Genomic DNA, 72,089 nt, shown 5'->3' with positions numbered 1-72,089 from the left:
GAGAAACATGAGGCAGTAGGACCCAACCACACCTAGTCCAACTGATCCAGAAGACCAGTCCTTATCCAACATCGATGAGGGTTCAGGCTTACCAAGTAGAAGGGAAGGTGGCCAGACCAGTGGTCTCTGGGAATTTAAAAATGACATGGCATGTATTTCTGACTATGATGAAAAGATCAGGGAGTTGGACTGGCAGAAAATGAAATTGCAATGGGGCCACCTGGTCTGCTTTACAGAAAGAGAAGAACAAGAGTGTAGGCCTCAAAAGAGCATCTTAAAAACCTCCATACATTCAGGGAGGTGGGGGGAATTCCCCACCATCCCTGGAAGGAGGGTAGAGGAGGATGAGTACTCTCTGGTGCAAAAAGGGGGAACACAAGGGAAATGGCCCTGAGAGCCCACAGCACCACAGCAGAGTAGAGTCCAGACCCCATACTTCTGGGGGGGTATTCCCGGTCCCATAGAGGTAGGGAGCGCCTAGAGGACAGGGAATGGACAATCAACAGTAGCAGCCTGAGTCAGAGGATGAGTGGACTCGGGTGCAGCGGAAAAGGACGTTTGCCAAACAGAAGAAAGGTCTGGTGAAAGACCCAATTCAGCAGAAAAAAGCCATAAAAAGCTTTATGACTCCCTACCATAAGAATGCAAAATTCTTGGTATGGAGTATCAAGAGCTTTATGACCATGTGATGACATCATTTGGTATTAAAAATGATGGGAATTGTATGGAATTTGCTAAGTGGACATTCTCCCCTGAATACCCCAGCTTCTTTGCAGGGCTGGAGGACAACGATCACCAAATGTGATCCACCTATAAGGGGGCCATTCTCAAACACTTCTCAATCCATAGGAACCCACAGGAGGCCCAAAAGTTGGCATACACCCGGCAGTGTGGGGAAGACCAAGCACCTAGAGAGTTTGTACAGGAGCTGAAACAAGCATTTGCACAGACTTCTAGGCGGGTGAACACCAATTTCCGGTTCATCAACATACATTTTGACACGCTCCCAAGATACATAATGGCCAAATTAGTAAGGGATGTCCATGAGCGTGGAACCCTGGATTGGGTGATAGAACAGGCCACCGGGATCTATGAGGTCCAAAAGCCCTCTGAAAGTACGAATAACCCACAAAAAAACATCAATCACATCTGCCACTGCAAAGGTAGCGTAGGTGAAAAATATTCCCCCATTGGACTTCGAGATGGGGGGCCTGAAAATACTCCTCCCACCAATAAGCAGAATGGGAGGCAGAGGGGACCCTTGGATCCAACCCAAATGGTGGGCAGGATACCAAACCAGCACTCCATCTGACCCTGCCGGCTACCTCAGTCCTAGATACAAGGGTAACAGACCCATCCTGGGGTATGTCTACCTTCCTCCAGCACAGAAAGGGGGGCCCGACCAGGTAGGTACCACGACCAGGAAACTTCCCTAAAAACTTCCCTCAGGTGGGAAGAAATACTCCACCCCCAACCTAAGCTTCTTTACCAAATATCCTTCAAACCCTAATTTCCAGAATAAGTCCCCCCCTCTCTCCCGGCTTTCAGAACAATAGCTTCCGAATCTGGGAGAAGGGAGACCTAGGATGGTGGGGTTATAAGGCAAACCCCCAATAACCAAGCTACTCCGGGACAAGGGACAGCTGCCCTTTCTGGGAGCAGCAAAGGTATGAATCTAGACCACCATACCAACCAGAAAAAATGGCACACCTGGGTCACATGTTGAGGGCTCAGCAGAACCCTCAACTGGAAACTGCTGCCCCGAATAACTCAACACCTGGGTCTGGTGCCCTGGGGGGGCAATGACAGGAAGGAACTTCTGACAACCAACTGGTTCCAGAGGAGGGGGCCCAGGTTGAAGGGAGATGCGAAGCCCTAGAGGAAGCTTCCTTTCCCACTGGAACAAAACCACTGGAAACCCCTGAGCCTGAACATAAATCTTCTACCTCTGAAAAGCTGGAACCTAAAGAACAGAGGGTAAGTAGGAGAAGTCAAAAGCCAAAGACAACCCACTTTGTGGAGGAAGTCTGCATCATCCCTTTCAAAGGACAAGAATCCCTGGAGGATTCAGGGAAAACAATCTTCTCTTTCAAAGATGGAGGGATCCCTCCCAAGGACCAAGGAAAATTGGGTCCCAAGAGACCCTGATTTTGATGGGGTCAGTATGGAAACCAACTCAGACCAAGAAGCTCTTCGACCCGAACAATGTCAACCAGAGGACCCAGAAATCACAGAGGTATCCTTTTCCCAAACAGGTTCAGGTAACTGTCTCCAGGAAAAGGGGGACAGCAAAGAATCGGGGGGAAAAGGGGACTACAGATTCCCGGACTCCGACACAGAAAACTGTCCAAGGTCACACAGTGTCAGAGTTCAATATAAAAACGTTAACCGCCAAGCTGGCACCGAATGCACATTTTCTTTACCCCCTTAAGGAGAGAGAAGGAAGGTTTTATGCTTCTGTGAAGGTACAGGGTCACTGTGCATTATCAGCACTGGTGAATACTAGATCCCAAGCCACCCTCCTGTCCAAAAAGGCCTTCAACCAACTAAATTCAGGAAGGGGGAGAGTCACTAAATTCCCCTCAAACCTCTTCCTGGACAACTCCAAAACTTCAATGGAAACTATATTTTGTCAAAGGGACTGCAGATCTGAAGATAAAAATTGGGCGACATAGGGTGAAACACTCAACGATAGTCGTGACTGCAGAGGGCACACCTTGTCTCTTGGGGAATTACCTCCTTCTGAGGTTGTCACCCCTGATTGACTGGGTGAACAAGGTCCTCTGGATTCAGACTAACCTGCAAATTAAATTAAAACAAATCTCAAATCATGTGAGTTGCAATGGCACATGCCACCTGATTGAACAATGGTCCGACGAAATAGAATTCCATTTTAGGAGCAATCAAGTCCCAGATATCACTGTCATCTCTGTAGGAGAACAAACTGGTGATGGGGACCCTTCTCCATTCTTGAAAATCAACCTTCCTCCCAGTTTTAAGTGGTATTCCACACTGGAGGGAAATACTCTGATATTTTATACCAATTGACAATCAGAGAAAAACCCAAATCCAATGACAAAATATGATGAAAAACCATCTCAAAGTATGACCGACATCCAGATAAAGGGTGCACAGCTGTTTTTCCCCATTCAGATAAATGAGGAGGAGGAGTCGGTTCTCTCCAGAGGATGCCTGAATAACAGAAGAAGCTTCATCAGCGAAGCATTATTCAGGAAACTCCCAAAATATCAGACCATTCCCACATTTAAATTGATTAATAAGTGGCAAACAGGCCTGGAAACCCCAAATTGCAAACACCTCCTGCCTAGCAGATGTATGCTAAAAATGTCCATTGTCGACAAAAGCTTAGAACATAATTGTTTGCTTGTGAGACAGGTCCCCTCCACCTTTTACTTAGGCAGTGACATTCTGAACAGATTTACAATTAATTTGTTTCTAATTAATACCAAAGCCTGGTCCCGACTGGGGGGTAACGCCATGCGCTTTGACAACACAGAGAAAGTAATCCGGTGAGCCCAATTGCTGCCATGTGCGGTTGAAGTTCAAGTGAGAGACGAGGTTACCATCCCAGGAGAGGTGTAACAATTTAAATTTCCCCTAAAAATTAAGCGAGGACAGAACATCAAAAACCGGGATGCCTATATCGATTTGAATTATCATCTCAACCAGCAGGGTTTGTATTTACACTCCTAGTTGACCTAGAACATAACACCATTCGAATATTGGTGGATAACAGCGACCCTCAAAGTATCACTTTGGGCGCAGACAACTTTATTGGAATCACTTGTTGATGGCCGACATTATTGTATTGATTTAGGTAATGAGATCATTGGACCAATTCCAAATGACTGCTTTCATATCGATGACGGTATCCCTCTGGAAAAGATTTTCACAAGGCAAGGCGGGGATTGCTTGGTGTACTCTTTCTCAGAAGCAGAAGTGGGGCCTGAACCTAATGTAGTTGGGCCCACTGCCATGGCATTAACATCTGTAAATGCCCACACAGTGCTGCTGAGTGGACATCTACAGATTTTGTGTGGGCCTTGCCCGCTCAGTCCCTACCCTGCCTATGCCTCTGTGTCTTCCTGCCCTAATGGTGTGGAAGAGGTGACCTGTAATATTAGGAAGGATGAGGTGGTATTCTGAGTCACCCGTTACTATCTCCCATCCTTGGAACCTCCTATCCAGGTCAGCAACATTGCAAGAGATCTCTCCACCCAACTGGAGGATAACGCCGTAAGTGCCAAGCCGAAGGTTTTTTTCAGGATTAAGCAGATGTTCAAAGAATGAATCAATCTTGCGGATGCATGTGAGACCAAGGAGCAAAAACAGAAGCTGAAACAGGTGTTTCTGGATCTTTAAGATATCTTTGCCATGGATTCAAATGACTGTGGACGCATAGAGATATATTCAACCACCATACCTACAGACCCCGAGATGGCTCCAGTATTTGTGAAGCAATACCGGTTCCCTCTCACTTCCATGGAGTCACTCACACAGATTATTAAAAACTTAGAATCCAATGGGATAATTCGTCCAATCCATAGTAGCTTTAACAACCCGGTACTGGGGATACTCAAACCCAATGGCCAATGGAGACTTTGCGCAGACCTAATGGAGTTAAATAAATGGGTCCACATGTCAAGATGGCCCCTTCCCTACATCAATCAGGCACTGGCCCATATCCAAGGGCCAAAGGTGTATACCACCATTGACCTGACCAACGGTTACTGGACAGTACCTGTAAGTAGGGAAGACCAGTATAAGCTTGCCTTTACCTACGGGGCAGCAATACCGTTGGACCCAAGCCCCCTTTGGATACATAAACTCTGGCAACAAATTTAACATCTTCCTACATAAGGCCATGCCCGATTTGGGCAAAAAGGGAAACCTGGCCTATGTAGATTGTGTCTTAATCAAGAGCTCAATTGTGGAGGAACATATAGCAGAAATATGCTATGTTCTGATCCAGTTGCAGAAAGCCAGAGAAAAACTGTACTTTCAGAAGGCACAGTGGTGTAAGACCAGCAAGACCTTCTTAGGGCATAAAATGACCCCTGAGGGTCTCAGTCCCCAGGTGAAAAAGGTGGAAGCGTTATTAAAATTGAAAAAAAATCCTACTACCCTGCGAGAACTAAGAAGCCTTCTTGGACTCACTAATTAAGTTCATTGAAGACAACGCAGAGGTCACTGCACCCATGGTCCATTTATTAAAGGCTGGGATCAAGTGGGAGTGGGAGTGGGTTCCGGAAAAATCTGAGGTAGTAAAACAATTAAAGAGAAGCCTTTCCCAAGCCCCTTGTTTGGCTTACCCCATAAAGAGCAAGGAATTCTTCTTGGAGATGGTGTTCTCAGATGCTTGCTTAACAGCGGTATTGTACCAAAAGCACAACAAGGTCAACAAAGTAATCTTGTACGTGAGCAAAACGTTGTCTTCTGTGGAGGAAAAATGTAAAGATTGCGAAAAGGCATTCCTGGCAACGGTGTGGGCATTGAAGAATAACTGCCCATTCATCCAGTGAGAGCCCATCATTGTCTAGACTCCTCACCAATCCTTGCAATATCTCCAAAGTGACCGAATCTGAGCAGGAAACCTCAGTAATTCCAGAATTACTTCCTGGATCCTGTCCATGCAAGGCTTTCCTGTGGTGGTCAAATATGACCAAAACAAGAAGAGTCCTCTAGTACAAAGATTGGCTGAATTGCATGACTGTGTACAGGAGGTGCTAGACCCCTCCCCACCCCCAAACTTGCTGCGAATGGCATGGTGCGCTGATCCGTTGTTCCAGTATTGCAAAAATCTGAATTATAGTGCTTTTTGAAGACAAAGAGTGCGTATAGGGCGACATGTATTTTTTGGGGTCAGAATGACTCCGGAAGTAAATGGTATCTCAAGTATTATACGCACATCATGAATATGTAAAAATATTGTCTGAAAACTGGATAAAAAATAAGTTATGTATAAAAGTAGATTGGTTTGCGATTTGGTAGCCGAACATCTGGGCTGAACGGGCTTATATAGATTCTAAGATGGATGCCAAAATACAAAATGGTGTCATAGATGAAGGTGTCAAAAGCCCTTATTCATGCAGAATGATGAATATTTCTTTAGCAGCAGTTCACTGTAGATATGCCTGGGATTGGTATATTTAGAATTTCTTGGCAAACAAAGCAGACAATGATTGATAGTAAATCAGATAAGTGAATGGGAAAGCTATCAATTAGAGAAAGGACCTAGGCTAATTAGCCTTCGGTGTGGGCTGCACACCTAAATTCCCCCAATAGGGTTAGAACATTTATTTTTAGAATATAAATGACAGTAAAGCCATCTTTGATAAAGTTGCTTCGAAGTGCTTTTATTCTGCAAATTGCATTTCAATTCGATTTCTCATTTAGTTAACGAATGGTTAAACTTCACCAAGCTATCAATTAGACCAGGCAGCTGCTTACTTGAATAATAATAGGTAATAAATAGGATTAGCTCATTAGCTCATGGAGGCCTTCACAGCATTTATCTACCAAGTAGATTTTGGCAGGCCTCGAGGATCAGATAAGGGCTGCTTCTTGGCAGGCATTTAAGAATTTATAATGAGGCCCGACTGGATCTCGTGCAAGCCTATCAGATTATGTGTCAGTCAGATAATGCTTGCCAAGATGAACTAATGTGACATTGTGAGTGACAGTTAAGCCAGGCAATCAGAGACAATTAGGGGTTTGTTTTTGGCTGAAGGGACCAATTAGAGATGTACTATGAAATTGTATGAAATGTTGCATCATTCTCAAAAGTGAATAAAAGGCAAGATGATTGTAGGAGCTCAGTGCTGCTTCTGGTGTCTTTTGAATCTGTATTAAAGATGACTTTGAACAAAGTGCCCGGGCGTCCGTTTCCTGCTCTATCCTTGTCTAGTCTCCAGTGCCTAAGTCTGCAGATGTCAAATGCTGATGGAGGGCAGAGGGTCCCCCTTTACACTTGGTGACCAGGAAGGGACCCTGAAGACCTTCCAGAGACAAGAATCCAGAGGCCTATGCTGACAGGGATGGTGAGATACCTAGGAGAGACGGTGAGTGGTAAAACTGCAGTATGTTTTTTTTCATACTTTGACAGGGGTCTCTCTATGACTGTCAGCATATCATGATGGTGTGCTTTGACATCTGTGGATGATGGTATGTATTATGGGAGACAGGGATAAAGGGGGGAAAATTAAAACATGTATTATGTATATCATTAGGGGGATTGTGGTAAAACAGAAGAGTAACAGGGAGTTTGCATAATATATGATGAGAAGTGTTGCTTAAAGTAAAGGACGGGGAGTGTCTGTAAAGCCCAGTTCACTGCCTCAAGGCAGGTCTAGAAGGAGTCATTTCAAAATCCCCAGGGGATCCTTAGGCGGCACATAAATAGATGTATGATAGGGAATGATTTAAACTACTATAGGAGTATTTTAGGGGCATGAGATAGAGCGAAGAGCGCTGATGAGATGTATGTAAAGTCAACTGATTTGTCTGTTTGTCTATGTGTCTGTTCTGAAATTAAAGGTGTCGAAGAGCACCAAATGAGGTGTAAAAAGTTGAGACAAGTCAAGAAAATACATTATTTATTTAAGGGAGGTGATTTGCACCATCCCAGAGATAGGCAGGGGTCAGTGAAAAAGATATGTGTGAGCAAGTCATTGATGAGTGCTCATATTTGCTATTTTGAAATGCTATGGAGGAAGAACCAGGCAAAAATGATGGAATGCAGTAAAAAGAATTGTGGTTACTTTGCACCCTTGAAGCAGGCGGGTGTCAGTAGCTAGGGGGTTAATTTTTATATTCCTACATAGTTGACAGCTTTAAGATACTAAATTCCTTTGAAAACTAAAAAAAATGCAAAACGCTTCATGAAAATGAAGAGCACAGATGGCATGAGATGGGAGAGAAATTAATCTTGCTTTAAACAGGAAACTTCACAGTTACAAAGAAAGGAATTTAGGGGTTTTAAATCAAACTGACATCAAATCCGACAGCTTCTTTCTCCCCAGCAAAAAGCGAAGAGAATAAGATATATTACATATTTCAAAAGTGAAATTTTACAGAGAAATGACCACTTTTTATGCTATGTGAGTAGTTGGCGGAAAGCCAGCACTGGCACACACAGTAAAATATGTTCAAATCCACGCTACTGGGAGATGCCAGAATGTCTATTCAAGGTTGAAGAAATAACATTTGGCAGAGTCAGGGGAATATTTAATGGTTGTAGAAATTCAAAGCTACACAGAGTTTGGAAAAAAGATAGCTTTTAAAGTCAAAACAGCTGTGAGCTAAACTGTATATACAAAAAAGAGCAGTCTGATGCTTGTGTTGGTAAGGAATGGAAAAGGATATGTATTTGTATTTATATTGTAACAAGAGAATATATATAGAATCATGGGAATTTGATTGAAACAAGTCGCAATTAGTAGGGATAAAGCTAATATGTGTAGTAAGTGTGCAAAGTAACATGTTTAGAGATGTATTTGTGTAGTTTTGAGAAGATTTGTTTTTTTAGTGCCAGATTAAAACTGGGCCGGGGCTAGCCCAGACTCATATGGAAATGTAGGTTTGAACCAGAACCCATTAAGTTAACTTTTGGATTTTTTTAGGTTTTTAAGGTACAAATGTATATTGTTTGTGTTCCTCAGTGGCAGTGCTCAGTTACGGGTCAAAATGACTGATACCCGCTAAGCAAAATGACAAATAAGTAGGTTTTGAGAAACAGCATTTTGTCATAGCATTAGTGTATAACTGTTGAAGCCAAGTGTGGATTGAATTGATATGTTGTGAGGTAATTTAACCCCTGGTTATTATATATGTGAGAGCTGGGGGGCCCCATTGAGTCATTGTTTAGGGTTGCATAAGTCACTTCTCACTGTAAGGGGGTTGGTCGGTCATTTAGTGGGGTGGTGATGGATGCTTCTTTGTTGTGCACACACTAAGAGCACCCCTGATTTGTTGATTTTATGTTGGCCGATTAACTGTCCCTTGTTGAGGAGGGATGGAACATATGGAAAGGACATGGGTCCTGGGGCATGCATGGGTCAAATGTATAGATGAGAAGGAAAGAGGAAAAATGCTTTATTAAGTGGTTTTCAGTGCACCATGTGGAAAAAAGACAGATTGCAAAATAAAAGCACCAGAGTGCTGTAGATAACCAGAATGGTGAAAATATCAGTAGTTGGGGACAGAGAAAATGCATGGGGTATGCACTATAATACAATGAAGAATCATAAGTGTGTTATACATGCAGGTTTAGGAATCTGCACCAAGGCCAGAAGAGAGTGGACAGTGTTTCCCTCACTATAACAGTACAAGCATGCAAATATAGAGGCATTTGAAGAAAAACAAATTATGAATGTGTCCATGGCACTGAGAGTATAAATGCAATTATGAGTGCAAATTACAGAATAAGATGGTTTAATATATTAGTGAGTGACATTGAAGTAAGCACAGTGAATATTTATAGGGAATAGCAAGAATAAATAAGGTAAAAACACCTTTTTGGCAAAAATATTCAAAGTGTATATATTGATGCAAAATGTGTATTTAGAATGAGGAAGCAGTGGGCAATGAGGGGAAGAGCTTGTGAAGCGCATTGGGGCTAAGGTCAAACACGATATAGACAAAGGCGCATGATATATTTAAACAGTTGTGTTGAGAAAACATTATATTAAAAAAGTATTTTTTTATAGAAGCACACACCCTGAGGGTTTGACTTCTAAGAATAAGGAAGCCACTATTTAGGAGTTCTTGCAGGGTTTTGTTAAATGAAAATATATTTATGAATAAAGTACAAGCAGGCTGAGGCATTGACAAGGAAGAAAGAGGCAGGCTTGGCACAACTATTGAGCACAGCATAGATAATTATTATTATGTAATGAATTGATTTATTGGGGAAAAGAAATAGAGACAATTAAGGTTATGATATATTTATGAGGAGACGGGGAGTGACACATACACACGTACATGCACACACACACACACACATGCATGCACATGCACACACATGCATACATACATGCACACAGACACACACATACATGCATACACACATACTTACACCTACATGCACACACGTACATATATGCACACACACATGCACACATGCACAGACACATGCATATAGACATATGCACATACACACATGTGCATTCATACACAAATACACATACTTGCACACACACACATGCATACACACATACACACGCACATACACACACATGCACATGCATACACACATATACATGCTCACACACATTCATGAACACATACACACATGATTTTATGGAATTACAGGCAATCAATAGATTACAGGTAATGCACATAAAAACACACATAGGTAGTCAGAAGAAGGAAGTCAGTATTGCAATAAGAACACACGCACACTGGATACTTTTGTTTTACATTGAGAACACCGGTTAGGGATATTAGGTTTTGCTAACACATGGTATGAAAGAAATTAGATTTTTTTGAAGACTACAATTAGAAGAGGATGAACATCCAATTGCTTATATTCAGGAGCACTGAATTCTTGAAGCACGCAAGCTGGGCTAAAAACAATGGCAGTATTTTACCATATTTTATGTCAGGGATTGCTTGAGCAGTTACAGAGGCACTTGGGAAGTAAGTGGGAATGAAAGCGAAACCATAACCTGAGGTACAGTTGGCCATGGTGCATCACTGTCAGCTGTTGCAGGAGAAAAACAGGAAGAAAGACGATATTAGAAAACTTGAGGAAGCCAAGTTAGTTCAAAAGAAATTGTCAAAGTATGCCATAGAAGGGGCAATATTGACAAGTGAAGAAGGCCTGGGAGTACAGCAAGCAGTGGGTACATGACAGGCAAATAATCAGCATCAAATGGCTCAAGGAGGGAATGGGTTCATACCACGAGGTAGAGGAAGGGCCTACAGAGGAAGAGGTGGTTTTCAAAATAACCAAGGCGGGTTTCAGCATATGCAGAATGTTAATCAAAATGTGCAAGGAGGATTTAATCAAGGAGGGCTAGTCAGAAGAGCTCCTCCTATATGTTGGATATATGGGATGACAGAGCACATTATGAGCACATGTAGGAGCCAAGAATATGTACAAGATGGACAATTCTCAAGAGGGGGGACAGATTATCCCCCAGTATATAGCTCATAAGCTAGAGAAGAGTTTTGCATAGGATCAGACATTGTATCAGACACAAGCGCTGAGAGTACAACAGGTACAGCTGCCAGAGCAAGTGCAAAATGAATTCACTACAGGATCAATTCCAGCGACCCCCCATGCAGATTCAGGAATATGCAAATACAGGACAGGTATTGACACCCAGAATAGGAGATGCCACTGTGGTAGGAGGAAATCCTTTCACAGGAACAGGGGTATGCATGCACCCACAATAGGATAGCTCACTGGATGACTTGATGTGTTTAGAATTATCATTGATATCAGACCCCCAAGAGGAGCCAAGGGTTAGTGTGATGGTAGGAGGAAAAACCTTTATTTTATTAGTAGACACTGGGACTGTACATTTATGTACATGGGAGGAAAAATATTAAATGGTGAGAATTGCCATAAATAATTAAGGGTTCTGTGGAGCTATAAATTGAGTTCCCCGTTTGTTGATAAATTATCAATCTTTAATAGGAAAGTGTGACATGACTGATCCATGTTATATTTGCAACAGACACTAGTTAAATATTATGGGAAGGGATTCGATGACAAACTTTAATATGATGATTTTATTTATTGACCAAAGGATAGTGTGTTCCACTCTTGTATTACACTATTCAAATGCGGATTAATATGTATTGGCATTAGACTGGGCAAGAGGCTCAGTTGTTTCAGTGGAGCCAGAAGGTTTTTCTTATCATGGTGTGAGCATTCTATTAACATGGCTGTTTGGCCTAGTGGAGAGAATGGTAAGAACATTTGATGAATTTTTGTTTAGACCACAGGTATCTATGGACATAGAGGGGGGACACACTATCCCTATAGAATGAAAAGCAGCCATAATATGAGGAGAAATAGAAATGCTTGAAGGAATGGCCAATGAGAGTAGACCATGGAGGACAGTGATAGCTCTTGAAGAAGGGTCTAGGTTGATTAACACCACTGATGACGGCATATGTACAGAAGACTAACCAAATGATGAAGTGGTGTTTTTTAGGAGCATCACCCACTAAAAGAGGAAAAGGAAATCTCATAACCGCATGGCAAATGATGCAGCAACGCTCAGCATAATTTCAGATGACATGGAGAGAGAGTGTCGAGGAGGTTCTAGCTTCCAACATCTAGCACCAAATAACTGGAATGCCCTGCACACATCACTCAGAAATAAAGCATCATACACCGTCTTCCGAATAGCTCTAAAAACCATACTTTTCAACTAATGCAGGATAGCTAGCCCATCATCACCTTACTCTCCTGCACTCCACATGAACTGTACCTAGCATATACCTTTGAATTGCCTTTGCGCATGACCAGGCTCCTCTGTAATCACGGAACCGTTTATGCCAAACCCACTACCACTTTCACTGTAATTCTGTTTTCTCTGTTTTTCTATATTACTCCCCCCTGCATTGTAGTCATATTGTCTCTGTTTTTCTGCATGACTCTCCCCTGGCATTGTGGTGCATGAATCACCACAAACTGGGCCCATTGTAACCAAGGGACAGCTAGCATCACAACCTTGTAAGTGTAACTCTGACTGTAGTGTTAACCAGGTTTTGATTGTCATCACTATGCTACTCTGTATTCCTCTCTCAACTAAATAAGCCTACTGTAACAGGGCCACGGAGCTTAAGGGCTGATTAGTGCGCTTTATAAATGTAAACAAATAAAATAAATAAAAAGTGCCCTGTGAACCATAGGCCCTTATGACATGGGTCTATTAAAAGAAATACGGGAATAAAATAAAAGTACACACATGTAAGGGATTATAATATGAAAAATATGAGGCTTGTGTTATGATTAGACTGATTAATATCAAATAAAAATAAACAGTTGACATTGACAGCACAGGAGTAAGAGGCTTAAAACTAAAAAGAGTGATGACAATTTAGTGAAATAAATAAATAAATAAATAATAAAAATGAGGACTGAATGAATGGATATTAAAAACATGGAGAAATACAAGTGGATAAGGAATCCAGATTTGTAAACTAAAAGGCACTATCGATGGTGCTGGCTATAATTGAATAGTGTAGTGTAGTTTAATAAAAATGAAAAATGATTAATGAAAGGCCAAAGGAGTGTGGATGGCCAGGATTGATTTGATAATATAAGCGAACTTTTAGTAAAACTGTACGAAATAACATATAAGAGTAAGTAACAAAACATTGTTTATATGTATGTGATGGTGTTGATTTATATTTTACAGATGAAAATTATTGTCATTGTTGAGCACAGGAGGAATGTCTAAATGGCCTTAACAGAGAATAGCAAATATAATGGGAAGAAAGATTATATTATGACAAAAGTAAGTATTTAGTGAAAAGGTAGAGAAGAAAGAGATAAGTATCAGTTAACACAGCCAGTGTGTGGACACACTACTGATCATTATTAGGATTAAGAGAACCCAGGTGAGTACGGAAAAAAGGCAGTAAGGGATACAGTCTTTTAAATAGACAGCATTTTCCCAAGAAGGCCGCAAACATGTGTGAGCACAGAATAGCATGTATATGCAAGTATGGCCATATCTAACGACAAGAACAAAGAAGACTTTAAATAGAAGGTGGAGTAACTTTTTTAAATTCTGGTAAATTGCGAGATGCCAAATGGGTGCATTTGGCAAAATTTATGAAATATTTAGGCTAGGCAAACAATTTATTTCTTATATGTCACACTTGCATGCACGTAGTAGGAACAGTGCTGGGTTCCAAATAACAGGGATAGGCAAGATTAGTGTAGGCAGAGCGGTGAGTGGTGCAATATGTTAATTATATCTCAAAAGAATAAAGCACAGCAAAGACAGACAAAGACTGTGGTCCCACGCCATCACCAGGAAGACTACAAAAGTACAGAGAACATTTTCAGCATGGTAGAAAAGACAAAAGAAAGGCAAGCCTGATGGCTATATTCATTGTACATGATTTAAATGTGCACCAACAAGTTTTTTTAATTTTGCAGAAGAGAAGCTTCTAGTTCAGTGGGCTGAGAATACCAGAGAGATGATCTCAGTAAAGCTATTGTTCAGAAAAGAACAAAGCTCTACCTTGAGGAAAGCATTGATCGCCTTGCTACTGTAACAAAATAACTGTATCTCTATTTTCTATAGAGAGCCGGAACCCATGCCAGCATTGTCTTCTTCAGCTACAGATGCACCAAGAAGACAGGAGGAGAGCAATTGAAGAACATGGCCTTTTTGAAAGAAAAGATTTGAATTTGTTAAGTTGTCTGTTTTTGTTGTTTATTATTTTATCATATAGAGGGAGACTGCATGACTCTTTGGTTTGAGAATGTCAACCACAGAGAAATAATTTCCTTTAAGTACGCTATGCAGTTTTTGAACAGAGAAGCCCATGGAAAATAGTCCAGTGCCAGACAAAGGCAGATGTATATATTGTATAGCCTAAGATCATAGCTAAGTTCCGTTATCAGCCAGTATATATTTAGTTTAAAGTAAAACAAAGATGTGTGAAAAGAAAGAAAGGAGCAGCCATCCTACTATATTAGAAATTGAGAAAATGCAGTAGATTTTGTTTAGGAGGCAGGAGTGTTTAAAAGAAACACATAGCTTTTTAAAGGTTTGGGTTTAAGGAGACAGTACTGACCATAGGGACATACTTATTTTTCAAAGGAGACTCATTCCGTTTTTTATTACAGATAGATGGGAGATACCTACACACCAGGAGTTTGGCAAAAACTGATCCTGCGAGCAGAGAGAAAAGATCGAGGGAGCCAACCAGATGCCCAGCTACAGGTGTTTTTTGGTTTTCACACATAATCCTTACAAAACGTCCCCATCCTTGTGTTCCCCAGAAACAATCACATGCCCCCCGTTGTTGACTGTTCTTTGATGATGCAAATTGAGAATCCAAGAACTTTGTGATGAAATGAACAATAAAAACTGAAAAGGACTGGCCGATGTGTAAAGGGCCAAAGAAGATTGCTTCAAAGCAGCCCAAAAAAGTCAAATAAAAACAGACAATACGGTCCGTGGATGCTAAACCGAGATTAATCGGGTGGAAGATGTGATAATGGAAGATGTAGCAATGGAAGAAAATATGTATGAAGAAAGGGCAGGAAACAGGAATGTCATGGGGTCTGAGGAAGGAAAAGTGTGCAGTAAAAGTTGCAGGTGGACAAAGCAAGAAATGGGCTGGTGGGTTCCCTCAAGGAAAGATTTCTCCCGATTCTTGTGGTGGCTGAAATTATCTGTTGTGTATGATTAGTTTATATTTAATTAGGTAATAGAGGTGGCATCCAGAAAGAAGCAAACAAAGGTATTCTTTAAGGATACATGCCTAAGATTCGGATAGGGATATATATATATATATATATATATATATATATATATATATATATATATATATATATATATATATATAAGATTCGGAGAATGCAATATGATTGACGTTATTGCGTTATTGTTGATTCTGAAGACATTTTTTGTGATACCTCCCATGTTGAGACAAATCACCACACTGAGGTGGTGACTGGGACAGGGATATATAGGTACACTGTATATGGGTGAGGGTGGGCATTGGGCATAGTGGTCATGCATTTAATAGGTGTCTAAATACAGACAAGAGGGGGAGAGTAGAGGAGGTACTAGACCCCTCCCCCTCAAGCTGGTTACGGATGGCATGTTGGGCTGATCAGTGGTTCCAGTATTGCAGAAATCAGAATTATAGTGCTTTTTGAAGACAAAGGGCCTCATTACGAGGTTGGAGGTAGCCATGGAGCTATTAGCTCCATGGCTGCTTCCAAAACCCTACCGACTCCGCCCTGGTGAATGGAGCAATTACCGGTCCATTCCAAGGTTGCGGGACCGGTAATTCCCTATTCACCAGGGCCCTTCCTCATTCCCATTTGAGCCCCCATAGGGCTCAATGGGAATGGGGAAGGCACTAATAATGGTACCGCAAATTGCAGTACCATTATTAGCTCCAGAGTCCCTTTGCGGGTCCTGTCCTTAACACCTGGAAAAACCAGGCGTTAAGGAAGGACCCGCAAAGGGAACTCGTAATAGGGCAGTAAGGGATTACCAGCACCGGTGCCCTTACCGGTGCCGGTAATCCCTTACCGCCCACCTCGTAATGAGGCCCAAAGACTGTACATAGGGTGACATATATTTTTAGGGATCAGAATGACTCAGAAAGTAAAGGGTGTAGAAATGTAGTCTGAAAACTGGATAGAAAATAAGGTATGTATGAATGTAGATTGGTTTGTTGTTTGGCAGCCGAATATCTATGCTGAACAAGCTTAGATAGACTCTAAGATGGATGCCAAAATACAAAATGGTGTTTTAGGTGTAGGTGTCAAAAGCCCATATTCATCCAGAATAATTAATATTTCTATGGCAGCAGTTCACTGTAGATGAATATGGCTAGGATTGGTATATTTCGAATTTCTTGGCAGACAAAGCAGTAAATCAGATATGTGTATGGGAAAGCTACCAATTAGACTAAGCCGCTGCTTACTTGGCAACATATAAGACTAGCTCAGGGAGGCCATCACAGCATTTAGCTGGCAAGTCAATTTTGGCAGGCCTTGAGGATCAGATAAGGGCTGCTCCTTGGCAGGCATTTAAAGGTTTATAATGAGGCCTGGTTGGATCTCGCGCAAGCCTATTAGATTATGTGTCAGTCAGAAAATGCTTGCCAAGATTAACTAATGTGGCTTTGTGAGTGACAGCTAAACCAGGCAATCACAGACAAGTAGGGGTTTGTTTTTGGCTGAAGGGACCAATTAGTGATGTATTATGAAATTGTATGAAATGCTGCATTATTCTCAAAAGTGTATAAAAGGCAAAATTATTGTAGGAGCTTAGTGCTGCTTCTGGTGTCTTTTGAATCTGTATTAAAGATGACTTAGAACCAAGTGCCTGGACATCCGTTTCCTGCTCTATCCTTGTCTCGTCTCCAGTGCCTAAGTCTGCAGATGTCAAATGCTGATGGAGGGCAGAGGGTCCCCCTTTACACTGTGCTCAAGAAAGCTGTCTCGAGGACGAAAGTCTAAGGACCAATGACAATATGGAGGCAAACCTTCCTTCCCTGCTCAAAGTCTATGAGGAAGATATGTGTCAGCGGATACCCACAGTTTATGTGGATAGGTGCTCCTACCATAATCACAATCACTGGGAAAAAGAACTAGTGGTCGGCATTGGGAATGCCTGGTGAATGATGTCCCAAAATCCAGTACTGGGTACAAAATAGGTCCCTGAAGTAATAAGGTGGCAGAGTTAATGCCAGTGCATCAAGCCATCCTCTCTGCAGCACACCACCAACTCAAACAACTGGTCATAATTATTGACTCTGATCATGTCAGGAATGGGTTTGTGGAACACCTGATTAACTGGAAAAATCGAGGCATGCTGTATGCATACAATAAACCGCTAAAGCATGGGAAATTAATGAAATCTGGTAACCTCTAATTAGATGATCATCTATTAGAAAAAGATCAGAGGTCACTCCAAAATAGACAGACAAGACAAAACTGGAAATGACTTGGGTGACCAGCTGGCCAAAACCGGAGCATTCACAGGGATCTCATAGAAAACAAATCCCTGTTGGGGGGAAATCTAGGTCACTGCTGTCACCAGGACCCAAACCCATGCCAATAATGAACTCTCAACTGCCCAGTGGAGTAGAGAAACCCCAGATGCAGATGTGATTACTGCACAAAAAGGGGACCCAATTATTGGGAAATGTTATCAACATTTTGAATACCCCATGAATTTTCCTCTGAGAAAATATGATTATATCGGGAAGGAGGATCTCTGGGTGTTGGTGAAGTTTTCCAAAATGTTCTGAATTCAAGACGGTTTGTTGGTACAGAGATCCATATCTGGAAGTGACCAGTCGGTGGTACCTACCTCATTCCATAGCCTGATGTTAAGCCACGCCCATGGTGCGGCCACTGCCGGTCATAGGGGGTTTCATGCAACATTAGAAATCTTGCGCCAGGTCGCATATTGGCCACACATGGGCCAGGACCATGACATCTACTTAAAGGGGTGTCTTGTGTGTGCTCAGTTTCAGCCAAGTTCTCTCACAGACAGAGCTCCCCTACAGAAAAGGAGAATGACACTGTCTTGGTCAGATTTGCAAGTCGATTTCGTTGGGCCAGTGATTCGCTCCTCTAGAGGGAACACATACATGTTGACCGTGACATGCTTGTTTACCAAGTGGGTAGAATGTCTTCCGGCCCTGAATTGCAAGGCAGAGACAGCTGCCACACTAATGATCAACAACATCTTCTCTCGTTTCAGCCTTCCCCAAAGGATTGAGTCGGACAGAGGAAGTCATTTTACCAGCGAGGTGATGACCAAGGTGTGGGAGATACTGGGGGTGAAGAGAAAGCTCCAAATTGCCTAACACCCAGCCTCAAGCAGTTGAGAGGTACAATAATACAATTGTGGGCATCTTGAGGAAGTTTGTGGCGGACTCTGGACCTAGTTGGGACATCCGATTACCGCTTGTCCTAATGAGGGCCACGCCGTCTTCTGCAACCAAAATGTCTCCATATGAGCTCATGATTGGACAAACAATGGTGCTACCACCGCATCTGCTATACAAAACTCAAGAGCAGACCCTGATCAATGCATGCACTACCCAGGAGTACATTGAGAATTTACGGAAACACCTTTAGTATGCTTTTGTTTATGCTCAGCGAAATTTAGCAAAATTCAGTAGAAGGAATGAAAGCTTACTATGACTTAAAAACTACCAAGAAGGAGTACGAAGTAGGAGACAGGGTCTACCTGTACAATTTCCAAACAGTCCAAGGAGCAGACGTTTCTTTTAAATTGTCAAACAAAATCTCACCTGTTGCCTATACGATCCGCACCCCTAAAGGAGAATGGGTCCATATCAATCACTTGAAGAGCTGTCATCCCAGACAGACTTTACGACTGATTGAAGAGCCCAGGAACCATCTGAAGAATGAAAGGAAAGGATGGAAACTCAGATGGAGAATATTGCACATTTACAGGGAGTAAAGGAGTTTATACTCACAAAGAATGTTTAAAAATCTGAAGAAAAAAAATAATATGTGTAGAAATGTTGATATAAGGGAAATAAATGTCAATGGGCCTCATTCCGAGTATGGCGGTAAGGGATAGCGGCCACCGGTAACGAGACCGGCGGCGGTAATCCCTTACCGCCATACTCCGAGTTCCCTCTGCGCCCTCGCCCTTAACGCCTGCTTTGAGCAGGTGTTAAAGTCGAGGGCGCAAAGGGGCCTCCAAGCCAATAACGGTGACCGTAATGAACGGTCACCGTTATTTGCATCTTCCCCATTCCCATTGAGCCCTGTGGGGGCTCATTTGGGAATGGGGAAGAGCCTTGGTGAATGGGGAATTACCACCCCGCCAACCTTGGAATGGGGTGGTGATTCCGCCATCCACCAAGGCGCTGCCGGTCCGGGTACGGCGTCAACCAAGGCGTTAATAGCGCCATTGGTTAGCGCCGTACTCGGAATGAGGCCCAATGTGTTATGTGATGTTGTTTTGTTTTTCAAGTTGTATGCCTATTTACCGGCGGAAGAAGTACTGTATAAAATACTTAACCTCTCTTTTACTCTCAGCAGACTCAATAACTCCTTACCTTCACAGCCTGGGGGTAGGACGTTCCAAAAAGGAAGGTGTTCCAGGACCAAACACCAAACTCCGAAAAGAGTGGAGTGCAGACTAGAGCACCACTCCCTCAGCACAGGAAAAGAGCAGACGTGCTCCAATGATGAAATTCATGGAATGAGCCAAAGCAAAAAGAAAACAAAAACCTGACTCTCCCTTGCTCTTTTCTACGGGTCAACCGAGTGAAAGACCCAGGGGGGGGGGTCTTGTGGGGTGAAAAGACAGCCAAGATTGACAAAGATGGAGCGGCCACGCTAGGCCCTGTTGTGAGAGTGAAGCTGGCTAATGTGGAGTTCCATTAAAGTATAAAAGCCAGCACAAAACAGTGATTATTGACATAGGGCTTAGTGAAATTGAAAGAAATGGGCCTAGCCAACTCCACCAATATGGATAAGTGTGCAAGTGAAAGGGAATCTGCCTGAGAGCTTAAAACTGGTGGTTATGCCCAATGAATGGGTAAAACTGGGAAAAGGCACCTTTTGACAGATTCAAAACTGCAGCAGTGCACATGGGAAACATACATGGAAAGGATAGGCATGGGAAAAATACCAAGGAGGAATTGTGTTTTACATTTAAAAAGTGGAGCCAAGTGACATATTTTTCTATGTAACTGTGGCCTATGTGTGAATAATACCTAAAGTGAATTTATATCTGTCCAAACCGTACGACAACAAAGATTTTATTTTAAACCACATGCCCAGATATAATGCTAACATGTTACTTGTAAGCACATCTTGTCGATTTAAAGCTGTATTTTCTGAAGTATGGATGCAGCTGGTGTTGTCCCCAATGAAGTGAAAGGTCTGTGCCTTTGAGAATTGGAACTCAAGACCTGGGCTGGGACCCCCAGAAACCCAGGCCTGGTTTTCAGTTTAAATGCTAAGATATAGAGAGAGTTAGATCAGAATTGTGGAATTTGGAGATAACACCGTCAGCAGAAATGACCTTTAAGTTCAGGTCTCCCCATTAGCTGTGCATTAGTGGCCAACAGAAATGACCTTTTCAGGGATAACTCGACCTCAAGAAAGGGCTTCAGAGCCCCTAATGGATGATCAAACATTGTGTATGAAACCGATTGCTGATAAACAGATGTTCGGATCAGGTGACAATTGAGAAATGCAACTAAGGAATAGGTTGGGGCTATGTGAAACTGAGAGGGACCCATGTGAGGCCTTGCCATATGATTAACATTGGGCCACCTTTTCTTTAATTAAAAGAAAATCATATGTTCCACAGAGCCCATCCCATACTTATATTGAAGGGGATATAAAGCCTGTCAGTACCATGTAAATATGAATCCTGTGTGATGTATACAATTTAAGTTATGAAGACAATTATGGTTCCGGCCTTCTCGTAATTCGAGGGAATAGAAAGCTGGTAGGCTGATAGGATATGGAAGTAAGGTTTGAATCAGGAAAGGACAGATTTGTGACTATTTTGGCTCAGGAGTAAATCTATAAAAACAGTAGCTCATCCCAGGAAGGGCAAGCCGAGATATGATTAGTATTTTCCGACTCGCCATCAAATATAGAACTCAAAAATATGGGCCTCATCATGAGTTGGGCTGTATTTCCGGCTGTAATACCGCCGACTGTAATAGCCCTAGCATCGACGGGTCCGGTGGTATTACCAATGGATCACGGGTTGGGCCTTAACGGTAAATCCCCATTCCTCATTGGGTCCATTGGATCCAATGGGGAATTTTCTGTGCTAATACTGCGGGCTAATACAGCCAGCTGTAATACCGCCGAAAACAGGGATTTGTACCTCCAGAAAAAGCTGGAGGTAAAACAGCCGATTTAGTGCACAACTCGTGATAGGGCCAGCCCTTAAAAGAGGCGGTAATACCGTTACCACCGCATTTAAAGGCTACAGCCCAACTCGTGATGAGGCCCTATATATGTGCCTGCAGTTATCTGAAAAAATAGGGTAGCTGACATGTTGCTACATTTTAAGGACACTGAAGAAGTTAAACCCACTTGTCATTTTGGTATGATAATCTTCTCCTCCCTCAGCCTCCATCATTCATACCCCCGAACTCCTTGTCCTGTTATCATGCAGTGGGTCTGTTGCGGGGCGGGAGAGGGAGAGAGCTGGCCAATCTGTAGCGTGGGAATATGATAATAATGGAGTGTTCCCAGCCCTATAAGAGATCCTTTTCAATCTGAGGGGGACTTGCTTGCTGGTCTTTCTTCGAGTTTTCGACTCTTGGGACCTTTCTTTGGACTTTTGATTTTTCCCTTGACTTTCCCGCTCTGTTGCTGGGTCTTAAACATTGTGCAGGAGACAGATACTGGAAAATCTAGAAGCTTGCTGGGCCTGCCACTTGAGGAGTCAGAGGATGTCTGGGTGCTGGTGACTACCCTTGACTGAAGCCTGTCATCAGATCTGTGCTGTACTTAGCGGAGCCCTGCTGTTTCCCCGAATGCCTCATAACCAAGGCCTAGAAGGCGATAGATATGGCAGGGGAAATGTGCACAAAATACACAGTAAACAACCTTGAATATAACAACGTGCATTCAATACCCAAGACTCGTGTATACCACTATAAGAAAAGGAATGTAGGGTAAGCACTTAGAACCTCCTTATGACTGAAAGGAAAATCGGCAAACTCCTTACCCACTATGCTATTACAGATACTGACAGCGCTAAGCCCACGTAGAGGGCAAGCAGGGACAGAATCTGTAAGCTGACACTCTAGACGGTACTGGATAAGGAATTTGGAAACAGTACTCACAAGGACCGGAATGACCACATGAATGCCAGTACTCACGAAGACCGGAAAGACCACTTGGATGTCCGTATTCACGAGGACCGGAAAGACCACTCAGAAGTCAGTACTAACCCACAACCCTGTAAATCAAACAACAACCCAGAAGGCAGTAAAGGCAAAGAGTGAGGATGACTAAATACCTAAACCCAAGTCAAGAGGCAAGAAGGAATGGTACAGTGTGGAAAACAAAAGATAATCACACAGGGGCTAGTTACAACAGCTTCCCATACCTAATAATAAAATAGGAAATAAATGTAAAAGTGTAAAGGAAAACATGGCATGGATCCCAATAGAAGGCAAGGATCAGGAGCAGTGAAAACGATTTCAAAAGGGAAACTTTCCCACCCATCCAAGGTGAAAAGGCAGGAAACTAAACCTGTAAAGGAAAGATTAATGCAACAAGTCTTTCAGTAGCAAAGGGCAATTTCTAGGAAACAGTGAACACAGGCAATTGGGCTACAGCAAAAGGAAAGCTCAGAGAAAGGCTGCCTGCAGACAGAGAAAGGGAGAAAGGGATTTCCAAAAGGCAGAAATCAATTAGGCATACAAATACGAATTCCAGGACAAGGAACAAGAAACACTAACTAGAACTGGGCACAAAAACTAGGAACCAGGAACAAGGGACCAGTCACAACAGGAACGCTGCAACAATGACCAGCGCTGGACTGAAGCAGACTGAGGCTTTTAAAGCTGCTTAACGAGCACACCCCTCAGGCGTGTCGCCTGCTGCACCTGCAGCCACGGGTGTTGCCTATCCTCCACCCAGCCTTGTCCTGCAAGGGAGGAGGTGAGGCAGTGAGCCAGGCATTCTGGGAAGCATAGTCATTTGATTATAGTAGCAGTAGCATGCTGGCTGCCAAAAACCTGGAATGGATCCGGAAGGGAAGTAATTTGGGAAATAAGGTTTTAGCGCTCCCATTTCATCAGGACACTGTAGCATAAGGTTCGGAGGAAATGTCCAGTAGGGAAGAAACCCCAAAACATGCCCCCAAGTGGCGGGAACGGGAGCGAAGGGAGCGAGCCGTGACAATAGATTCATCTAAATGCCAACAAAAGTGTGGGGGGGATTTCTCAGCCTTAATCTCCATCTCGCAGAGAGGTTAGGGGGGTGGAACTGTGGAGATGCTTGGCACATTTTATTAAATCCAACTCAATTGAATTCCACTATAGGAAATCACCCTATCCATTTAAATTGAATTGTGTTGGGCCTTAAACTTTTTCATTAAATTGTGGGGAGGTGGGAAGCTGTGTAGATCCCTAGTGCATTGAATTGAAGTTAAATCAATTAAACCCCATATAGAAAATCAAGGGATGAGTGTTAAGCTAACAAAGTTCTTGCCCAGTGTGTTAGAGACGATATAGACAATAAAGTACTTGGCTGACTCTACCTTTCTGAAACCCCAGTCTTCTGTACCCAAGGGGGTGTCCATAATCCCAAAATAAGTAACCATAAAATGCTGCTCTTCAAGTGAATGTAAAACGTTCAAAACAAAATTTCCCATTTATTTACTTGCATCCCAAAAAACGATTTTCCCAAAGCCCTGCATTTCATGCAAATAAAAAGCCCAAAACGATTTTTCCATTGAGTACCTTTCCTGACATTGGGCCTCATTATGAGTTGGCCGGTAAAAAAAGCAAATTACCGGCATGCTGGTGCAACTGTGTATGTGTAGCACTGCTGCCGAAATCAACGGTTGATTCTGAGTCAGCGTGCACGCGTATACTGGCATGCCGGTAATGGCTGCACTGGCATGCCGGTAAGGCCCTCCAAACCCCCGATAGCAGCATCATCAATGCTGCACACACCGGCACTGGCATCCTAGATGCGGTCAAGAACAGTACCGTTGATACCGGTGTAAATACCAAATTCATGTAATTGCCATGTTTCTTTGCCTCAGCAAGACTTAAACCCATTGCCCATGTAATAGCATTATGTCCATGTTAAACCAACTGCTTTTGTGTCCGCACACGAGGCCCAGGGTTTTCGCCTGGAACAGATATTACTCACAGGCTTAGGAATGTTCCCTCTGTTCTCCTTTCCTGTAATGGCTACATAAATAATGTCTGTTAACGCTCTTGCACTTCCCGTCCTGTCTAAAGCTGCCGTGCGAGTCAGCATGCATTCATTGACCCTGAGGTCTCCTCTATGAATGATGATTGCTAGTATCCGCACTCTTTCCCGAAACATAAGCATAAAGCGTATCTATATTCGGAGTTGTTATTCTCTGGGATATGTGGGAAGGGGAACTTGTGTCAGAGCTTGTGCGTCATTCTGTAAAAGATATGTCCTGCTATAGTCCAGCAGCCCATGAATGGATATTATTATCACTACCGCGGCAAGATATGTGTAGTTTGCAAATTCCCCACTGTGTCAAATGTGATGAATTAGCTTGTTTTTACGACCACGCATGTTAAAGATTACACGTGCATCCTGAAGGATATTTTGACTTGCTTAGATAAGCTATATGAGTAATGACCATTTGCAAATGTTCGGCCTTTGTAAAATGTCACCGCCAGGGCTGGAATAACAGCCAAAAGTGTTTTGGAAGGAAACTGTATGTCAGGAAGTGCCTGGGCTTCGCGCCAGTCATAAGACTCAAGGTAAACGTTTTCCTATAAAGAGCCTGATCACTGTAATGTTAGTAGCTCACTCGAGATAGCATCCCTATGTTGTATCTTGCAGTCAGCCCTTCCGCGGAGGTTTTGCATTGCAATAAATGATTGTTGAACTCACTTACTGGTGTGTTTATTGATGGAGACCTCCGCCTGGTGAATTTTAGCATTCACTGATTGGCGTCCCTGAACTGGTGGACTTGCAGATGCAGTCCATCGCTTTGATGCGTGCCTTCCATTGAGCTCCCGTCTCCGGTGGACGACTTAACTGGGCCCAAACACTATTGCACCTTTGAATGCAAACAGCGCGGTCCTCCCTTGAGACAGGAGATCAAGAAGAAGGAGAGAACGACTGCTCTGCCAAGGACCAGACGAACCAGACAGAGGGGAGGTCTCCTTGGTGCGGTGAGTGCATTCTGTGTCTGCAGAAAGTATTGGTGGATGGTAAGCCACATTGGTATCAGTTTTATGGTACGTATTATTTTGATTGTAGTAAGGATATTGTAATTAATAATGGGGAATTTGTGCAATAGAAATAAGAATGAGGAACCTATGCATGCGCCTGCTGAAGGCACTCCATGTTACACTATGTCAACCAATTATGGGTTGGGGGCGGTACAATTTTGTAAAAACTGGGAGGAATACACAAAGAAGTCCATTCAATTTAAATGGCCCAAAGCAGGCACTTTTTGTATACCCATAATCGAAAATCTTGAATTAGTGTTACTAAAAAGAAGGGTTCGCCCCGCCCAGCATGATGCTATTCGCCAGTGGTGAACAGAAGCGATAAAGCAGAAAATGTCCCAAGATAAAAAGGATAGGAAAAAGCAAAAACGGACCTTACCGGAGAAGGCATGTGAATTAGATAACAAAGAGCTTGAACACCGGCTAGATGTAGAGGATTGGGCTGCAATGATAAAATTCAGTAAAGGCATGTACCCACTCCTCCCCAAGCCAGAGAAAGAGATAGTCAGCCTTGACAGCGAGGCTGATCAGGATACAATCAGATTGACAGAGAACCTTTTGCGATTAACAACACCTGTCAGACCCCAGCCTAACGGCACGCACCTTGCCCCGACTGCACCCCCTCCCCCTGAAAACCCACCCCCATATGGTACCCAGACTGGTACTATGGATCCAAATGGTGTCGAGGAGCAGGAAGTAGGGCGCTTATCTAGACAGGGGCCCTTCTTCCCCCGGTTGAATATGCAAAATTAGAGCGCATGGCACAACAAGTGTTTGATAACCCGACCTCAGGGATAAAACAAAGGTTATATACCTGCCAAAAGAAGGAATTTCGACAGGTAATGAAAATGCATTGTGACCTTCTTCATGCATGGCTGAGGAATGAGGCTAAACCCCAGTGGCCCGTGGGTTTGTTTGATATTTATAAGGCCATTGACACTGAGAAAGATCGGGCAACCCTGTGGCACCAGTATGACCAAATCATTGACGAGGTAACAAAAGTTATGAAAGATTATGATGATCAGTTAAAAGAGGAAGAAGAGGAACGTTGTAGAAGAGAGCAGTCTTTGCATGATGCCAAACCGACGGGAAAGGCGTTGGTTAAAAGGATATATGATGAAAAGGAGCCAGGGAAGGTGGGATATTGGACGGATCTATTTACCACCCATAGCAAGGCAACCCGACTGGTATGCTTGCAAGAGCTTTTGAACAAAATGGGATCAGAATGTGAAATAGGAGGGCGGGAGGATGTTTGCAAAAAGGTGAGAGAGTGCCAGGCTGAATTGAAAACGTATAAACCGAACTGGGAAGCGGAGGATCTTCGGACGGGTAGATTGTTCAAAGAAATATTGGAAGTGTTTCTCCCAGGGGCCCAGCTGGTCCAAGTAATGGCACCACTGAGGGAATGTGCGCCCATTGTTACAGCAGCCCACGACCCAAGTGACAAGACCCTCACGGTAACCAAAACATATGTCTATGTACCCCTCACTAGAGCAGAACTGTTCAGTATAATAAAAAGCACCCCAGGCCCTAGGACCAATGCCGCGGGATTCTACAAAGAGTTGAGAGTGCTATTTAAAATGTGTACCCTGACTCTGCAGGACATTGATCATGTAATGTCCGCCGTGACCCCAGCTGATGTATGGGAACCTTTTAGATCTCGGGACCCCCCTGGGCATGCCATCAATTGGACAGAGATAGAAAAACAGGATACAGACCGGAAACCAACTGACCCCATTCCAGAGGACCTAAAAACGCTAGGGATAAGAATATTAAGGGCACTGAGTAGCGTGTTGCCAGAGGTGGATGTGAATGTAGAAAAAATGGATGCAGTTATACAAGGCCCTGCAGAAACAGTTGGGGACTATTTTCTGAAATTTGAAAATGCATTTAAGGCACACAGTGGCCAGTCGGTTAGCAACCCCACGGGTCAGAGATATTTCGCCATGGGCTTTCTGAAGGGTTTCCGAAAAGGAATTAAAAAACCACTTAAATTGGGCAAGAGTACTTGGCAGGCAAGCACCCCATCCCAGATCCTAGAGATGGCTAAATATTACGAGCGACAGGAAGAGGAAGAAATGGAAGGTAAGAAACAGGCAGATAGGAATCTAAAAAAGAAGGTGCTAATGCAACAATTGGTGCAACCACCTTACAGTAAATCAAAGGGCCAGAAACCCCAGGTAAGAAACCCTACAGGTAACACTACGCAATGGACACCCCCGCGAATAGATCAATGCTCATTTTGCAAGCAGACGGGACATTGGAAAAAGGAGTGTCCCATATTGATGGCGCGGAATGGTCAACCGGCGGGTGGGAGAGGAAGGGGCCGAGGTGGACCCCCCGCGGGACCACCTCAAGGCCAGGGAAGGTTTGTAAACCCCGAAAATAATGTACTCTCAAACAGCGCAGCGCAGCGACAAATGGTTACAGTGTATGGCAATGGGTTTGTGGAGGATGAACTAAGTGGAATGATGTTGTTTGATAACACAGCAGCAATGAGTTGAAACGCCCCTAGTGAACCTGAGGAGATGGTGTCTGTTCCTATAGACCAAAAAGGACCGTATGTTAAATTGCAGATAGGACAGCACCCCACCGTTAGATGCTTGGTCGATACCGGAGCAGGTAACAGCTCGGTTGACGCCAAGGCCGTCCCCTCAGTTCCACTATCGGGTGAAAACAAAGTTTCCGTAGGGTTTGGTGGGGAACCCATATGTACTCCAGTGTCCCAGAGAGTTGAGACGTCTATATGTGGAGTGAAATTGACTAACAAATGGTTACTTACTAACAGGTGCCCCGAGAATCTCCTTGGGTTGGATCTTTTGAAAGCTTTAAATGCGACTATCTATTGTTCCCCAACAGGCGTTCGTATGACCATATGTAAATCCAAAATTGGTGGTTGTTATTTGGTTGAACCATTGCCACCAGAGTTACAGGAACTGCCCGCAGAGCTTTGGGCTGCTGGTAGTAATGATGTAGGTGTTTTGAACATTCCCCCTGTTGTGATCAAGGTAAAACATGGGGTCCCTCTACCCCGCAGTACAAAATATCTCCAGAAGCGGAAGCAGCATTGGTAAGGATTGTATAGGATCTAATGCGACTCGGGATTGTTGAAGAGTGTGATGACAACCCATGTAACTCCCCGATTCTCCCGGTTCATAAGAAAGGAGATGAAGTGACCCCGTATAGATTTGCCATTGATCTTAGGAGAATTAATAAGGTTGTGGACCCCAGGTATCCAGTTGTCCCTAGTGTAACAAGTATTCTCACTTTGGTCCCTCCCACGGCCACTCACTTTAGTGTCGTGGATTTAAAAAACGCCTTTTTCTCCATACCCATAGCTGAAGAATCTAGATACCTCTTCTCCTTTGTATTAGCACAGCGACAATACAGGTTTTGTCGAGCACCCCAAGGTTACACAGAGAGCCCAGCTATTTTTAGCCAGGCACTAAAACAGCAGTTGGATGAAATTCTGTTACCCTCTGGTGTGATGCTCATACAATATGTGGATGATATTCTCATTTGTGGAGATACTGAATTAAGTTGTAAAGAAGGTACCCTGATTGTGTTACAGCATTTGGCATACCATGGCCACAAAGTGTCGCTTAAGAAAATGCAGTATGTACAGTCCAAGGTTGATTATTTGGGATATGTCCTCACTGCAGAGGGTCGATCACTGTCACCTGAGAGGGTACGGTTAATACAGGAAATGTCCTATCCCAGTACCTTTAAAGAATTGAGACGACTGTTAGGTATTACCTCATATTGCCGTCATTGGGTCCCAGAGTTCTCCCTGATAGCTAAGCCCCTGTTACAATGTTTGAAAACAGAAAAGGATCAGACACCCTTCACTTGCACGCAAGAAATGAGAGAGGCCTGCGATGCTCTGAAAAGCGCATTGTGCAGTACCCCAGGGCTCGGGACATCCAATTACGGCAAGCCTTTTACTCTTTTTGTACATGAACAGCAAGATTGTGCCCTATCTGTATTGACACAGGAACAAAATGGAAGGCAAAGGCCTTGTGCTTATTTTTCTGGCACCTTGGATAGTGTGACTGCAGCGCTTCCCCCATGTATGCGATCAGTTGCTGCAGCAGCGGTAGCTTTTAAGCAAAGCGCTGGTTTAGTGTTGGGAACTGCCGTCATTGTAAAAGTTCCCCATGCTGTGGACGTATTGCTCAATAGAACTCAGACTCAGCACCTCACAGCTGCCCGCTTAACGCAATATGAACTGACATTGTTTGCACCAAATGTAACTATCATGAGATGTAATACTTCGAACCCGGCTTCCCTTTTGCCCTTGCCGAATGGGGAGGGAGATCAAGACATGCATGATTGCCTTATACGCACTGATGAACAGACCCGAGGTAGGGTCGATCTGAGTGACCTTCCCCTAGAGGGAGGTGATGGGATTCTATTTTGTGATGGCTCATGTTACAAACTGGAAAGTGGGGAGACAGTGGCTGGGTACGCAATAACAACTGAAAGTGAAATTGTCCATATAGAACGCATACCCGAGTTATCAGCGCAAGCTGCAGAATTAAGGGCATTAACAAAGGCTCTGGAATTAAGTAAAGATTTAGTTGTGACCATCTATACGGATTCAGCTTATGCACATGGCATGGCCTTTAATTTTGGTCTACTGTGGAAAGAGCAAGGGTTTCTTACCTCGCATGGAACAAAAATAAAACATGGTAATTTGATAAACAAACTATTAGCGGCATTGGCTGAACCCACCCAGGTGGCTATAGTGAAATGCTCCGCCCATAAAAAGGTGGTAGATTTTGTGGGGCAGGGGAACGATTTAGCAGACCAGGTGGCTAAATATGCTGCAGAACACTGTAAATTACCCGTTCCAGAGTGTAACATGCTGCAAAGGAATGTGGAAGGGAAAGGGGATGAGGGTGGTTTGGAAAATGGCCCTGAGGAGATAGTAAAGGACATTCAAAAGGAAGCGACAGATTGCGAAATTAAAGTTTGGACTAAAGACAGTAACAATGGACAAACTCCTAAAGGGGTGTGGCTGGACAAAATCAAAATGATGTGGTTGCTCCCTGACAGTTATTTACCCATGGTAGTCGATATGGCACATGGGAATGCCCATGTTAATGCAGGTGCAATGGAGGACATTCTGAGCAAAGTATGGAAAAACCGGAAAATTGGATCCTATTGCAGGAGATGGGCAGCACAGTGTGCTGTCTGCCTCCAGCATAATGTGGGCAAATCTGTGAAAGTACCAGCAGGTCATAGCAGACTTCCTACGCAGCCATTTGAGGTGGTGTATATGGACTTCATACAAATGGAACCAGTTGCTAAATTAAAATATTGTCTTGTTATGAGGTGTGGGTTCTCTGGTTGGACGGATGCTTACCCCCTAAGAGACAACACTGCTATTTCCACAGCTAAATGCATCCTGAAATACTGGGTGCCCCGGTACACAGTGCCCAGCTTTCTGTATTCCGATAACGGAGTACACTTTACAGGTCAAGTTGTGAAGTATGTATGTACTGCGTTGGGTATCGATCAGCGATTCCATTCCGTCTATCATCCCAAGAGTGCTGGGATTATTGAACGATCGAATGCCGTAGTGAAAAACAAACTGGCAAAAATATGTGCCTCTACAAACCTGAAGTGGCCATATGCCCTTCCCTTGGCATTGTTGAGTATGCGGACCACTCCAAAGGGGACGCACAAATTGTCCCCTTTTGAAATTGTAATGGGCCGCCCTCCAAGTGCATGGTCCATCCCAAAGCCAAGAGTTATTGGTAATATTGAACAACCACTGTTGAGGGATTATTGTGCTGAGCTCACGCATAAACTGTCTATTATCCATCAACAGGTGAAAGACGCAGCCCTGTCAGCTTTGGAAGGAGAAGGCCACGCCATCAAACCAGGGGACTACGTCCTCGTGAAGAGTTTTGATCGCACCAATTGCCTGCAGGCCCACTGGAAGGGGCCATTTTTGGTCCTACTGGCCACGCAAACTGCTGTGAAGGTTGCTGGCCACAAAACGTGGATCCATGCCAACCATCTTAAAAAGGCACCACCTCAGATAGTCCATCCCCCGACCAAGGACACAGACCACTTCGCAGCCGAACCTACGGAGGACACTCCCAGGTATCACCTACGCCCTAGGATGCAACATTGATTGCCTATGTTTGAACTCTGACATCTGGCTGAGAAAGGACTTGGTAAAGGGTCGGAACAAACAAAGGACAACCGAGACACAGATGAAGTGGCCTCAGCAGCCCCTCCTTGGTATGAAGTAGCCCCACCGAGACACAGATGAAACGGCCTCAGCGTCCCCTCAAGGGTAGGAAGTAGCCTCAACGAGACGTGTCAAGGTAAGGTGCCATAAGCGGTGACTGCAGGACGGGTTATACTGTGCAACCCTTGCAATCTAGCGCATAAATGGACGGCACCGTTAGGGTAATTGTTAGGGACTTTTTGAACATTTTTGTGTAAATATATAATATATATATAACGTGTGACATTTAACGGCCAAGTTCCGGAACTCAGCCATTTGGGATTAGCCCTGTGCGAGGGAACAAAACAGGTTGTTACACTGAATGACGAGGACGCAGGGCAGAGGCGTCCACGAGTTGACAGATATGCATGCACCCCAAAGGAAAAGCTCTTCTTATCCCTTGTCTGTATTGTTATAACAGTAGGGTCCACAATATTCCTCTGGTACCTTGAGCACCATGATATTTATGCTGCCCATAATTTGCTGCCTCCCATGCCTCAGCCTCCAACACCAGAACTAGTAACTATTCCCCATATAGATCAGGAGTATCGGAAAAAGCACCCTAGGAATAGCATCCTCACATGGATGAATGAAAAAACCAGATACTAAATAAAACCAACTGTTACATATGTACATATGTTCCCCATAGCCATGAAAGCGGACCCGAATGGTACGCGACTCCTGCTACAAGTGATACATGCGTGCCTTGGCGAGATTATCTTTTGCGTGCCTCCCGAAACTATATCGAAAATGTGACACTCACATTTGTGAATAGGAAAAATGAGACAAGCACTCAGACTAGAATACAGGGAGGAATTTATATTCCTCTAACACCCAATGTAACTAGATATCTTAATAGATCCATTTCCTGCCCATCTAAAGAAATAGAAATGATTCCTCTAACCGACTATATGAGAGACAACAAAGCAGTACTACCACACCCAATCCCTGTACAAAATATAGTTCGTAGGGCTCCCTTTTGCTACCAGCGAAACAAGACACATGCTCAGGCTGTTTTCATGGGTAGACACAACTGCCAGAATATAGTAGATTTGAATAGTATATCCGCACCCTTTAGTCCCCCTAAGGGGGCAATGTTTATTTGCGGGGAGGAAGCATACCTCTGGTTACCCCGCTACTGGAAAGGTAGATGTACCGTTGGATACGTAATGTTGGGTTTGCATTACAAATCTGTGGAGGAAGTGAACTTAAAACCCAAGGCAAAGAGAAAAAAAATGGGTACACGGGATTACCAGCGAAGGAAAAGAGGTGTTATTACTAAAGAAGACACCACTTGGGATGAATTCTTTGATTTCCTAAAGGGCATAGTGATGCCCATGGGAATAGTTCTGAATTCCAGAAGCATTAGGCACTTGGCTAGAGTAGTAGAAAAGGAACTAAATGTGACCGGTGACATACTGGCAAACCTCACTAAAGAAGTACAAGCAGTCCGGATGGTCGCATTACATGTTCTTTGATGATGCAAATTGAGAATCCAAGAACTTTGTGATGAAATGAACAATAAAAACTGAAAAGGACTGGCCGATGTGTAAAGGGCCAAAGAAGATTGCTTCAAAGCAGCCCAAAAAAGTCAAATAAAAACAGACAATACGGTCCGTGGATGCTAAACCGAGATTAATCGGGTGGAAGATGTGATAATGGAAGATGTAGCAATAGAAGAAAATATGTATGAAGAAAGGGCAGGAAACAGGAATGTCATGGGGTCTGAGGAAGGAAAAGTGTGCAGTAAAAGTTGCAGGTGGACAAAGCAAGAAATGGGCTGGTGGGTTCCCTCAAGGAAAGATTTCTCTCGATTCTTGTGGTGGCTGAAATTATCTGTTGTGTATGATTAGTTTATATTTAATTAGGTAATAGAGGTGGCATCCAGAAAGAAGCAAACAAAGGTATTCTTTAAGGATACATGCCTAAGATTCGGATAGGGATATATATATATATATATATATATATATATATATATATATATATATATATATATATATGTATATATATATATATATGATTCGGAGAATGCAATATGATTGACGTTATTGCGTTATTGTTGATTCTGAAGACATTTTTTGTGATACCTCCCATGTTGAGACAAATCACCACACTGAGGTGGTGACTGGGACAGGGATATATAGGTACACTGTATATGGGTGAGGGTGGGCATTGGGCATAGTGGTCATGCATTTAATAGGTGTCTAAATACAGACAAGAGGGGGGAGAGTAGAGGAGGTACGGTACTAGACCCCTCCCCCTCAAGCTGGTTACGGATGGCATGTTGGGCTGATCAGTGGTTCCAGTATTGCAGAAATCAGAATTATAGTGCTTTTTGAAGACAAAGGGCCTCATTACGAGGTTGGAGGTAGCCATGGAGCTATTAGCTCCATGGCTGCTTCCAAAACCCTACCGACTCCGCCCTGGTGAATGGAGCAATTACCGGTCCATTCCAAGGTTGCGGGACCGGTAATTCCCTATTCACCAGGGCCCTTCCTCATTCCCATTTGAGCCCCCATAGGGCTCAATGGGAATGGGGAAGGCACTAATAATGGTACCGCAAATTGCAGTACCATTATTAGCTCCAGAGTCCCTTTGCGGGTCCTGTCCTTAACACCTGGAAAAACCAGGCGTTAAGGAAGGACCCGCAAAGGGAACTCGTAATAGGGCAGTAAGGGATTACCAGCACCGGTGCCCTTACCGGTGCCGGTAATCCCTTACCGCCCACCTCGTAATGAGGCCCAAAGACTGTACATAGGGTGACATATATTTTTAGGGATCAGAATGACTCAGGAAGTAAAGGGTGTAGAAATGTAGTCTGAAAACTGGATAGAAAATAAGGTATGTATGAATGTAGATTGGTTTGTTGTTTGGCAGCCGAATATCTATGCTGAACAAGCTTAGATAGACTCTAAGATGGATGCCAAAATACAAAATGGTGTTTTAGGTGTAGGTGTCAAAAGCCCATATTCATCCAGAATAATGAATATTTCTATGGCAGCAGTTCACTGTAGATGAATATGGCTAGGATTGGTATATTTCGAATTTCTTGGCAGACAAAGCAGTAAATCAGATATGTGTATGGGAAAGCTACCAATTAGACTAAGCCGCTGCTTACTTGGCAACATATAAGACTAGCTCAGGGAGGCCATCACAGCATTTAGCTGGCAAGTCAATTTTGGCAGGCCTTGAGGATCAGATAAGGGCTGCTCCTTGGCAGGCATTTAAAGGTTTATAATGAGGCCTGGTTGGATCTCGCGCAAGCCTATTAGATTATGTGTCAGTCAGAAAATGCTTGCCAAGATGAACTAATGTGGCTTTGTGAGTGACAGCTAAACCAGGCAATCACAGACAAGTAGGGGTTTGTTTTTGGCTGAAGGGACCAATTAGTGATGTATTATGAAATTGTATGAAATGCTGCATTATTCTCAAAAGTGTATAAAAGGCAAAATTATTGTAGGAGCTTAGTGCTGCTTCTGGTGTCTTTTGAATCTGTATTAAAGATGACTTAGAACGAAGTGCCTGGACATCCGTTTCCTGCTCTATCCTTGTCTCGTCTCCAGTGCCTAAGTCTGCAGATGTCAAATGCTGATGGAGGGCAGAGGGTCCCCCTTTACACTGTGCTCAAGAAAGCTGTCTCGAGGACGAAAGTCTAAGGACCAATGACAATATGGAGGCAAACCTTCCTTCCCTGCTCAAAGTCTATGAGGAAGATATGTGTCAGCGGATACCCACAGTTTATGTGGATAGGTGCTCCTACCATAATCACAATCACTGGGAAAAAGAACTAGTGGTCGGCATTGGGAATGCCTGGTGAATGATGCCCCAAAATCCAGTACTGGGTACAAAATAGGTCCCTGAAGTAATAAGGTGGCAGAGTTAATGCCAGTGCATCAAGCCATCCTCTCTGCAGCACACCACCAACTCAAACAACTGGTCATAATTATTGACTCTGATTATGTCAGGAATGGGTTTGTGGAACACCTGATTAACTGGAAAAATCGAGGCATGCTGTATGCATACAATAAACCGCTAAAGCATGGGAAATTAATGAAATCTGGTAACCTCTAATGAGATGATCATCTATTAGAAAAAGATCAGAGGTCACTCCAAAATAGACAGACAAGACAAAACTGGAAATGACTTGGGTGACCAGCTGGCCAAAACCGGAGCATTCACAGGGATCTCATAGAAAACAAATCCCTGTTGGGGGGAAATCTAGGTCACTGCTGTCACCAGGACCCAAACCCATGCCAATAATGAACTCTCAACTGCCCAGTGGAGTAGAGAAACCCCAGATGCAGATGTGATTACTGCACAAAAAGAGTACCCAATTATTGGGAAATGTTATCAACATTTTGAATACCCCATGAATTTTCCTCTGAGAAAATATGATTATATCGGGAAGGAGGATCTCTGGGTGTTGGTGAAGTTTTCCAAAATGTTCTGAATTCAAGACGGTTTGTTGGTACAGAGATCCATATCTGGAAGTGACCAGTCGGTGGTACCTACCTCATTCCATAGCCTGATGTTAAGCCACGCCCATGGTGCGGCCACTGCCGGTCATAGGGGGTTTCATGCAACATTAGAAATCTTGCGCCAGGTCGCATATTGGCCACACATGGGCCAGGACCATGACATCTACTTAAAGGGGTGTCTTGTGTGTGCTCAGTTTCAGCCAAGTTCTCTCACAGACAGAGCTCCCCTACAGAAAAGGAGAATGACACTGTCTTGGTCAGATTTGCAAGTCGATTTCGTTGGGCCAGTGATTCGCTCCTCTAGAGGGAACACATACATGTTGACCGTGACATGCTTGTTTACCAAGTGGGTAGAATGTCTTCCGGCCCTGAATTGCAAGGCAGAGACAGCTGCCACACTAATGATCAACAACATCTTCTCTCGTTTCAGCCTTCCCCAAAGGATTGAGTCAGACAGAGGAAGTCATTTTACCAGCGAGGTGATGACCAAGGTGTGGGAGATACTGGGGATGAAGAGAAAGCTCCAAATTGCCTAACACCCAGCCTCAAGCAGTTGAGAGGTACAATAATACAATTGTGGGCATCTTGAGGAAGTTTGTGGCGGACTCTGGACCTAGTTGGGACATCCGATTACCGCTTGTCCTAATGAGGGCCACGCCGTCTTCTGCAACCAAAATGTCTCCATATGAGCTCATGATTGGACAAACAATGGTGCTACCACCGCATCTGCTATACAAAACTCAAGAGCAGACCCTGATCAATGCATGCACTACCCAGGAGTACATTGAGAATTTACGGAAACACCTTTAGTATGCTTTTGTTTATGCTCAGCGAAATTTAGCAAAATTCAGTAGAAGGAATGAAAGCCTACTATGACTTAAAAACTACCAAGAAGGAGTACGAAGTAGGAGACAGGGTCTACCTGTACAATTTCCAAACAGTCCAAGGAGCAGACGTTTCTTTTAAATTGTCAAACAAAATCTCACCTGTTGCCTATACGATCCGCATCCCTAAAGGAGAATGGGTCCATATCAATCACTTGAAGAGCTGTCATCCCAGACAGACTTTACGACTGATTGAAGAGCCCAGGAACCATCTGAAGAATGAAAGGAAAGGATGGAAACTCAGATGGAGAATATTGCAAATTTACAGGGAGTAAAGGAGTTTATACTCACAAAGAATGTTTAAAAATCTGAAGAAAAAAATAATATGTGTAGAAATGTTGATATAAGGGAAATAAATGTCAATGGGCCTCATTCCGAGTATGGCGGTAAGGGATAGCGGCCACCGGTAACGAGACCGGCGGCGGTAATCCCTTACCGCCATACTCCGAGTTCCCTCTGCGCCCTCGCCCTTAACGCCTGCTTTGAGCAGGTGTTAAAGTCGAGGGCGCAAAGGGGCCTCCAAGCCAATAACGGTGACCGTAATGAACGGTCACCGTTATTTGCATCTTCCCCATTCCCATTGAGCCCTATGGGGGCTCATTTGGGAATGGGGAAGAGCCTTGGTGAATGGGGAATTACCGCCCCGCCAACCTTGGAATGGGGCGGTGATTCCGCCATCCACCAAGGCGCTGCCGGTCCGGGTACGGCGTCAACAAGGCGTTAATAGTGCCATTGGTTAGCGCCGTACTCGGAATGAGGCCCAATGTGTTATGTGATGTTGTTTTGTTTTTCAAGTTGTATGCCTATTTACCGGCGGAAGAAGTACTGTATAAAATATTTAACCTCTCTTTTACTCTCAGCAGACTCAATAACTCCTTACCTTCACAGCCTGGGGGTAGGACGTTCCAAAAAGGAAGGTGTTCCAGGACCAAACACCAAACTCCGAAAAGAGTGGAGTGCAGACTAGAGCACCACTCCCTCAGCACAGGAAAAGAGCAGACGTGCTCCAATGATGAAATTCATGGAATGAGCCAAAGCAAAAAGAAAACAAAAACCTGACTCTCCCTTGCTCTTTTCTACGGGTCAACCGAGTGAAAGACCCAGGGGGGGGTCTTGTGGGGTGAAAAGACAGCCAAGATTGACAAAGATGGAGCGGCCACGCTAGGCCCTGTTGTGAGAGTGAAGCTGGCTAATGTGGAGTTCCATTAAAGTATAAAAGCCAGCACAAAACAGTGATTATTGACATAGGGCTTAGTGAAATTGAAAGAAATGGGCCTAGCCAACTCCACCAATATGGATAAGTGTGCAAGTGAAAGGGAATCTGCCTGAGAGCTTAAAACTGGTGGTTATGCCCAATGAATGGGTAAAACTGGGAAAAGGCACCTTTTGACAGATTCAAAACTGCAGCAGTGCACATGGGAAACATACATGGAAAGGATAGGCATGGGAAAAATACCAAGGAGGAATTGTGTTTTACATTTAAAAAGTGGAGCCAAGTGACATATTTTTCTATGTAACTGTGGCCCATGTGTGAATAATACCTAAAGTGAATTTATATCTGTCCAAACCGTACGTCAACAAAGATTTTATTTTAAACCACATGCCCAGATATAATGCTAACATGTTACTTGTAAGCACATCTTGTCGATTTAAAGCTGTATTTTCTGAAGTATGGATGCAGCTGGTGTTGTCCCCAATGAAGTGAAAGGTCTGTGCCTTTGAGAATTGGAACTCAAGACCTGGGCTGGGACCCCCAGGAACCCAGGCCTGGTTTTCAGTTTAAATGCTAAGATATAGAGAGAGTTAGATCAGAATTGTGGAATTTGGAGATAACACCGTCAGCAGAAATGACCTTTAAGTTCAGGTCTCCCCATTAGCTGTGCATTAGTGGCCAACAGAAATGACCTTTTCAGGGATAACTCGACCTCAAGAAAGGGCTTCAGAGCCCCTAATGGATGATCAAACATTGTGTATGAAACCGATTGCTGATAAACAGATGTTCGGATCAGGTGACAATTGAGAAATGCAACTAAGGAATAGGTTGGGGCTATGTGAAACTGAGAGGGACCCATGTGAGGCCTTGCCATATGATTAACATTGGGCCACCTTTTCTTTAATTAAAAGAAAATCATATGTTCCACAGAGCCCATCCCATACTTATATTGAAGGGGATATAAAGCCTGTCAGTACCATGTAAATATGAATCCTGTGTGATGTATACAATTTAAGTTATGAAGACAATTATGGTTCCGGCCTTCTCATAATTCGAGGGAATAGAAAGCTGGTAGGCTGATAGGATATGGAAGTAAGGTTTGAATCAGGAAAGGACAGATTTGTGACTATTTTGGCTCAGGAGTAAATCTATAAAAACAGTAGCTCATCCCAGGAAGGGCAAGCCGAGATATGATTAGTATTTTCCGACTCGCCATCAAATATAGAACTCAAAAATATGGGCCTCATCATGAGTTGGGCTGTATTTCCGGCTGTAATACCGCCGACTGTAATAGCCCTAGCACCGACGGGTCCGGTGGTATTACCAATGGATCACGGGTTGGGCCTTAACGGTAAATCCCCATTCCTCATTGGGTCCATTGGATCCAATGGGGAATTTTCTGTGCTAATACTGCGGGCTAATACAGCCAGCTGTAATACCGCCGAAAACAGGGATTTGTACCTCCAGAAAAAGCTGGAGGTAAAACAGCCGATTTAGTGCACAACTCGTGATAGGGCCAGCCCTTAAAAGAAGCGGTAATACCGTTACCACCGCATTTAAAGGCTACAGCCCAACTCGTGATGAGGCCCTATATATGTGCCTGCAGTTATCTGAAAAAATAGGGTAGCTGACATGTTGCTACATTTTAAGGACACTGAAGAAGTTAAACCCACTTGTCATTTTGGTATGATAATCTTCTCCTCCCTCAGCCTCCATCATTCATACCCCCGAACTCCTTGTCCTGTTATCATGCAGTGGGTCTATTGCGGGGCGGGAGAGGGAGAGAGCTGGCCAATCTGTAGCGTGGGAATATGATAATAATGGAGTGTTCCCAGCCCTATAAGAGATCCTTTTCAATCTGAGGGGGACTTGCTTGCTGGTCTTTCTTCGAGTTTTCGACTCTTGGGACCTTTCTTTGGACTTTTGATTTTTCCCTTGACTTTCCCGCTCTGTTGCTGGGTCTTAAACATTGTGCAGGAGACAGATACTGGAAAATCTAGAAGCTTGCTGGGCCTGCCACTTGAGGAGTCAGAGGATGTCTGGGTGCTGGTGACTACCCTTGACTGAAGCCTGTCATCAGATCTGTGCTGTACTTAGCGGAGCCCTGCTGTTTCCCCGAATGCCTCATAACCAAGGCCTATGTAAATAGATTCATCTAAATGCCAACAAAAGTGTGGGGGGGATTTCTCAGCCTTAATCTCCATCTCGCAGAGAGGTTAGGGGGGTGGAACTGTGGAGATGCTTGGCACATTTTATTAAATCCAACTCAATTGAATTCCACTATAGGAAATCACCCTATCCATTTAAATTGAATTGTGTTGGGCCTTAAACTTTTTCATTAAATTGTGGGGAGGTGGGAAGCTGTGTAGATCCCTAGTGCATTGAATTGAAGTTAAATCAATTAAATCCCATATAGAAAATCAAGGGATGAGTGTTAAGCTAACAAAGTTCTTGCCCAGTGTGTTAGAGACGATATAGACAATAAAGTACTTGGCTGACTCTACCTTTCTGAAACCCCAGTCTTCTGTACCCAAGGGGGTGTCCATAATCCCAAAATAAGTAACCATAAAATGCTGCTCTTCAAGTGAATGTAAAACGTTCAAAACGAAATTTCCCATTTATTTACTTGCATCCCAAAAAACGATTTTCCCAAAGCCCTGCATTTCATGCAAATAAAAAGCCCAAAACGATTTTTCCATTGAGTACCTTTCCTGACATTGGGCCTCATTACGAGTTGGCCGGTAAAAAAAGCAAATTACCGGCATGCTGGTGCAACTGTGTATGTGTAGCACTGCTGCCGAAATCAACGGTTGATTCTGAGTCAGCGTGCACGCGTATACTGGCATGCCAGTAATGGCTGCACTGGCATGCCGGTAAGGCCCTCCAAACCCCCGATAGCAGCATCATCAATGCTGCACACACTGGCACTGGCATCCTAGATGCGGTCAAGAACAGTACCGTTGATACCGGTGTAAATACCAAATTCATGTAATTGCCATGTTTCTTTGCCTCAGCAAGACTTAAACCCATTGCCCATGTTATAGCATTATGTCCATGTTAAACCAACTGCTTTTGTGTCCGCACACGAGGCCCAGGGTTTTCGCCTGGAACAGATATTACTCACAGGCTTAGGAATGTTCCCTCTGTTCTCCTTTCCTGTAATGGCTACATAAATAATGGGCCTCATTACGAGTCCGGCGTTAACCGAGGCGGTAAAACCGCCTGGTTAACGCCGGACTCGTATTACCATTCCGCCTCCGTGACTCCCGGAATTACCGGGGCATCACAACCCCGGTTTTCCGGGAATCACGGAGGCGGAATGGTGTAAATCCCCATTCCCATTGAGTCCTATGGGACTCAATGGGAATCGGGATCATGGAAACACTGGCAGCATCTTGTAATGCTGCCGGTGTTTCCTCGTCCGCCTGCAGGCGGGCGGTGTTAAACCCACCAGGTCAGACCTGGCGGGAACATCACCTCCCGCCTGCAGGGGTCGGGATCAGGCGGTCCGGAAACAACGGTGGCGGCGGGTTTACCGCCACCGTTATTTCCGGACCGCCACGATCGTAATGAGGCCCAATGTCTGTTAACGCTCTTGCACTTCCCGTCCTGTCTAAAGCTGCCGTGCGAGTCAGCATGCATTCATTGACCCTGAGGTCTCCTCTATGAATGATGATTGCTAGTATCCGCACTCTTTCCCGAAACATAAGCATAAAGCGTATCTATATTCGGAGTTGTTATTCTCTGGGATATGTGGGAAGGGGAACTTGTGTCAGAGCTCGTGCGTCATTCTGTAAAAGATATGTCCTGCTATTGTCCAGCAGCCCATGAATGGATATTATTATCACTACCGCGGCAAGATATGTGTAGTTTGCAAATTCCCCACTGTGTCAAATGTGATGAATTAGCTTGTTTTTACGACCACGCATGTTAAAGATTACACGTGCATCCTGAAGGATATTTTGACTTGCTTAGATAAGCTATATGAGTAATGACCATTTGCAAATGTTCGGCCTTTGTAAAATGTCACCGCAAGGGCTGGAATAACAGCCAAAAGTGTTTTGGAAGGAAACTGTATGTCAGGAAGTGCCTGGGCTTCGCGCCAGTCATAAGACTCAATGTAAACGTTTTCCTATAAAGAGCCTGATCACTGTAATGTTAGTAGCTCACTCTAGATAGCATCCCTATGGTGTATCTTGCAGTCAGCCCTTCCGCGGAAGTTTTGCATTGCAATAAATGATTGTTGAACTCACTTACTGGTGTGTTTATTGATGGAGACCTCCGCCTGGTGAATTTTAGCATTGACTGATTGGCGTCCCTGAACTGGTGGACTTGCAGATGCAGTCCATCGCTTTGATGCGTGCCTTCCATTGAGCTCCCGTCTCCGGTGGACGACTTAACTGGGCCCAAACACTATTGCACCTTTGAATGCAAACAGCGCGGTCCTCCCTTGAGACAGGAGATCAAGAAGAAGGAGAGAACGACTGCTCTGCCAAGGACCAGACGAACCAGACAGAGGGGAGGTCTCCTTGGTGCGGTGAGTGCATTCTGTGTCTGCAGAAAGTATTGGTGGATGGTAAGCCACATTGGTATCAGTTTTATGGTACGTATTATTTTGATTGTAGTAAGGATATTGTAATTAATAATGGGGAATTTGTGCAATAGAAATAAGAATGAGGAACCTATGCATGCGCCTGCTGAAGGCACTCCATGTTACACTATGTCAACCAATTATGGGTTGGGGGCGGTACAATTTTGTAAAAACTGGGTGGAATACACAAAGAAGTCCATTCAATTTAAATGGCCCAAAGCAGGCACTTTTTGTATACCCATAATCGAAAATCTTGAATTAGTGTTACTAAAAAGAAGGGTTCGCCCCGCCCAGCATGATGCTATTCGCCAGTGGTGAACAGAAGCGATAAAGCAGAAAATGTCCCAAGATAAAAAGGATAGGAAAAAGCAAAAACGGACCTTACAGGAGAAGGCATGTGAATTAGATAACAAAGAGTTTGAACACCGGCTAGATGTAGAGGATTGGGCTGCAATGATAAAATTCAGTAAAGGCATGTACCCACTCCTCCCCAAGCCAGAGAAAGAGATAGTCAGCCTTGACAGCGAGGCTGATCAGGATACAATCAGATTGACAGAGAACCTTTTGCGATTAACAACACCTGTCAGACCCCAGCCTAACGGCACGCACCTTGCCCCGACTGCACCCCCTCCCCCTGAAAACCCACCCCCATATGGTACCCAGACTGGTACTATGGATCCAAATGGTGTCGAGGAGCAGGAAGTAGGGCGCTTATCTAGACAGGGGCCCTTCTTCCCCCGGTTGAATATGCAAAATTAGAGCGCATGGCACAACAAGTGTTTGATAACCCGACCTCAGGGATAAAACAAAGGTTATATACCTGCCAAAAGAAGGAATTTCGACAGGTAATGAAAATGCATTGTGACCTTCTTCATGCATGGCTGAGGAATGAGGCTAAACGCCAGTGGCCCGTGGGTTTGTTTGATATTTATAAGGCCATTGACACTGAGAAAGATCGGGCAACCCTGTGGCACCAGTATGACCAAATCATTGACGAGGTAACAAAAGTTATGAAAGATTATGATGATCAGTTAAAAGAGGAAGAAGAGGAACGTTGTAGAAGAGAGCAGTCTTTGCATGATGCCAAACCGACGGGAAAGGCGTTGGTTAAAAGGATATATGATGAAAAGGAGCCAGGGAAGGTGGGATATTGGACGGATCTATTTACCACCCATAGCAAGGCAACCCGACTGGTATGCTTGCAAGAGCTTTTGAACAAAATGGGATCAGAATGTGAAATAGGAGGGCGGGAGGATGTTTGCAAAAAGGTGAGAGAGTGCCAGGCTGAATTGAAAACGTATAAACCGAACTGGGAAGCGGAGGATCTTAGGACGGGTAGATTGTTCAAAGAAATATTGGAAGTGTTTCTCCCAGGGGCCCAGCTGGTCCAAGTAATGGCACCACTGAGGGAATGTGCGCCCATTGTTACAGCAGCCCACGACCCAAGTGACAAGACCCTCACGGTAACCAAAACATATGTCTATGTACCCCTCACTAGAGCAGAACTGTTCAGTATAATAAAAAGCACCCCAGGCCCTAGGACCAATGCCGCGGGATTCTACAAAGAGTTGAGAGCGCTATTTAAAATGTGTACCCTGACTCTGCAGGACATTGATCATGTAATGTCCGCCGTGACCCCAGCTGATGTATGGGAACCTTTTAGATCTCGGGACCCCCCTGGGCATGCCATCAATTGGACAGAGATAGAAAAACAGGATACAGACCGGAAACCAACTGACCCCATTCCAGAGGACCTAAAAACGCTAGGGATAAGAATATTAAGGGCACTGAGTAGCGTGTTGCCAGAGGTGGATGTGAATGTAGAAAAAATGGATGCAGTTATACAAGGCCCTGCAGAAACAGTTGGGGACTATTTTCTGAAATTTGAAAATGCATTTAAGGCACACAGTGGCCAGTCGGTTAGCAACCCCACGGGTCAGAGATATTTCGCCATGGGCTTTCTGAAGGGTTTCCGAAAAGGAATTAAGAAACCACTTAAATTGGGCAAGAGTACTTGGCAGGCAAGCACCCCATCCCAGATCCTAGAGATGGCTAAATATTACGAGCGACAGGAAGAGGAAGAAATGGAAGGTAAGAAACAGGCAGATAGGAATCTAAAAAAGAAGGTGCTAATGCAACAATTGGTGCAACCACCTTACAGTAAATCAAAGGGCCAGAAACCCCAGGTAAGAAACCCTACAGGTAACACTACGCAATGGACACCCCCGCGAATAGATCAATGCTCATTTTGCAAGCAGACGGGACATTGGAAAAAGGAGTGTCCCATATTGATGGCGCGGAATGGTCAACCGGCGGGTGGGAGAGGAAGGGGCCGAGGTGGACCCCCCGCGGGACCACCTCAAGGCCAGGGAAGGTTTGTAAACCCCGAAAATAATGTATTCTCAAACAGCGCAGCGCAGCGACAAATGGTTACAGTGTATGGCAATGGGTTTGTGGAGGATGAACTAAGTGGAATGATGTTGTTTGATAACACAGCAGCAATGAGTTGAAACGCCTCTAGTGAACCTGAGGAGATGGTGTCTGTTCCTATAGACCAAAAAGGACCGTATGTTAAATTGCAGATAGGACAGCACCCCACCGTTAGATGCTTGGTCGATACCGGAGCAGGTAACAGCTCGGTTGACGCCAAGGCCGTCCCCTCAGTTCCACTATCGGGTGAAAACAAAGTTTCCGTAGGGTTTGGTGGGGAACCCATATGTACTCCAGTGTCCCAGAGAGTTGAGACGTCTATATGTGGAGTGAAATTGACTAACAAATGGTTACTTACTAACAGGTGCCCCGAGAATCTCCTTGGGTTGGATCTTTTGAAAGCTTTAAATGCGACTATCTATTGTTCCCCAACAGGCGTTCGTATGACCATATGTAAATCCAAAATTGGTGGTTGTTATTTGGTTGAACCATTGCCACCAGAGTTACAGGAACTGCCCGCAGAGCTTTGGGCTGCTGGTAGTAATGATGTAGGTGTTTTGAACATTCCCCCTGTTGTGATCAAGGTAAAACATGGGGTCCCTCTACCCCGAACCCCGCAGTACAAAATATCTCCAGAAGCGGAAGCAGCATTGGTAAGGATTGTATAGGATCTAATGCGACTCGGGATTGTTGAAGAGTGTGATGACAACCCATGTAACTCCCCGATTCTCCCGGTTCATAAGAAAGGAGATGAAGTGACCCCGTATAGATTTGCCATTGATCTTAGGAGAATTAATAAGGTTGTGGACCCCAGGTATCCAGTTGTCCCTAGTGTAACAAGTATTCTCACTTTGGTCCCTCCCACGGCCACTCACTTTAGTGTCGTGGATTTAAAAAACGCCTTTTTCTCCATACCCATAGCTGAAGAATCTAGATACCTCTTCTCCTTTGTATTAGCACAGCGACAATACAGGTTTTGTCGAGCACCCCAAGGTTACACAGAGAGCCCAGCTATTTTTAGCCAGGCACTAAAACAGCAGTTGGATGAAATTCTGTTACCCTCTGGTGTGATGCTCGTACAATATGTGGATGATATTCTCATTTGTGGAGATACTGAATTAAGTTGTAAAGAAGGTACCCTGATTGTGTTACAGCATTTGGCATACCATGGCCACAAAGTGTCGCTTAAGAAAATGCAGTATGTACAGTCCAAGGTTGATTATTTGGGATATGTCCTCACTGCAGAGGGTCGATCACTGTCACCTGAGAGGGTACGGTTAATACAGGAAATGTCCTATCCCAGTACCTTTAAAGAATTGAGACGACTGTTAGGTATTACCTCATATTGCCGTCATTGGGTCCCAGAGTTCTCCCTGATAGCTAAGCCCCTGTTACAATGTTTGAAAACAGAAAAGGATCAGACACCCTTCACTTGCACGCAAGAAATGAGAGAGGCCTGCGATGTTCTGAAAAGCGCATTGTGCAGTACCCCAGGGCTCGGGACATCCAATTACGGCAAGCCTTTTACTCTTTTTGTACATGAACAGCAAGATTGTGCCCTATCTGTATTGACACAGGAACAAAATGGAAGGCAAAGGCCTTGTGCTTATTTTTCTGGCACCTTGGATAGTGTGACTGCAGCGCTTCCCCCATGTATGCGATCAGTTGCTGCAGCAGCGGTAGCTTTTAAGCAAAGCGCTGGTTTAGTGTTGGGAACTGCCGTCATTGTAAAAGTTCCCCATGCTGTGGACGTATTGCTCAATAGAACTCAGACTCAGCACCTCACAGCTGCCCGCTTAACGCAATATGAACTGACATTGTTTGCACCAAATGTAACTATCATGAGATGTAATACTTCGAACCCGGCTTCCCTTTTGCCCTTGCCGAATGGGGAGGGAGATCAAGACATGCATGATTGCCTTATACGCACTGATGAACAGACCCGAGGTAGGGTCGATCTGAGTGACCTTCCCCTAGAGGGAGGTGATGGGATTCTATTTTGTGATGGCTCATGTTACAAACTGGAAAGTGGGGAGACAGTGGCTGGGTACGCAATAACAACTGAAAGTGAAATTGTCCATATAGAACGCATACCCGAGTTATCAGCGCAAGCTGCAGAATTAAGGGCATTAACAAAGGCTCTGGAATTAAGTAAAGATTAAGTTGTGACCATCTATACGGATTCAGCTTATGCACATGGCATGGCCTTTAATTTTGGTCTACTGTGGAAAGAGCAAGGGTTTCTTACCTCGCATGGAACAAAAATAAAACATGGTAATTTGATAAACAAACTATTAGCGGCATTGGCTGAACCCACCCAGGTGGCTATAGTGAAATGCTCCGCCCATAAAAAGGGGGTAGATTTTGTGGGGCAGGGGAACGATTTAGCAGACCAGGTGGCTAAATATGCTGCAGAACACTGTAAATTGCCCGTTCCAGAGTGTAACATGCTGCAAAGGAATGTGGAAGGGAAAGGGGATGAGGGCGGTTTGGAAAAGGGCCCTGAGGAGATAGTAAAGGACATTCAAAAGGAAGCGACAGATTGCAAAATTAAAGTTTGGACTAAAGACAGTAACAATGGACAAACTCCTAAAGGGGTGTGGCTGGACAAAATCAAAATGATGTGGTTGCTCCCTGACAGTTATTTACCCATGGTAGTCGATATGGCACATGGGAATGCCCATGTTAATGCAGGTGCAATGGAGGACATTCTGAGCAAAGTATGGAAAAACCGGAAAATTGGATCCTATTGCAGGAGATGGGCAGCACAGTGTGCTGTCTGCCTCCAGCATAATGTGGGCAAATCTGTGAAAGTACCAGCAGGTCATAGCAGACTTCCTACGCAGCCATTTGAGGTGGTGTATATGGACTTCATACAAATGGAACCAGTTGCTAAATTAAAATATTGTCTTGTTATGAGGTGTGGGTTCTCTGGTTGGACGGATGCTTACCCCCTAAGAGACAACACTGCTATTTCCACAGCTAAATGCATCCTGAAATACTGGGTGCCCCAGTACACAGTGCCCAGCTTTCTGTATTCCGATAACGGAGTACACTTTACAGGTCAAGTTGTGAAGTATGTATGTACTGCGTTGGGTATCGATCAGCGATTCCATTCCGTCTATCATCCCAAGAGTGCTGGGATTATTGAACGATCGAATGCCGTAGTGAAAAACAAACTGGCAAAAATATGTGCCTCTACAAACCTGAAGTGGCCATATGCCCTTCCCTTGGCATTGTTGAGTATGCAGACCACTCCAAAGGGGACGCACAAATTGTCCCCTTTTGAAATTGTAATGGGCCGCCCTCCAAGTGCATGGTCCATCCCAAAGCCAAGAGTTATTGGTAATATTGAACAACCACTGTTGAGGGATTATTGTGCTAAGCTCACGCATAAACTGTCTATTATCCATCAACAGGTGAAAGACGCAGCCCTGTCAGCTTTGGAAGGAGAAGGCCACGCCATCAAACCAGGGGACTACGTCCTCGTGAAGAGTTTTGATCGCACCAATTGCCTGCAGGCCCAATGGAAGGGGCCATTTTTGGTCCTACTGGCGACGCAAACTGCTGTGAAGGTTGCTGGCCACAAAACGTGGATCCATGCCAACCATCTTAAAAAGGCACCACCTCAGATAGTCCATCCCCCGACCAAGGACACAGACCACTTCGCAGCCGAACCTACGGAGGACACTCCCAGGTATCACCTACGCCCTAGGAAGCAACATTGATTGCCTATGTTTGAACTCTGACATCTGGCTGAGAAAGGACTTGGTAAAGGGTCGGAACAAACAAAGGACAACCGAGACACAGATGAAGTGGCCTCAGCAGCCCCTCCTTGGTATGAAGTAGCCCCACCGAGACACAGATGAAACGGCCTCAGCGTCCCCTCAAGGGTAGGAAGTAGCCTTAACGAGACGTGTCAAGGTAAGGTGCCAGAAGCAGTGACTGCAGGACGGGTTATACTGTGCAACCCTTGCAATCTAGCGCATAAATGGACGGCACCGTTAGGGTAATTGTTAGGGACTTTTTGAACATTTTTGTGTAAATATATAATATATATATAACGTGTGACATTTAACGGCCAAGTTCCGGAACTCAGCCATTTGGGATTAGCCCTGTGCGAGGGAACAAAACAGGTTGTTACACTGAATGACGAGGACGCAGGGCAGAGGCGTCCACGAGTTGACAGATATGCATGCACCCCAAAGGAAAAGCTCTTCTTATCCCTTGTCTGTATTGTTATAACAGTAGGGTCCACAATATTCCTCTGGTACCTTGAGCACCATGATATTTATGCTGCCCATAATTTGCTGCCTCCCATGCCTCAGCCTCCAACACCAGAACTAGTAACTATTCCCCATATAGATCAGGAGTATCGGAAAAAGCACCCTAGGAATAGCATCCTCACATGGATGAATGAAAAAACCAGATACTAAATAAAACCAACTGTTACATATGTACATATGTTCCCCATAGCCATGAAAGCGGACCCGAATGGTACGCGACTCCTGCTACAAGTGATACATGCGTGCCTTGGCGAGATTATCTTTTGCGTGCCTCCCGAAACTATATCGAAAATGTGACACTCACATTTGTGAATAGGAAAAATGAGACAAGCACTCAGACTAGAATACAGGGAGGAATTTATATTCCTCTAACACCCAATGTAACTAGATATCTTAATAGATCCATTTCCTGCCCATCTAAAGAAATAGAAATGATTCCTCTAACCGACTATATGAGAGACAACAAAGCAGTACTACCACACCCAATCCCTGTACAAAATATAGTTCGTAGGGCTCCCTTTTGCTACCAGTGAAACAAGACACATGCTCAGGCTGTTTTCATGGGTAGACACAACTGCCAGAATATAGTAGATTTGAATAGTATATCCGCACCCTTTAGTCCCCCTAAGGGGGCAATGTTTATTTGCGGGGAGGAAGCATACCTCTGGTTACCCCGCTACTGGAAAGGTAGATGTACCGTTGGATACGTAATGTTGGGTTTGCATTACAAATCTGTGGAGGAAGTGAATTTAAAACCCAAGGCAAAGAGAAAAAAAATGGGTACACGGGATTACCAGCGAAGGAAAAGAGGTGTTATTACTAAAGAAGACACCACTTGGGATGAATTCTTTGATTTCCTAAAGGGCATAGTGATGCCCATGGGAATAGTTCTGAATTCCAGAAGCATTAGGCACTTGGCTAGAGTAGTAGAAAAGGAACTAAATGTGACCGGTGACATACTGGCAAACCTCACTAAAGAAGTATAAGCAGTCCGGATGGTCGCATTACATGTTCTTTGATGATGCAAATTGAGAATCCAAGAACTTTGTGATGAAATGAACAATAAAAACTGAAAAGGACTGGCCGATGTGTAAAGGGCCAAAGAAGATTGCTTCAAAGCAGCCCAAAAAAGTCAAATAAAAACAGACAATACGGTCCGTGGATGCTAAACCGAGATTAATCGGGTGGAAGATGTGATAATGGAAGATGTAGCAATGGAAGAAAATATGTATGAAGAAAGGGCAGGAAACAGGAATGTCATGGGGTCTGAGGAAGGAAAAGTGTGCAGTAAAAGTTGCAGGTGGACAAAGCAAGAAATGGGCTGGTGGGTTCCCTCAAGGAAAGATTTCTCTCGATTCTTGTGGTGGCTGAAATTATCTGTTGTGTATGATTAGTTTATATTTAATTAGGTAATAGAGGTGGCATCCAGAAAGAAGCAAACAAAGGTATTCTTTAAGGATACATGCCTAAGATTCGGATAGGGATATATATATATATATATATATATATATATATATATATATATATATATATATATATGATTCGGAGAATGCAATATGATTGACGTTATTGCGTTATTGTTGATTCTGAAGACATTTTTTGTGATACCTCCCATGTTGAGACAAATCACCACACTGAGGTGGTGACTGGGACAGGGATATATAGGTACACTGTATATGGGTGAGGGTGGGCATTGGGCATAGTGGTCATGCATTTAATAGGTGTCTAAATACAGACAAGAGGGGGGAGAGTAGAGGAGGTACTAGACCCCTCCCCCTCAAGCTGGTTACGGATGGCATGTTGGGCTGATCAGTGGTTCCAGTATTGCAGAAATCAGAATTATAGTGCTTTTTGAAGACAAAGGGCCTCATCACGAGGTTGGAGGTAGCCATGGAGCTATTAGCTCCATGGCTGCTTCCAAAACCCTACCGACTCCGCCCTGGTGAATGGAGCAATTACCGGTCCATTCCAAGGTTGCGGGACCGGTAATTCCCTATTCACCAGGGCCCTTCCTCATTCCCATTTGAGCCCCCATAGGGCTCAATGGGAATGGGGAAGGCACTAATAATGGTACCGCAAATTGCAGTACCATTATTAGCTCCAGAGTCCCTTTGCGGGTCCTGTCCTTAACACCTGGAAAAACCAGGCGTTAAGGAAGGACCCGCAAAGGGAACTCGTAATAGGGCAGTAAGGGATTACCAGCACCGGTGCCCTTACCGGTGCCGGTAATCCCTTACCGCCCACCTCGTAATGAGGCCCAAAGACTGTACATAGGGTGACATATATTTTTAGGGATCAGAATGACTCAGAAAGTAAAGGGTGTAGAAATGTAGTCTGAAAACTGGATAGAAAATAAGGTATGTATGAATGTAGATTGGTTTGTTGTTTGGCAGCTGAATATCTATGCTGAACAAGCTTAGATAGACTCTAAGATGGATGCCAAAATACAAAATGGTGTTTTAGGTGTAGGTGTCAAAAGCCCATATTCATCCAGAATAATGAATATTTCTATGGCAGCAGTTCACTGTAGATGAATATGGCTAGGATTGGTATATTTCGAATTTCTTGGCAGACAAAGCAGTAAATCAGATATGTGTATGGGAAAGCTACCAATTAGACTAAGCCGCTGCTTACTTGGCAACATATAAGACTAGCTCAGGGAGGCCATCGCAGCATTTAGCTGGCAAGTCAATTTTGGCAGGCCTTGAGGATCAGATAAGGGCTGCTCCTTGGCAGGCATTTAAAGGTTTATAATGAGGCCTGGTTGGATCTCGCGCAAGCCTATTAGATTATGTGTCAGTCAGAAAATGCTTGCCAAGATGAACTAATGTGGCTTTGTGAGTGACAGCTAAACCAGGCAATCACAGACAAGTAGGGGTTTGTTTTTGGCTGAAGGGACCAATTAGTGATGTATTATGAAATTGTATGAAATGCTGCATTATTCTCAAAAGTGTATAAAAGGCAAAATTATTGTAGGAGCTTAGTGCTGCTTCTGGTGTCTTTTGAATCTGTATTAAAGATGACTTAGAACCAAGTGCCTGGACATCCTTTTCCTGCTCTATCCTTGTCTCGTCTCCAGTGCCTAAGTCTGCAGATGTCAAATGCTGATGGAGGGCAGAGGGTCCCCCTTTACACTGTGCTCAAGAAAGCTGTCTCGAGGACGAAAGTCTAAGGACCAATGACAATATGGAGGCAAACCTTCCTTCCCTGCTCAAAGTCTATGAGGAAGATATGTGTCAGCGGATACCCACAGTTTATGTGAATAGGTGCTCCTACCATAATCACAATCACTGGGAAAAAGAACTAGTGGTCGGCATTGGGAATGCCTGGTGAATGATGTCCCAAAATCCAGTACTGGGTACAAAATAGGTCCCTGAAGTAATAAGGTGGCAGAGTTAATGCCAGTGCATCAAGCCATCCTCTCTGCAGCACACCACCAACTCAAACAACTGGTCATAATTATTGACTCTGATTATGTCAGGAATGGGTTTGTGGAACACCTGATTAACTGGAAAAATCGAGGCATGCTGTATGCATACAATAAACCGCTAAAGCATGGGAAATTAATGAAATCTGGTAACCTCTAATGAGATGATCATCTATTAGAAAAAGATCAGAGGTCACTCCAAAATAGACAGACAAGACAAAACTGGAAATGACTTGGGTGACCAGCTGGCCAAAACCGGAGCATTCACGGGGATCTCATAGAAAACAAATCCCTGTTGGGGGGAAATCTAGGTCACTGCTGTCACCAGGACCCAAACCCATGCCAATAATGAACTCTCAACTGCCCAGTGGAGTAGAGAAACCCCAGATGCAGATGTGATTACTGCACAAAAAGAGTACCCAATTATTGGGAAATGTTATCAACATTTTGAATACCCCATGAATTTTCCTCTGAGAAAATATGATTATATCGGGAAGGAGGATCTCTGGGTGTTGGTGAAGTTTTCCAAAATGTTCTGAATTCAAGACGGTTTGTTGGTACAGAGATCCATATCTGGAAGTGACCAGTCGGTGGTACCTACCTCATTCCATAGCCTGATGTTAAGCCACGCCCATGGTGCGGCCACTGCCGGTCATAGGGGGTTTCATGCAACATTAGAAATCTTGCGCCAGGTCGCATATTGGCCACACATGGGCCAGGACCATGACATCTACTTAAAGGGGTGTCTTGTGTGTGCTCAGTTTCAGCCAAGTTCTCTCACAGACAGAGCTCCCCTACAGAAAAGGAGAATGACACTGTCTTGGTCAGATTTGCAAGTCGATTTCGTTGGGCCAGTGATTCGCTCCTCTAGAGGGAACACATACATGTTGACCGTGACATGCTTGTTTACCAAGTGGGTAGAATGTCTTCCGGCCCTGAATTGCAAGGCAGAGACAGCTGCCACACTAATGATCAACAACATCTTCTCTCGTTTCAGCCTTCCCCAAAGGATTGAGTCGGACAGAGGAAGTTATTTTACCAGCGAGGTGATGACCAAGGTGTGGGAGATACTGGGGATGAAGAGAAAGCTCCAAATTGCCTAACACCCAGCCTCAAGCAGTTGAGAGGTACAATAATACAATTGTGGGCATCTTGAGGAAGTTTGTGGCGGACTCTGGACCTAGTTGGGACATCCGATTACCGCTTGTCCTAATGAGGGCCACGCCGTCTTCTGCAACCAAAATGTCTCCATATGAGCTCATGATTGGACAAACACTGGTGCTACCACCGCATCTGCTATACAAAACTCAAGAGCAGACCCTGATCAATGCATGCACTACCCAGGAGTACATTGAGAATTTACGGAAACACCTTTAGTATGCTTTTGTTTATGCTCAGCGAAATTTAGCAAAATTCAGTAGAAGGAATGAAAGCCTACTATGACTTAAAAACTACCAAGAAGGAGTACGAAGTAGGAGACAGGGTCTACCTGTACAATTTCCAAACAGTCCAAGGAGCAGACGTTTCTTTTAAATTGTCAAACAAAATCTCACCTGTTGCCTATACGATCCGCATCCCTAAAGGAGAATGGGTCCATATCAATCACTTGAAGAGCTGTCATCCCAGACAGACTTTACGACTGATTGAAGAGCCCAGGAACCATCTGAAGAATGAAAGGAAAGGATGGAAACTCAGATGGAGAATATTGCACATTTACAGGGAGTAAAGGAGTTTATACTCACAAAGAATGTTTAAAAATCTGAAGAAAAAAAATAATATGTGTAGAAATGTTGATATAAGGGAAATAAATGTCAATGGGCCTCATTCCGAGTATGGCGGTAAGGGATAGCGGCCACCGGTAACGAGACCGGCGGCGGTAATCCCTTACCGCCATACTCCGAGTTCCCTCTGCGCCCTCGCCCTTAACGCCTGCTTTGAGCAGGTGTTAAAGTCGAGGGCGCAAAGGGGCCTCCAAGCCAATAACGGTGACCGTAATGAACGGTCACCGTTATTTGCATCTTCCCCATTCCCATTGAGCCCTATGGGGGCTCATTTGGGAATGGGGAAGAGCCTTGGTGAATGGGGAATTACCGCCCCGCCAACCTTGGAATGGGGCGGTGATTCCGCCATCCACCAAGGCGCTGCCGGTCCGGGTACGGCGTCAACAAGGCGTTAATAGCGCCATTGGTTAGCGCCGTACTCGGAATGAGGCCCAATGTGTTATGTGATGTTGTTTTGTTTTTCAAGTTGTATGCCTATTTACCGGCGGAAGAAGTACTGTATAAAATACTTAACCTCTCTTTTACTCTCAGCAGACTCAATAACTCATTACCTTCACAGCCTGGGGGTAGGACGTTCCAAAAAGGAAGGTGTTCCAGGACCAAACACCAAACTCCGAAAAGAGTGGAGTGCAGACTAGAGCACCACTCCCTCAGCACAGGAAAAGAGCAGACGTGCTCCAATGATGAAATTCATGGAATGAGCCAAAGCAAAAAGAAAACAAAAACCTGACTCTCCCTTGCTCTTTTCTACGGGTCAACCGAGTGAAAGACCCAGGGGGGGGTCTTGTGGGGTGAAAAGACAGCCAAGATTGACAAAGATGGAGCGGCCACGCTAGGCCCTGTTGTGAGAGTGAAGCTGGCTAATGTGGAGTTCCATTAAAGTATAAAAGCCAGCACAAAACAGTGATTATTGACATAGGGCTTAGTGAAATTGAAAGAAATGGGCCTAGCCAACTCCACCAATATGGATAAGTGTGCAAGTGAAAGGGAATCTGCCTGAGAGCTTAAAACTGGTGGTTATGCTCAATGAATGGGTAAAACTGGGAAAAGGCACCTTTTGACAGATTCAAAACTGCAGCAGTGCACATGGGAAACATACATGGAAAGGATAGGCATGGGAAAAATACCAAGGAGGAATTGTGTTTTACATTTAAAAAGTGGAGCCAAGTGACATATTTTTCTATGTAACTGTGGCCTATGTGTGAATAATACCTAAAGTGAATTTATATCTGTCCAAACCGTACGTCAACAAAGATTTTATTTTAAACCACATGCCCAGATATAATGCTAACATGTTACTTGTAAGCACATCTTGTCGATTTAAAGCTGTATTTTCTGAAGTATGGATGCAGCTGGTGTTGTCCCCAATGAAGTGAAAGGTCTGTGCCTTTGAGAATTGGAACTCAAGACCTGGGCTGGGACCCCCAGGAACCCAGGCCTGGTTTTCAGTTTAAATGCTAAGATATAGAGAGAGTTAGATCAGAATTGTGGAATTTGGAGATAACACTGTCAGCAGAAATGACCTTTAAGTTCAGGTCTCCCCATTAGCTGTGCATTAGTGGCCAACAGAAATGACCTTTTCAGGGATAACTCGACCTCAAGAAAGGGCTTCAGAGCCCCTAATGGATGATCAAACATTGTGTATGAAACCGATTGCTGATAAACAGATGTTCGGATCAGGTGACAATTGAGAAATGCAACTAAGGAATAGGTTGGGGCTATGTGAAACTGAGAGGGACCCATGTGAGGCCTTGCCATATGATTAACATTGGGCCACCTTTTCTTTAATTAAAAGAAAATCATATGTTCCACAGAGCCCATCCCATACTTATATTGAAGGGGATATAAAGCCTGTCAGTACCATGTAAATATGAATCCTGTGTGATGTATACAATTTAAGTTATGAAGACAATTATGGTTCCGGCCTTCTCATAATTCGAGGGAATAGAAAGCTGGTAGGCTGATAGGATATGGAAGTAAGGTTTGAATCAGGAAAGGACAGATTTGTGACTATTTTGGCTCAGGAGTAAATCTATAAAAACAGTAGCTCATCCCAGGAAGGGCAAGCCGAGATATGATTAGTATTTTCCGACTCGCCATCAAATATAGAACTCAAAAATATGGGCCTCATCATGAGTTGGGCTGTATTTCCGGCTGTAATACCGCCGACTGTAATAGCCCTAGCACCGACGGGTCCGGTGGTATTACCAATGGATCACGGGTTGGGCCTTAACGGTAAATCCCCATTCCTCATTGGGTCCATTGGATCCAATGGGGAATTTTCTGTGCTAATACTGCGGGCTAATACAGCCAGCTGTAATACCGCCGAAAACAGGGATTTGTACCTCCAGAAAAAGCTGGAGGTAAAACAGCCGATTTAGTGCACAACTCGTGATAGGGCCAGCCCTTAAAAGAGGCGGTAATACCGTTACCACCGCATTTAAAGGCTACAGCCCAACTCGTGATGAGGCCCTATATATGTGCCTGCAGTTATCTGAAAAAATAGGGTAGCTGACATGTTGCTACATTTTAAGGACACTGAAGAAGTTAAACCCACTTGTCATTTTGGTATGATAATCTTCTCCTCCCTCAGCCTCCATCATTCATACCCCCGAACTCCTTGTCCTGTTATCATGCAGTGGGTCTATTGCGGGGCGGGAGAGGGAGAGAGCTGGCCAATCTGTAGCGTGGGAATATGATAATAATGGAGTGTTCCCAGCCCTATAAGAGATCCTTTTCAATCTGAGGGGGACTTGCTTGCTGGTCTTTCTTCGAGTTTTCGACTCTTGGGACCTTTCTTTGGACTTTTGATTTTTCCCTTGACTTTCCCGCTCTGTTGCTGGGTCTTAAACTGTGTGCAGGAGACAGATACTGGAAAATCTAGAAGCTTGCTGGGCCTGCCACTTGAGGAGTCAGAGGATGTCTGGGTGCTGGTGACTACCCTTGACTGAAGCCTGTCATCAGATCTGTGCTGTACTTAGCGGAGCCCTGCTGTTTCCCCGAATGCCTCATAACCAAGGCCTATGTAAATAGATTCATCTAAATGCCAACAAAAGTGTGGGGGGGATTTCTCAGCCTTAATCTCCATCTCGCAGAGAGGTTAGGGGGGTGGAACTGTGGAGATGCTTGGCACATTTTATTAAATCCAACTCAATTGAATTCCACTATAGGAAATCACCCTATCCATTTAAATTGAATTGTGTTGGGCCTTAAACTTTTTCATTAAATTGTGGGGAGGTGGGAAGCTGTGTAGATCCCTAGTGCATTGAATTGAAGTTAAATCAATTAAATCCCATATAGAAAATCAAGGGATGAGTGTTAAGCTAACAAAGTTCTTGCCCAGTGTGTTAGAGACGATATAGACAATAAAGTACTTGGCTGACGCTACCTTTCTGAAACCCCAGTCTTCTGTACCCAAGGGGGTGTCCATAATCCCAAAATAAGTAACCATAAAATGCTGCTCTTCAAGTGAATGTAAAACGTTCAAAACGAAATTTCCCATTTATTTACTTGCATCCCAAAAAACGATTTTCCCAAAGCCCTGCATTTCATGCAAATAAAAAGCCCAAAACGATTTTTCCATTGAGTACCTTTCCTGACATTGGGCCTCATTACGAGTTGGCCGGTAAAAAAAGCAAATTACCGGTATGCTGGTGCAACTGTGTATGTGTAGCACTGCTGCCGAAATCAACGGTTGATTCTGAGTCAGCGTGCACGCGTATACTGGCATGCCGGTAATGGCTGCACTGGCATGCCGGTAAGGCCCTCCAAACCCCCGATAGCAGCATCATCAATGCTGCACACACTGGCACTGGCATCCTAGATGCGGTCAAGAACAGTACCGTTGATACCGGTGTAAATACCAAATTCATGTAATTGCCATGTTTCTTTGCCTCAGCAAGACTTAAACCCATTGCCCATGTTATAGCATTATGTCCATGTTAAACCAACTGCTTTTGTGTCCGCACACGAGGCCCAGGGTTTTCGCCTGGAACAGATATTACTCACAGGCTTAGGAATGTTCCCTCTGTTCTCCTTTCCTGTAATGGCTACATAAATAATGTCTGTTAACGCTCTTGCACTTCCCGTCCTGTCTAAAGCTGCCGTGCGAGTCAGCATGCATTCATTGACCCTGAGGTCTCCTCTATGAATGATGATTGCTAGTATCCGCACTCTTTCCCGAAACATAAGCATAAAGCGTATCTATATTCGGAGTTGTTATTCTCTGGGATATGTGGGAAGGGGAACTTGTGTCAGAGCTCGTGCGTCATTCTGTAAAAGATATGTCCTGCTATTGTCCAGCAGCCCATGAATGGATATTATTATCACTACCGCGGCAAGATATGTGTAGTTTGCAAATTCCCCACTGTGTCAAATGTGATGAATTAGCTTGTTTTTACGACCACGCATGTTAAAGATTACACGTGCATCCTGAAGGATATTTTGACTTGCTTAGATAAGCTATATGAGTAATGACCATTTGCAAATGTTCGGCCTTTGTAAAATGTCACCGCAAGGGCTGGAATAACAGCCAAAAGTGTTTTGGAAGGAAACTGTATGTCAGGAAGTGCCTGGGCTTCGCGCCAGTCATAAGACTCAATGTAAACGTTTTCCTATAAAGAGCCTGATCACTGTAATGTTAGTAGCTCACTCTAGATAGCATCCCTATGGTGTATCTTGCAGTCAGCCCTTCCGCGGAAGTTTTGCATTGCAATAAATGATTGTTGAACTCACTTACTGGTGTGTTTATTGATGGAGACCTCCGCCTGGTGAATTTTAGCATTGACTGATTGGCGTCCCTGAACTGGTGGACTTGCAGATGCAGTCCATCGCTTTGATGCGTGCCTTCCATTGAGCTCCCGTCTCCGGTGGACGACTTAACTGGGCCCAAACACTATTGCACCTTTGAATGCAAACAGCGCGGTCCTCCCTTGAGACAGGAGATCAAGAAGAAGGAGAGAACGACTGCTCTGCCAAGGACCAGACGAACCAGACAGAGGGGAGGTCTCCTTGGTGCGGTGAGTGCATTCTGTGTCTGCAGAAAGTATTGGTGGATGGTAAGCCACATTGGTATCAGTTTTATGGTACGTATTATTTTGATTGTAGTAAGGATATTGTAATTAATAATGAGGAATTTGTGCAATAGAAATAAGAATGAGGAACCTATGCATGCGCATGCTGAAGGCACTCCATGTTACACTATGTCAACCAATTATGGGTTGGGGCGGTACAATTTTGTAAAAACTGGGAGGAATACACAAAGAAGTCCATTCAATTTAAATGGCCCAAAGCAGGCACTTTTTGTATACCCATAATCGAAAATCTTGACTTAGTGTTACTAAAAAGAAGGGTTCGCCCCGCCCAGCATGATGCTATTCGCCAGTGGTGAACAGAAGCGATAAAGCAGAAAATGTCCCAAGATAAAAAGGATAGGAAAAAGCAAAAACGGACCTTACAGGAGAAGGCATGTGAATTAAATAACAAAGAGTTTGAACACCGGCTAGATGTAGAGGATTGGGCTGCAATGATAACATTCAGTAAAGGCATGTACCCACTCCTCCCCAAGCCAGAGAAAGAGATAGTCAGCCTTGACAGCGAGGCTGATCAGGATACAATCAGATTGACAGAGAACCTTTTGCGATTAACAACACCTGTCAGACCCCAGCCTAACGGCACGCACCTTGCCCCGACTGCACCCCCTCCCCCTGAAAACCCACCCCCATATGGTACCCAGACTGGTACTATGGATCCAAATGGTGTCGAGGAGCAGGAAGTAGGGCGCTTATCTAGACAGGGGCCCTTCTTCCCCCGGTTGAATATGCAAAATTAGAGCGCATGGCACAAGAAGTGTTTGATAACCCGACCTCAGGGATAAAACAAAGGTTATATACCTGCCAAAAGAAGGAATTTCGACAGGTAATGAAAATGCATTGTGACCTTCTTCATGCATGGCTGAGGAATGAGGCTAAACGCCAGTGGCCCGTGGGTTTGTTTGATATTTATAAGGCCATTGACACTGAGAAAGATCGGGCAACCCTGTGGCACCAGTATGACCAAATCATTGACGAGGTAACAAAAGTTATGAAAGATTATGATGATCAGTTAAAAGAGGAAGAAGAGGAATGTTGTAGAAGAGAGCAGTCTTTGCATGATGCCAAACCGACGGGAAAGGCGTTGGTTAAAAGGATATATGATGAAAAGGAGACAGGGAAGGTGGGATATTGGACGGATCTATTTACCACCCATAGCAAGGCAACCCGACTGGTATGCTTGCAAGAGCTTTTGAACAAAATGGGATCAGAATGTGAAACAGGAGGGCGGGAGGATGTTTGCAAAAAGGTGAGAGAGTGCCAGGCTGAATTGAAAACGTATAAACCGAACTGGGAAGCGGAGGATCTTAGGACGGGTAGATTGTTCAAAGAAATATTGGAAGTGTTTCTCCCAGGGGCCCAGCTGGTCCAAGTAATGGCACCACTGAGGGAATGTGCGCCCATTGTTACAGCAGCCCACGACCCAAGTGACAAGACCCTCACGGTAACCAAAACATATGTCTATGTACCCCTCACTAGAGCAGAACTGTTCAGTATAATAAAAAGCACCCCAGGCCCTAGGACCAATGCCGCGGGATTCTACAAAGAGTTGAGAGCGCTATTTAAAATGTGTACCCTGACTCTGCAGGACATTGATCATGTAATGTCCGCCGTGACCCCAGCTGATGTATGGGAACCTTTTAGATCTCGGGACCCCCCTGGGCATGCCATCAATTGGACAGAGTTAGAAAAACAGGATACAGACCGGAAACCAACTGACCCCATTCCAGAGGACCTAAAAACGCTAGGGATAAGAATATTAAGGGCACTGAGTAGCGTGTTGCCAGAGGTGGATGTGAATGCAGAAAACATGGATGCAGTTATACAAGGCCCTGCAGAAACAGTTGGGGACTATTTTCTGAAATTTGAAAATGCATTTAAGGCACACAGTGGCCAGTCGGTTAGCAACCCCACGGGTCAGAGATATTTCGCCATGGGCTTTCTGAAGGGTTTCCGAAAAGGAATTAAGAAACCACTTAAATTGGGCAAGAGTACTTGGCAGGCAAGCACCCCATCCCAGATCCTAGAGATGGCTAAATATTACGAGCGACAGGAAGAGGAAGAAATGGAAGGTAAGAAACAGGCAGATAGGAATCTAAAAAAGAAGGTGCTAATGCAACAATTGGTGCAACCACCTTACAGTAAACCAAAGGGCCAGAAATCCCAGGTAAGAAACCCTACAGGTAACACTACGCAATGGACACCCCCGCGAATAGATCAATGCTCATTTTGCAAGCAGACGGGACATTGGAAAAAGGAGTGTCCCATATTGATGGCGCGGAATGGTCAACCGGCGGGTGGGAGAGGAAGGGGCCGAGGTGGACCCCCCGCGGGACCACCTCAAGGCCAGGGAAGGTTTGTAAACCCCGAAAATAATGTATTCTCAAACAGCGCAGCGCAGCGACAAATGGTTACAGTGTATGGCAATGGGTTTGTGGAGGATGAACTAAGTGGAATGATGTTGTTTGATAACACAGCAGCAATGAGTTGAAACGCACCTAGTGAAACTGAGGATATGGTGTCTGTTCCTATAGACCAAAAAGGACCGTATGTTAAATTGCAGATAGGACAACACCCCACCGTTAGATGCTTGGTCGATACCGGAGCAGGTAACAGCTCAGTTGACGCCAAGGCCGTCCCCTCAGTTCCACTATCGGGTGAAAACAAAGTTTCCGTAGGGTTTGGTGGGGAACCCATATGTACTCCAGTGTCCCAGAGAGTTGAGACGTCTATATGTGGAGTGAAATTGACTAACAAATGGTTACTTACTAACAGGTGCCCCGATAATCCCCTTGGGTTGGATCTTTTGAAAGCTTTAAATGCGACTATCTATTGTTCCCCAACATGCGTTCGTATGACCATATGTAAATCCAAAATTGGTGGTTGTTATTTGGTTGAACCATTGCCACCAGAGTTACAGGAACTGCCCGCAGAGCTTTGGGCTGCTGGTAGTAATGATGTAGGTGTTTTGAACATTCCCCCTGTTGTGATCAAGGTAAAACATGGGGTCCCTCTACCCCGAACCCCGCAGTACAAAATATCTCCAGAAGCGGAAGCAGCATTGGTAAGGATTGTATAGGATCTAATGCGACTCGGGATTGTTGAAGAGTGTGATGACAACCCATGTAACTCCCCGATTCTCCCGGTTCATAAGAAAGGAGATGAAGTGACCCTGTATAGATTTGCCATTGATCTTAGGAGAATTAATAAGGTTGTGGACCCCAGGTATCCAGTTGTCCCTAGTGTAACAAGTATTCTCACTTTGGTCCCTCCCACGGCCACTCACTTTAGTGTCGTGGATTTAAAAAACGCCTTTTTCTCCATACCCATAGCTGAAGAATCTAGATACCTCTTCTCCTTTGTATTAGCACAGCGACAATACAGGTTTTGTCGAGCACCCCAAGGTTACACAGAGAGCCCAGCTATTTTTAGCCAGGCACTAAAACAGCAGTTGGATGAAATTCTGTTACCCTCTGGTGTGATGCTCATACAATATGTGGATGATATTCTCATTTGTGGAGATACTGAATTAAGTTGTAAAGAAGGTACCCTGATTGTGTTACAGCATTTGGCATACCATGGCCACAAAGTGTCGCTTAAGAAAATGCAGTATGTACAGTCCAAGGTTGATTATTTGGGATATGTCCTCACTGCAGAGGGTCGATCACTGTCACCTGAGAGGGTACGGTTAATACAGGAAATGTCCTATCCCAGTACATTTAAAGAATTGAGACGACTGTTAGGTATTACCTCATATTGCCGTCATTGGGTCCCAGAGTTCTCCCTGATAGCTAAGCCCCTGTTACAATGTTTGAAAACAGAAAAGGATCAGACACCCTTCACTTGCACGCAAGAAATGAGAGAGGCCTGCGATGCTCTGAAAAGCGCATTGTGCAGTGCCCCAGGGCTCGGGACACCCAATTACGGCAAGCCTTTTACTCTTTTTGTACATGAACAGCAAGATTGTGCCCTATCTGTTTTGACACAGGAACAAAATGGAAGGCAAAGGCCTTGTGCTTATTTTTCTGGCACCTTGGATAGTGTGACTGCAGCGCTTCCCCCATGTATGCGATCAGTTGCTGCAGCAGCGGTAGCTTTTAAGCAAAGCGCTGGTTTAGTGTTGGGAACTGCCGTCATTGTAAAAGTTCCCCATGCTGTGGACGTATTGCTCAATAGAACTCAGACTCAGCACCTCACAGCTGCCCGCTTAACGCAATATGAACTGACATTGTTTGCACCAAATGTAACTATCATGAGATGTAATACTTCGAACCCGGCTTCCCTTTTGCCCTTGCCGAATGGGGAGGGAGATCAAGACATGCATGATTGCCTTATACGCACTGATGAACAGACCCGAGGTAGGGTCGATCTGAGTGACCTTCCCCTAGAGGGAGGTGATGGGATTCTATTTTGTGATGGCTCATGTTACAAACTGCAAAGTGGGGAGACAGTGGCTGGGTACGCAATAACAACTGAAAGTGAAATTGTCCATATAGAACGCATACCCGAGTTATCAGCGCAAGCTGCAGAATTAAGGGCATTAACAAAGGCTCTGGAATTAAGTAAAGATTTAATTGTGACCATCTATACGGATTCAGCTTATGCACATGGCATGGCCTTTAATTTTGGTCTACTGTGGAAAGAGCAAGGGTTTCTTACCTCGCATGGAACAAAAATAAAACATGGTAATTTGATAAACAAACTATTAGCGGCATTGGCTGAACCCACCCAGGTGGCTATAGTGAAATGCTCCGCCCATAAAAAGGTGGTAGATTTTGTGGGGCAGGGGAACGATTTAGCAGACCAGGTGGCTAAATATGCTGCAGAACACTGTAAATTGCCCGTTCCAGAGTGTAACATGCTGCAAAGGAATGTGGAAGGGAAAGGGGATGAGGGCGGTTTGGAAAAGGGCCCTGAGGAGATAGTAAAGGACATTCAAAAGGAAGCGACAGATTGCGAAATTAAAGTTTGGACTAAAGACAGTAACAATGGACAAACTCCTAAAGGGGTGTGGCTGGACAAAATCAAAATGATGTGGTTGCTCCCTGACAGTTATTTACCCATGGTAGTCGATATGGCACATGGGAATGCCCATGTTAATGCAGGTGCAATGGAGGACATTCTGAGCAAAGTATGGAAAAACCGGAAAATTGGATCCTATTGCAGGAAATGGGCAGCACAGTGTGCTGTCTGCCTCCAGCATAATGTGGGCAAATCTGTGAAAGTACCAGCAGGTCATAGCAGACTTCCTACGCAGCCATTTGAGGTGGTGTATATGGACTTCATACAAATGGAACCAGTTGCTAAATTAAAATATTGTCTTGTTATGAGGTGTGGGTTCTCTGGTTGGACGGATGCTTACCCCCTAAGAGACAACACTGCTATTTCCACAGCTAAATGCATCCTGAAATACTGGGTGCCCCAGTACACAGTGCCCAGCTTTCTGTATTCCGATAACGGAGTACACTTTACAGGTCAAGTTGTGAAGTATGTATGTACTGCGTTGGGTATCGATCAGCGATTCCATTCCGTCTATCATCCCAAGAGTGCTGGGATTATTGAACGATCGAATGCCTTAGTGAAAAACAAACTGGCAAAAATATGTGCCTCTACAAACCTGAAGTGGCCATATGCCCTTCCCTTGGCATTGTTGAGTATGCGGACCACTCCAAAGGGGACGCACAAATTGTCCCCTTTTGAAATTGTAATGGGCTGCCCTCCAAGTGCATGGTCCATCCCAAAGCCAAGAGTTATTGGTAATATTGAACAACCACTGTTGAGGGATTATTGTGCTGAGCTCACGCATAAACTGTCTATTATCCATCAACAGGTGAAAGACGCAGCCCTGTCAGCTTTGGAAGGAGAAGGCCACGCCATCAAACCAGGGGACTACGTCCTCGTGAAGAGTTTTGATCGCACCAATTGCCTGCAGGCCCACTGGAAGGGGCCATTTTTGGTCCTACTGGCGACGCAAACTGCTGTGAAGGTTGCTGGCCACAAAACGTGGATCCATGCCAACCATCTTAAAAAGGCACCACCTCAGATAGTCCATCCCCCGACCAAGGACACAGACCACTTCGCAGCCGAACCTACGGAGGACACTCCCAGGTATCACCTACGCCCTAGGAAGCAACATTGATTGCCTATGTTTGAACTCTGACATCTGGCTGAGAAAGGACTTGGTAAAGGGTCGGAACAAACAAAGGACAACCGAGACACAGATGAAGTGGCCTCAGCAGCCCCTCCTGGGTATGAAGTAGCCCCACCGAGACACAGATGAAACGGCCTCAGCGTCCCCTCAAGGGTAGGAAGTAGCCTCAACGAGACGTGTCAAGGTAAGGTGCCAGAAGCGGTGACTGCAGGACGGGTTATACTGTGCAACCCTTGCAATCTAGCGCATAAACGGACGGCACCGTTAGGGTAATTGTTAGGGACTTTTTGAACATTTTTGTGTAAATATATAATATATATATAACGTGTGACATTTAACGGCCAAGTTCCGGAACTCAGCCATTTGGGATTAGCCCTGTGCGAGGGAACAAAACAGGTTGTTACACTGAATGACGAGGACGCAGGGCAGAGGCGTCCACGAGTTGACAGATATGCATGCACCCCAAAGGAAAAGCTCTTCTTATCCCTTGTCTGTATTGTTATAACAGTAGGGTCCGCAATATTCCTCTGGTACCTTGAGCACCATGATATTTATGCTGCCCATAATTTGCTGCCTCCCATGCCTCAGCCTCCAACACCAGAACTAGTAACTATTCCCCATATAGATCAGGAGTATCGGAAAAAGCACCCTAGGAATAGCATCCTCACATGGATGAATGAAAAAACCAGATACTAAATAAAACCAACTGTTACATATGTACATATGTTCCCCATAGCCATGAAAGCGGACCCGAATGGTACGCGACTCCTGCTACAAGTGATACATGCGTGCCTTGGCGAGATTATCTTTTGCGTGCCTCCCGAAACTATATCGAAAATGTGACACTCACATTTGTGAATAGGAAAAATGAGACAAGCACTCAGACTAGAATACAGGGAGGAATTTATATTCCTCTAACACCCAATGTAACTAGATATCTTAATAGATCCATTTCCTGCCCATCTAAAGAAATAGAAATGATTCCTCTAACCGACTATATGAGAGACAACAAAGCAGTACTACCACACCCAATCCCTGTACAAAATATAGTTCGTAGGGCTCCCTTTTGCTACCAGTGAAACAAGACACATGCTCAGGCTGTTTTCATGGGTAGACACAACTGCCAGAATATAGTAGATTTGAATAGTATATCCGCACCCTTTAGTCCCCCTAAGGGGGCAATGTTTATTTGCGGGGAGGAAGCATACCTCTGGTTACCCCGCTACTGGAAAGGTAGATGTACCGTTGGATACGTAATGTTGGGTTTGCATTACAAATCTGTGGAGGAAGTGAACTTAAAACCCAAGGCAAAGAGAAAAAAAATGGGTACACGGGATTACCAGCAAAGGAAAAGAGGTGTTATTACTAAAGAAGACACCACTTGGGATGAATTCTTTGATTTCCTAAAGGGCATAGTGATGCCCATGGGAATAGTTATGAATTCCAGAAGCATTAGGCACTTGGCTAGAGTAGTAGAAAAGGAACTAAATGTGACCGGTGACATACTGGCAAACGTCACTAAAGAAGTACAAGCAGTCCGGATGGTCGCATTACATGTTCTTTGATGATGCAAATTGAGAATCCAAGAACTTTGTGATGAAATGAACAATAAAAACTGAAAAGGACTGGCCGATGTGTAAAGGGTCAAAGAAGATTGCTTCAAAGCAGCCCAAAAAAGTCAAATAAAAACAGACAATACGGTCCGTGGATGCTAAACCGAGATTAATCGGGTGGAAGATGTGATAATGGAAGATGTAGCAATGGAAGAAAATATGTATGAAGAAAGGGCAGGAAACAGGAATGTCATGGGGTCTGAGGAAGGAAAAGTGTGCAGTAAAAGTTGCAGGTGGACAAAGCAAGAAATGGGCTGGTGGGTTCCCTCAAGGAAAGATTTCTCTCGATTCTTGTGGTGGCTGAAATTATCTGTTGTGTATGATTAGTTTATATTTAATTAGGTAATAGAGGTGGCATCCAGAAAGAAGCAAACAAAGGTATTCTTTAAGGATACATGCCTAAGATTTGGATAGGGATATATATATATATATATATATATATATATATATATATATATATATATATATACATATATATATATATATATATATATATATATATGATTCGGAGAATGCAATATGATTGACGTTATTGCGTTATTGTTGATTCTGAAGACATTTTTTGTGATACCTCCCATGTTGAGACAAATCACCACACTGAGGTGGTGACTGGGACAGGGATATATAGGTACACTGTATATGGGTGAGGGTGGGCATTGGGCATAGTGGTCATGCATTTAATAGGTGTCTAAATACAGACAAGAGGGGGGAGAGTAGAGGAGGTACTAGACCCCTCCCCCTCAAGCTGGTTACGGATGGCATGTTGGGCTGATCAGTGGTTCCAGTATTGCAGAAATCAGAATTATAGTGCTTTTTGAAGACAAAGGGCCTCATTACGAGGTTGGAGGTAGCCATGGAGCTATTAGCTCCATGGCTGCTTCCAAAACCCTACCGACTCCGCCCTGGTGAATGGAGCAATTACCGGTCCATTCCAAGGTTGCGGGACCGGTAATTCCCTATTCACCAGGGCCCTTCCTCATTCCCATTTGAGCCCCCATAGGGCTCAATGGGAATGCGGAAGGCACTAATAATGGTACCGCAAATTGCAGTACCATTATTAGCTCCAGAGTCCCTTTGCGGGTCCTGTCCTTAACACCTGGAAAAACCAGGCGTTAAGGAAGGACCCGCAAAGGGAACTCGTAATAGGGCAGTAAGGGATTACCAGCACCGGTGCCCTTACCGGTGCCGGTAATCCCTTACCGCCCACCTCGTAATGAGGCCCAACGACTGTACATAGGGTGACATATATTTTTAGGGATCAGAATGACTCAGAAAGTAAAGGGTGTAGAAATGTAGTCTGAAAACTGGATAGAAAATAAGGTATGTATGAATGTAGATTGGTTTGTTGTTTGGCAGCCGAATATCTATGCTGAACAAGCTTAGATAGACTCTAAGATGGATGCCAAAATACAAAATGGTGTTTTAGGTGTAGGTGTCAAAAGCCCATATTCATCCAGAATAATGAATATTTCTATGGCAGCAGTTCACTGTAGATGAATATGGCTAGGATTGGTATATTTCGAATTTCTTGGCAGACAAAGCAGTAAATCAGATATGTGTATGGGAAAGCTACCAATTAGACTAAGCCGCTGCTTACTTGGCAACATATAAGACTAGCTCAGGGAGGCCATCACAGCATTTAGCTGGCAAGTCAATTTTGGCAGGCCTTGAGGATCAGATAAGGGCTGCTCCTTGGCAGGCATTTAAAGGTTTATAATGAGGCCTGGTTGGATCTCGCGCAAGCCTATTAGATTATGTGTCAGTCAGAAAATGCTTGCCAAGATGAACTAATGTGGCTTTGTGAGTGACAGCTAAACCAGGCAATCACAGACAAGTAGGGGTTTGTTTTTGGCTGAAGGGACCAATTAGTGATGTATTATGAAATTGTATGAAATGCTGCATTATTCTCAAAAGTGTATAAAAGGCAAAATTATTGTAGAAGCTTAGTGCTGCTTCTGGTGTCTTTTGAATCTGTATTAAAGATGACTTAGAACCAAGTGCCTGGACATCCTTTTCCTGCTCTATCCTTGTCTCGTCTCCAGTGCCTAAGTCTGCAGATGTCAAATGCTGATGGAGGGCAGAGGGTCCCCCTTTACACTGTGCTCAAGAAAGCTGTCTCGAGGACGAAAGTCTAAGGACCAATGACAATATGGAGGCAAACCTTCCTTCCCTGCTCAAAGTCTATGAGGAAGATATGTGTCAGCGGATACCCACAGTTTATGTGAATAGGTGCTCCTACCATAATCACAATCACTGGGAAAAAGAACTAGTGGTCGGCATTGGGAATGCCTGGTGAATGATGTCCCAAAATCCAGTACTGGGTACAAAATAGGTCCCTGAAGTAATAAGGTGGCAGAGTTAATGCCAGTGCATCAAGCCATCCTCTCTGCAGCACACCACCAACTCAAACAACTGGTCATAATTATTGACTCTGATTATGTCAGGAATGGGTTTGTGGAACACCTGATTAACTGGAAAAATCGAGGCATGCTGTATGCATACAATAAACCGCTAAAGCATGGGAAATTAATGAAATCTGGTAACCTCTAATGAGATGATCATCTATTAGAAAAAGATCAGAGGTCACTCCAAAATAGACAGACAAGACAAAACTGGAAATGACTTGGGTGACCAGCTGGCCAAAACCGGAGCATTCACGGGGATCTCATAGAAAACAAATCCCTGTTGGGGGGAAATCTAGGTCACTGCTGTCACCAGGACCCAAACCCATGCCAATAATGAACTCTCAACTGCCCAGTGGAGTAGAGAAACCCCAGATGCAGATGTGATTACTGCACAAAAAGAGTACCCAATTATTGGGAAATGTTATCAACATTTTGAATACCCCATGAATTTTCCTCTGAGAAAATATGATTATATCGGGAAGGAGGATCTCTGGGTGTTGGTGAAGTTTTCCAAAATGTTCTGAATTCAAGACGGTTTGTTGGTACAGAGATCCATATCTGGAAGTGACCAGTCGGTGGTACCTACCTCATTCCATAGCCTGATGTTAAGCCACGCCCATGGTGCGGCCACTGCCGGTCATAGGGGGTTTCATGCAACATTAGAAATCTTGTGCCAGGTCGCATATTGGCCACACATGGGCCAGGACCATGACATCTACTTAAAGGGGTGTCTTGTGTGTGCTCAGTTTCAGCCAAGTTCTCTCACAGACAGAGCTCCCCTACAGAAAAGGAGAATGACACTGTCTTGGTCAGATTTGCAAGTCGATTTCGTTGGGCCAGTGATTCGCTCCTCTAGAGGGAACACATACATGTTGACCGTGACATGCTTGTTTACCAAGTGGGTAGAATGTCTTCCGGCCCTGAATTGCAAGGCAGAGACAGCTGCCACACTAATGATCAACAACATCTTCTCTCGTTTCAGCCTTCCCCAAAGGATTGAGTCGGACAGAGGAAGTCATTTTACCAGCGAGGTGATGACCAAGGTGTGGGAGATACTGGGGATGAAGAGAAAGCTCCAAATTGCCTAACACCCAGCCTCAAGCAGTTGAGAGGTACAATAATACAATTGTGGGCATCTTGAGGAAGTTTGTGGCGGACTCTGGACCTAGTTGGGACATCCGATTACCGCTTGTCCTAATGAGGGCCACGCCGTCTTCTGCAACCAAAATGTCTCCATATGAGCTCATGATTGGACAAACAATGGTGCTACCACCGCATCTGCTATACAAAACTCAAGAGCAGACCCTGATCAATGCATGCACTACCCAGGAGTACATTGAGAATTTACGGAAACACCTTTAGTATGCTTTTGTTTATGCTCAGCGAAATTTAGCAAAATTCAGTAGAAGGAATGAAAGCCTACTATGACTTAAAAACTACCAAGAAGGAGTACGAAGTAGGAGACAGGGTCTACCTGTACAATTTCCAAACAGTCCAAGGAGCAGACGTTTCTTTTAAATTGTCAAACAAAATCTCACCTGTTGCCTATACGATCCGCATCCCTAAAGGAGAATGGGTCCATATCAATCACTTGAAGAGCTGTCATCCCAGACAGACTTTAAAACTGATTGAAGAGCCCAGGAACCATCTGAAGAATGAAAGGAAAGGATGGAAACTCAGATGGAGAATATTGCACATTTACAGGGAGTAAAGGAGTTTATACTCACAAAGAATGTTTAAAAATCTGAAGAAAAAAAATAATATGTGTAGAAATGTTGATATAAGGGAAATAAATGTCAATGGGCCTCATTCCGAGTATGGCGGT

Source organism: Ambystoma mexicanum, chromosome 10, assembly GCF_040938575.1.
Source record: "Ambystoma mexicanum isolate Mex_15411 chromosome 10, UKY_AmexF1_1, whole genome shotgun sequence".
Classification (NCBI taxonomy): Eukaryota; Metazoa; Chordata; class Amphibia; order Caudata; family Ambystomatidae; genus Ambystoma; species Ambystoma mexicanum.
The sequence above is the reverse complement of the archived record's forward strand: the minus strand, read 5'-3'. Positions refer to the sequence as shown.